Here is a 57,457-nt window from a genome sequence, read left to right as displayed (position 1 = left end):
TCTCTAAAGTACTTTATGTGCTCCTGTTATGAGTCATATGGGGGTATTATGGGTCACAATATTCATTACTTGATAAGTTAATTATTTTATATTCAATTGTGGTAAATGTTGTAGAAATATTTACAGGCACTCTAATGGCATTCAAAACACCATAGTTGACTTGGTTTTTGCACTTTATATCTTCATGCTCCTTACTACACGGTAAGAGGTACATGTAGCTAATCCAGAGCAGTATTCCTGCTTAATGAACTAAGTTATCTCTTAATTGGATTTGCAGTTAGCTTATGATCACTGTCTATGTTGATCTGAATTAGTATCATTCATTTCTTTCTAAATCTACAGGATTTAACCCTGTGAGCATATTTTAAGCTATGCGACCCTTAATGCAACCTGACTCAAAATATCAGCATATACTTTAATCATCTTAGAAAGGCTCTTCAATGGTGTAGAAGAATCAGACTTAAAGCCACGGAGTTATAACACGAAATCCAACTTGGTGTAGCAAGTGCGAGATCGAGATACTCTAATAGAGTAGTCATCCTAATAGAGCAGTCACCCTGAAGAGAATTCAAGAGATCAGCTAGAAACAAATAACCTGTATAGAGATCAGCTACAAACAAGTCACCCTGTAGAGAGATTAGCTACAAACAATTCACCCTGTAGAGAGATCAGCTAGAAGAAGTTACCTTGTAGGGAGTTCAACTACGGAAAGAGATAGTTCAGCTAGAAGAAATCACCTTGTAGAGTTCAGCTACAAAGAAACCACCATGCAGAGAGTTCAGCTACAAAAAAATCGCCCTGTAGAGAGATCAGCTAGAAGAAGTTACCTTGTAGAGAGTTCAGCTACAAAGAAACCATCATGTAGAGAGTTCAGCTGCAAACAAATCACCTGTAGAGAGTTCAGCTACGAACGAATCTCCCTGTAGAGAGATCAGCTAGAAGAAGTTTCCTTGTAGAGGGTTCAGCTGCAAACAAATCACCCTGTAGAAAGATCAGCTAGAAGAAGTCACCTTGTAGAGAGTTCAGTTACAAAGAAACCACTATGTAGAGAGTTCAGCTACAAACTAGTGACCTTGTAGAGACATCAGCTAGAAGAAGTTACCTTGTAGAGAGTTCAGCTACAAACAATTCACCCTGCTCAGAGATCAGTTAGAAGAAGTTTTCTTGTAGAGAGTTTAGCTACAAACAAATCACCCTGTAGAAAGATCAGCTAGAAGTTACCTTGTAGATAGTTCAGCTACAAACAAATCACCCTGTAGAAAGGTCAGCTAGAAGAAGTCACCTTGTAGAGAGTTCAGCTACAAAGAAACCACCATGTAGAGAGTTCAGCTGCAAACAAATCACTCTGTAAAAAATCCAGCTACAAACAAATCACCCTATAGAAAGATCAGCTAGAAGAAGTCACCATGTAGAGAGTTCAGCTACAAAGAAACTACCATGTAGAGAGTTCAACTACAAACAAATCGCCCTGTAGAAAGATCAGTTAGAAGAAGTTACCTTGTAGAGAGTTCAGCTACAAAGAAACTATTCTGTAAAGAGCTCAGCTGCAAACAAATCACCTGTACAGAGTTCAGCTACAAACAAATCACCCTGTAGAGAGATCAGCTAGAAGAAATTACCTTGTAGATAGTTCAGCTACAAACAATTCACCCTGTACAGAGCTCAGTTAGAAGAAGTTTCCTTGTAGAGAGTTCAGCTACAAACATATCACTCTGTAGAAAGATCAGCTAGAAGAAGTCACCTTGTAGAGAGTTCAGCTACAAAGAAATCACCATGTAGAGAGTTCAGCTACAAACAAATCACCCTTTAGAAAGATCAGTTAGAAGAGGTTACCTTGTAGAGAGTTCAGCTACAAAGAAACCATTCTGTAAAGAGGTCAGCTGCAAACAAATCACCTGTACAGACAAACAAATCACCCAGTAGAGAGATCAGCTAGAAGAAATTACATTGTTCAGTTACAAACAATTCACCCTGTACAGAGCTCAGTTAGAAGAAGTTTCCTTGTAGAGTTCAGCTACAAACAAATCACTCTGTAGAAAGATCAGCTAGAAAAGTCACCTTGTAGAGAGTTCAGCTACAAAGAAACCACCATGTAGAGAGTTCAGCTACAAAGAAACCATTCTGTAAAGAGCTCAGCTGCAAACAAATCACCTGTACAGAATTCAACTACAAACAAATCACCCTGTAGAGAGATCAGCTAGAAGAAGTTACCTTGTAGATAGTTCAGCTACAAATAAATCACCCTGTAGAGAGATCAGCTAGAAGAAGTTACCTTGTAGATCGTTCAGCTACAAACAATTCACCCTGTAGAGAGAGCAGCTAGAAGAAGTCACCTTGTAGAGCGTTCAGTTACAAAGAAACCACCATGGAGAGTTCTGTAATAAATATATGTATTAATATATATATAATTTGTACATTTACTGATGAAATCAGAAATATTTAAAGTATTTAACATCTACTTCATCTTTTCTTCTTCTTGTGGTAAAGAAAAAAAGATAGGTTAAAAAAGTACCAAAGCCAGCCATAGGCCGACTTTTGGGTATACAAATACAAAAAGAAGTGAAATCTAATCCAAAACAGCCAAGCTGTAAAAAAAAGAGTGCGGCCCTCAAAAAGGCTATGGTGAAAAAAGATGTGAAATCCAAGGTGGCGGCCAAGAAATGGCTGTGATGGTAGGTTAATGGTAAAAATTTTAATAATGACAATTCAGGTGAATTTTTGTGCTGCTTGGTCTTGGCACAAAATTCACCTGAATTGTCCCGTTATTAAAGTTTTTACCATTAACATACCATCACGGCCATTTCTTGGCCGCCACCTTGGATTTCACATCTTTTTACACCATAGCCTTTTTGAGGGCCACACTCTCTTTTTACAGCTTGGCTGTTTTGGATTAGATAATGGTATATGAGGAGTAATTTCAGCATCAAATTTTACATAATTTTAGTACACTGAGGATTCTATATATTATTTAATTTTGATCTGCACGTCACTGTTTACTTTAATAACTACTATAAAATAAGTATTCTATACACATAAATCATAATATAGAGCATGCATGCAACACTGTAGGTAGCTAACTATATTGTTTATTGTTGTAGCCAACTATTGCTTGTAGTGTTAAAAAATAATTTCACTGTGTGAACTAACTTTGTTTGGGCTAAACTTGCTACAACACTCGGGAATCCATGGCTATGCAGACACAAGCTTAAAAAGCATATTAATTTTGCATGGAGCAGTATACATGGTTACAATCAGACAGGTAAGTGAGGAATAAATACCAATGTATGTATTGTATTGTTCTAGCATGTAAAATTGAGACATGTAATAGCTAACATGACACTGATCATGAGGTGGAGTATAAGAGAAATCAAATAGACTACATATGTACACCATCCATATAATTATGAAAGTCAGGACAGACTCTTGAAGTGCATGGTTTTGGAGGGATTGCGCTACATAACATAAAGTCCTGTATATTAAAAGTTGAAGTATAGCCTTATTATAAGAGTAATAGAAGCAATCAGTATCCAACACCATCATAATGTGACCGGCTTTTGACAACCAGTTTTATAGCCTTTTCAGAAGTTTGACTATCACAGTTCATAAGCATATTTTCTTTCCTGTATGGTATGTTAAAATGATATTTGGCAGATTGAACATGCATCATATATACAAGAACACAAAAAAATTGGAATTTTCAACTAGAGTAGGGACCATAGCACATCAATAAAAGGTACTGAAACAAGCTGGAATATATAGTGCATGATATTAAATCACAGTAAAACAATAAGAAGTGTTATATCCGTACTGTGCATTCAGTCATCTGAATGAAGAGCATTTTTATTGTTGTAGTGAAAAGTACGTAAATCAAACATCCATCAGAACTCAGCCCACCCATTTATATATATACACAGAGATTTGTTCAGTTACTCTAATTGAGCATACACTTGTCGACAAAGTACTTTGGTGTTTGGATAGCCCCCTCTCCACTGTAGTTTCAATTACACTTTGCTTACTATAGTGCATCCCTCCCTCCCTCACCACACTAGCCATACAGCACTACTATAATACTGGGTTGTGTCACAACAAGCATTGGCTACTGTTTAATGATAATAATGTATTATACTTTAAACAACACTATACAAAGAATACTTGAAAATGAATGCATATATATTTTACGAGCATGCCACAGATTTTTTTTTTACGTGTACCATGCAGTCAGTATTCTATCATCACAATGGACCAAGGTCTGTGCTATAAAAATTCTTCCAAACTTGATGTATACTCTTGATATTTTTGGACCACTCTGCAATCACCAACAGTGAACAGTTTTCCACCAACTGGATATAATGTATTTTGATTTGACCTTAGAATTGTGCTTATTACATATATATATATATATATATATATATACTGCTTTGTAAGGTTATATAATCATTGTCAATAGTGTAGGAGAATTTACAACTAGAACAGTAATTCACTGAATTCACATGGAAGATGAAATGCACTAAACCACCATGAGCTGATACCGTCTCCATGAAGATGTTGGGAAGATTGGTTCTGCATGACTCAGGGCTCAGCTGCTGTAAATTATAAGTAGAAGACAGTAAAAGTCACCACTTGGTCTGGGATTTTTTTCTGCATTCAGCATAGTGTTCAGATTCATGTTTCTGACTCCCTGTGCCACAAGCTAATTTGTTGCCTCCCTGCATGTAGGTCCCTAGAGGGATAGTTGAACAATGAAAAGTTAAGCATAAGATATACATGACAAAAATAAACAGTTCTCTACAACCGTCCATAATCTCCTGGACATCATTAATTTTTCATCTTCATCAGTTTGTATTGTGCAGTACTTCAAAACTGGGAAATAAAACAACAATGACCACTGACCTCCATAATCAATGCATTCTTCACACGAATCAGAAAGATAAATTGCATTTAACTGCAGTCCATACAAACTAGAGCATTTCTCAAATGAGCTAACAAGGTATTCTCTGTTCCCCATTAGTGGTTGAAATATGCAAACTTCAGCTGCCAGATGTGTTAGCTTCATATCACTTAGTATTTCCTATAGTACAACTTGATCCTCCACTTTCTTCACTGATATGTAATTCAAATTTAATCCACACAAGTACTGAGCAATCATTTAAAGACCTAGACTACTTAGGCACTCTTCGTTACCCTCCAAGTTAAGACATTGAAAATTTGGGCATGCAATAGCTAGCTGCTCCAAGTGTCCAAAATGAAGCCCAGAATGTGCAAAGTCAAACCCAGTCACAAAATTTAGACTTTTACTTAACATATATATATATATATATATATCATCAGTGGTGGATCTAGGATTTTTAAAAGGGGGTTTCTGAAAAGTGGTATAGCTAAATAAGGCCTCTGAAGGCAATTCTCTTGAAATTTTTGAGATTTTAGAAGCTATGAGGTCGGATTTAGATTAGTTAGCAATTACAATAAATTCAATGCTTTAAACTGTAAATAGTTACTAAGTACTATAGCTAACTATAGGGCAAATATGGTGACTACAAGCTGTAGCTTTGATTTCTCTATTAGAGTAGTTACTTGACTGCTCTATTGTCGTTTTAATGCAGTGGGAGATGAAATGTGAGGTGTTGCTGATGGTTTAATAGCTATAAATGGTGTTAGTTAAGTGCAACTGCATGCATGCTACGGGTAGATCTATGTATAGTCCGGTAGATTTAAGGTTGGACCCGGAAAAAAATCGAAGAAAGCTGATTTTGGTATCATTAGAAAGTAAATTTTTCATAGAATAACATATCCAAAATCCGCTAAAATCCACCTTGGGGAAAAATGTTTATGGCCAATTTAGTATTGAGGCATATGTGACTGGATTCAGGAAAGTTGTTCTTCCACACATATCCAATTTACCAACTTTGACAACTCATAACTTCAGATTGGAAAATGGTATTGACGTGAAATTTGATCAGTAGTGAGCACCAGCATCACTTATTAGGTGGAGAAAATTTCAGGTTGATATTCATTCACTTTGTACACTAAGTTGTGGTTTCTTTATTAAATGCATTTGGTAGACCTATTTTTGCAAATCTGGTCATTTGTGGCTAACAAAAATGCATATTATCCTTAAATTATTTTCTCATAAGAAATTCATTGCAATCAATATTAGCTGTATGAAATAAGGATAAGACTAGTTATAGAAATAAAAAGGTGCCAATCATGTAAGTTCTGAACAAATATATTTGTCACGATTATTGTAAACAGTTTCTTCAGCACTTCTGCAACTCTCTCCCCTGCAACTGCCACATGCTGCAACATACTTTAATTCATGATTACACTGAGAGCATAATATTGCTACCACATGGATTTGTAGTAGAAAGCTTGCATTTATATTGTACAAATTTAAGTTAAGACTTCTGGTGCTAGTCCAATGTCTGTTGTCATCAGTTGCATATAGTCTCGATCCTTCTAGTTTCCAGCTCCATTATGGTAATGGATCAAGTTAGTCATTAAGTTCCTTCTAATGAATAACTTGTAGATGCACATACAAGTTGTGAAAGTGTGTTGTTCTTGCAATCATTTGCACATCATTTTCTTCTTGATTAGGCCAACTTTATCCCGTTCAAATGTTGCGGATGTTGTATCACAGCCACTCCATGCAGGCATGTGAAAAGAGAAGATGTAATTATGACATTACAATAGGACCTATGTGCCCAATAATGTCATCAATTTTCCAATGTTCAAATGTTTCCCAACCTTTGAAAGAAAATATATACTTGCTATGCTCTGGTGCACCATGCAGGAGGACAAGAACATCAGTGTCATCAGCTACAACACACTTTACTACCTTCATTTGCAAATTGAAGTGCACATTGAATAATCAGTGTGTCAGTATCCAAATTACTCTGATGCACAACCTGGCCATCATCTCTCAGATATTGGACAATCAATTGATGTTTGCTCAAACTTCCTGGTTTTTGTATGCTTTCATAGATTCACTTGACTGAATATCTGCACCTGCACATACGTACCATAACATACCTGGGGATGCTGCCAGCCCTACACACTGATTGCACACATGGAGATTCTGACATACTGATGGTCCAATGCACATTTCAATTTTGCAATTGAAGGAAGTAGATTGAATGTTGTAGCTGATGACAACAATGAAGTTCTTGTGTTACTGGTGCACGCTGGAAGCAGAACATGACAAGTACATATCTCTTTTCATTCAGAGGTTGTAAAACGTTTGAAGATCTGGAAAAATGATGACGTTATTGGGCACATATGTAGGTCCTCTTTTCACATTCCTGGGTGGCTGTGATACAATGTCCGCAACATTTGAATAGGTAAAGTTGGCCTAATCAGCAATCAAATGATGTGCAAACAATTGAAAAGTTAATGATGGATTATATAATGCAACAATTGCACATGTTGAAAAAGTTGGAGTTTGATGGCTGATTTATTGAGGAGTCTCAGGTATACAAAACAAAGTACATGGAAATGGTGGCATCAGAAAGTTATTACACATGCAAGCTGTGAAAGTGTGCTAACCCTTGCAGTTGGATGGAGCTTTCAGGATCAATGATTTTAGCTGATGCAAGAAGTTATTCATTGGAGGGAACTTAATATGGGGCTGGAAACTAGAAGGACTAAGGCTGCAACCGATGATGATAGACATGGGACCAGTCCCATAGATCATATAATTAAGTTTGTACAATATAAATTCCAGCTTTCCACTGTAAATCCATGTGGTAGCAATATTATGCTCTTGTTGCAAACATGGATTATTAATGTGTTGCAAAATGTGGAGGAGAGAGTTGCAGAAGTGCTAAGGAAACTATTTCTTGTGAAAAAATAATTTAAGGGTAGCACATTTTTGTTGGTCACAAATGACCAGATTTGCAAAAATGGGTCTGCAAATACATCCGATTGAGAAACCACAACTTAGTGTTCAAGTTGAATATCAATCTGAAATTTTCTCCATGTAATAAGTGATGCTGGTGCTCACTACTGATCAAATTGCAAGTCAATACCATTTTCCAATCTGAAGTTACGAGTTGTCAAAGTTGGTAAATTGGATATGCGTGGAAGATCCACTTTCCTGAATCTAGTCATATATGCTAAATACTAAATCGGCCATAAAAAAATTTCCCCGAGGTGGATTTTAGAAGATTTTGAATATGTTATTCTATTAAAAATTTGCTTTCTAATGATACCAAATTCAGCTTTCTTCAATTTTTTTCCGGATTCACCCCTTTTTTCAGTTATATCTACCGGACTAATAGTTGTTTGCTATGACAAATTGTCAATACAATAATGTTTATGTATTGAGAATGCCACTAAGGGGGTTTCTGTTGAAACCACAGAAACCCATCTAGATCTGCCACTGATCATCACAAACTGACTTAAACACACTACAATGAGCAGATATATACCTTACTTTATGAAGTGTCTTGTCATTACAAATGCAGTCAGTTAATATTAAAAGGTCCCAATCCAGTCCCAATATTCCAAAACTATTAGCCTTGACAAACGGCAAAGCTACCTGTTGGCCAAACTGTAACTAAAACCCTGGCAATGTAGGGAAAAGGTTCAATGGAACTTTAAAATCAATATACAACTTGAAATGATGTTTGTGGTCTACTGATATTACACATTCTCGTAGTAGGAAAAACGATTTCTCTAAAGAAAAAGGACAAAAATCTAAAACAACAAATGCCAGATGTGTTGGAACACAACCATTCTTTATCCATTCCTTCAACCATGAATATTGCTTATATGTCAGCCCCTCTTGTAGTGTTGTAATTGTTAAACAATAACTAAATCAAAAAAATATTTTTTTGTAGCAACTTAAAAATTATTGTTAACAATAACAAACAATAACTAATAATATTCTAATCCAACACACAACAATTAATAGCAATAACAATAATTCTAAAATCTTTTTTGTAACATTAGGAAAATTATTCCACTGCATGGCAATGAATTTATAACAAGCACTTTTGACTTATTTACAACAGAATACCAGATCATAAATAAAGATCCTATAGGACACCCAAGCACAAGTTAAGTCTTATAAACAAAAGCTGCACAAGACCTTAGTGTTTTCTAGTACAAGTATATTTTTCTAGTATAGTTCTAGTTCTAGTTCAGTTGCCAGAAATATTTTAAGTTAATATTAGTTCTAGTATTCATTGTTTAAAACAATTTAGTTAGTATTAGTTCTAGTAGCTACACCTTGTTAGAAACAATAATAGTTTGTATTAGTTCTAGTATCCATGGCTGAAACAAATTTAGTTAGTATCAAGACACACGGTAGTGTGTCGTGCGGCCCAAGAAGCCGGCGTGCCACCCGTGAGTATATTAACAGGAAGAAAGAAAACGCAATTTTCACACCTATGTAGCTCTGTGATCCCTTATCCGATTGGAACCAAATTTGCTACAAACGTGCCGGCCAGCTAGGGGAGTCTACACCAAATTTGAAGAAAATCGCTCCAGCCATTTCCGAGATACGAGCGAACAAAATTTCGTTTTAATTTCTTCGTTTTTCTTTTTTTTTTTTTCCCGGGCTGGATGGACTGCCCTTGCCTACCACCCCCAGCACAAAGAAAGCACGTGCTGGACAACTGAATAAAAAGGACCAGATTGCTAAAAGTTTTTCTTCTACTTCTTCTTCATTTCGCACACTTCGCAAGATCCGCCATAAAACACGAATGCGTGCTCGGATCGGGGTGAAATTTGGCACACTTAAAGGGCTCATTAAGGCGGATCTCTGTACCAACTTTGGTAGGAATCCGATGAACATTCACGGAGTTATGACCGATTATTTGCGTAAAATAAGGTCAAAGGTCTGTCACGCCTACAGGATAAACTCCTTTGAGGAATCAGTTGAAAATTGCTATGTAGATGGAGCAACCATCGTAGGAGTGCCTTTTTGTGGTTTGAAAGGAATCGGAATAAAGACCATGGAGATATGACACAAAACCCGACCTGTGTCAAAATTACGCAATCAATTTTTATGAATAAAAAACTATTAGTTTTCGTGTTTACCAGGCAAACCCCTTAGAGCAACGAGCTGAAAATCAGTATGTAGCTGGAATAATCATCATAAAAAGTCCTCGCAGTAGTACAGAAGAATCGGATTACAAACCACTGAGTTATGATTCGAAAGACAACTACGTGTAACAAATGCGAGATCGAGATACTCTAATAGAACAGTCACCCTAATAAAGCATCCAGCTGCATTTATAAATTACTCAATTATATTACATTGCAAGTTATTCTGTAGGGAATTCAGCTACAAACAAGTCACCCTGTAGTCAGATCAGCCAGAAGAAGGTACCTAATAGAGAGTTCAGCTACAAAGAAACCATCATGTAGAGAGTTCAGCTCAAATAAATTACCCTGAAGAGAGATCAGCTAGAAGAAGTTACCTTGTAGAGAAATCAGTTACAAAGAAACAATCATGCAAAGAGTTCAGCTGCAAACAAATCACCCAGTAGAAAGTTCCGCTATGAACAGATCACACTGTAGAGAGTTCAGTTAACCCTAGAAACAAGTCATCTTGTAGAGAGATCAGCTAGAAGAAGTCACATTGTAGAGAGTTCAGCTACAAAGAAGCTACCATGTAGAGAGTTCAGCTGCAAACAAATATGCCCTGTAGAAAGATCAACTAGAAGAAGTTACCTTGTAGGGAGTTCAGCTACGAACAGATCACCCTGTAGAGAGTTCAGCTACAAACAAATCACCCTGTAGAGAGTTCAGTTACAAAGAAACCACCATGTAGAGAGTTCAGCTGCAAAAAAATCAATCACTCTGTAGAGAGTTCAGCTAGAAGAAGTCACCTTGCAGAGAGTTCAGCTGCAAATAAATCACCTTGTAGAGAATTCAGCTACAAACAAATCACCCAGTAGAAAGATCAGCTAGAAGAAGTTACCTTGTAGAGAGTTCAGCTACAAAGAAACCACCATGTAGAGAGCTCAGCTGCAAACAAATCACCTGTAGAGAGTTGAGCTAAAAACAAGTCACCCTGTAGAGAGATCAGCTAGAAACAAGTCACCCTGTAGAGAGTTCAGCTAGAAGAAGTCACATTATAGAGAGTTCAGCTACAAAGAAACTACCATGTTGAGAGTTCAGCTGCAAACAAGCACCCTGTAGAGAACTCAGCTACAAACAAATCGCCTGTAGAAAGATTAGCTATAGAAGAAGTTACCTTGTAGGGAGTTCAGCTACAAACAAATCACCCTGTAGAGAGTTCAGCTACAAAGAAATCATCATGTAGAGAGTTCAGCTGCAAACAAATCATCCTGTAGAGAGTTCAGCTATGAAAAGATCACCCTGTAGAAAGTTTAGCTAGAAGAAGTCACTTTTTAGAGAGCTCAGCTACAAAGCAACCACCATGTAGAGAGTTCAGCTGCAAAAAAATCAATCACTCTGTGGAGAATTCAGCTAGAAGAAGTCACCTTGTAGAGAGTTCAGCTGCAAATAAATCACCCTGTAGAGAATCCAGCTACAAACAAATCACCCTGTAGAAAGATCAGCTAGAAGACGTTACCTTGTAGAGAGTTCAGCTACAAAGAAACCACCATGTAAAGAGTTCAGCTGCAAAAAAATCACCTGTAGAGAGTTCAGCTAGAAACAAGTCACCCTGTAGAGAGTTCAGCTAGAAGAAGTCACCCTGTAGAGAGTTCAGCTAGAAAAAGTTACCTTGTAGAGAGTTCAGCTACAAAGAAACCACCATGTAGAGTGTTCAGCTGCAAACAAATCACCCAGTAGAAAGTTCAGCTATGAACAGATCACCCTGTTGATAGTTCAGTTAGAAACAAGTCATCCTGTAGAGAGATCACCTAGAAGTATCACCTTGTAGAGAGTTCAGCTATACAAATAAGTCATCCTGTAGAGAGATCAGCTAGAAGAAGTTACCTTGTAGAGAGTTCAGCTACAAAGAAACCACCATGTAGAGAGTTCAGCTGCAAACAAATCACCCAGTAGAAAGTTCAGCTATGAACAGATCACCCTGTTGAGAGTTCAGTTAGAAACAAGTCATCCTGTAGAGAGATCACCTAGAAGTATCACCTTGTAGAGAGTTCAGCTACAAACAAATCACCTGTAGAAAGTTCAGCTACAAAGAAATCATCATGTAGCGAGTTCAGCTGCAAACAAATCATCCTGTAGAGAGTTCAGCTATGAAAAGATCACCCTGTAGAGAGTTCAGCTATAAGAAGTCACCTTTTAGAGAGTTCAGCTACAAAGCAACCACCATGTAGAGAGTTCAGCTGCAAATAAATCACACTGTAGAGAATTCAGCTACAAACAAATCTCCCTGTAGAGAGACCAGCTAGAAACAAGTCACCCTGTAGACAGATCAGCTAGAAGAATTTACCTTGTAGAGAGTTCAGCTGCAAACAAATCACCCCGTAGAGAATTCAACTACAAACAGATAACCCTGCAGAGAGTTCAGCTAGAGTCAAGTCACCCTGTAGAGAGAATCCTGTAAAGAATTCATCTACGTACAAGCAGATCACCCTGTAGAGAATTCAGCTACATTTCAAGTCACCCAGTAGAGAGATCAGCTGCAAATTATCCTGTGGGGATTAATTGACATGTAATAAATATATGCAAGAGTTCATAATATAATGAACTCTTGATGTATGCATTATATTATATAATTTGTACATTTACTGATAAAATCAGAATGAGTTAAAGTATTTATAAAATCTGCTTCATCTTTTTCTTTTTCCTGTGGTAAAGAAAAATATATAGGTTAAAAAGCCCCAAAGCTGGCCATAGGCCGGCTTTGGGGTATACAAATACAAAAAGAAGTGAAATCTAATCAAAACAGCCAAGCTGTAAAAAAAGGAGTGCGGCCCTTGAAAAGGCTATGGTGAAAAAAGATGTGAAATCCAAGGTGGCGGCCAAGAAATGGCTGTGATGGTAGGTTAATGGTAAAAATTTTAATAACAACAATTCTGGTGAATTTGGTGCCGCTTGGTCTTGGCACAAAATTCACCTGAATTGTCGTTATTAAAATTTTTACCATTAACCTACCATCACAGCCATTTCTTGGCCGCCACCTTGGATTTCACATCTTTTTTCACCATAGCCTTTTCAAGGGCCGCACTCCTTTTTTTACAGCTTGGCTGTTTTGATTAGATTATAGTACCTGCAATTTAGTAAGTATTAGTTACAGTACTGTAGTGATGCTAAGAATATATACTTAGTCATACCAAGAGTCTTGGTCATACTTATTCATTGCTTTTACGAATAAATGATCACTAACTAGGTGTAATGGAATTATCGTCCTATACCACTTTGAGAAATAGAACCTAATCAAAGATTTAAGAAAACATCCTACCTAAACAATACACTTATTGTTTCTATGTAAGAAGATCTCTCTTTCTAAGTTTTCATCTGTTGTGCGGTTTTGTTTCTCTCTCCACCAGAAGAAATTATTCTTTCCACCAGGGCAGTGGTTGCTACAATGTCACAAGCCACTTGAGATAGTAATGGAAAGTTGCCTTTGTTCTTAATCATGCATCTTATATGTTAATATGTACTTCAAAGTCAGGCTTTAACTTGATGTGCCAGATAGTCAGTTCACCAATCAGGCTCCTGCCAAATCTCAAATAACAGTTGTAGTAGTAGTAGTTGCAGTACTAAAAGTTTTAGTTTAGTTCTAGTATCGGTACTATAAAAGCTATTAATTTTAGTTTAGTTCTTGTTAAAAAACTTAAAAACAACACTTTTCTAGTATAGTTCTAGTTTTTTTAAATAGATTGTAATGGAATTATAGTTTAGTTCTAGTTCCTAGAACTAAAAAGAAAAGGCTCTACTTTTAATTCTAGTTCTAGTATACTAGAAAAACACTACTGAAGACCTGTAACAGTCCTTGGCAGTTCATTCAAAACAGTTAAACACTTTCTTAGTAATTTATTTAAATATTGGTTACCTTTAAAATGTACCTAAAGTAATTGTTGAGGAAAAGGCACCATGCTTTGATTTGTCTGGTACAATACACTGGATCATTTTTCTTGGCAATTCTATTGATCTGCCTATTCTAAACCCTACATGCTTTCACAATCCACCTAGCTACATTTCTACATAACATAATAGCTGTACTTTAAAACTCAAAGTATACACAGACACTTTAGCTCTCATGCATTGTGTGTGAGGCACACACATGCATTTGGTAGTTTTTGACAGGGCTCAGGTGAATACAAACTGACTATTGGCTATGTCCAATTTTCTCACAAGACTCTGGTCCATTTCCATTGTACAGTCTACAATGGTGACCAAATTTCCAAATTGCAGTTGACAAGTGAACAATATCAGCTTGAAACAAATGGCTGATTGTCCGTGGTTCACATATGAGTGGCATCCTTTTCTAGTAGATTTTTTCTATGCTAAGTGCAAGATTCTATAAATTTGATAATGTTGGTCATTAAATAATAGAAACATATATGCACATCTCACTCAGATGTCACTTTATAGGTTAAGGTCTCTGAAAGTGCATGTATATGCACCTGCAGCTTAAGAATCTGAAGCCATGCACAGCAGAGTTTAGTAGGGAAAATTATTAACACTAAAGTACGTAACTAGTGCTACTTATTATAGAGATTACATTTTACAAACTAATTCTTGCATGCCATGGCTACATACAAAAAAACAAAAACAACAAATAACAGTAACAAATAACAATTATACAGGACAATAACAACAACTTTATGGGTTGACTTATTGTTAACAATTAATAACTATAACTAATTTAATTTTTGAAACCCTACAATAACAATAAAATGAAAATACCTTACAATTACAACACTACTCTCTTGCATGTACATGCACTGTGAGTTCCTTCAAGCCGACACATGCAATCTGAAATATTGGCTTTATAACCACATCACTTAAAAACTGAACTTCTAATTTCCTTAAATTCTGCATGTGTTGTAAGCTTTTCCCCAAGTATCTTGTCCACAATAGTTTCAGACGGTAGACAGAGTTGTGTAATGTTTTTGCAATTGGACAGTATTATCAGTATAAGGTCAGGCAAACTTGATCACTTGTAGTCACATGGACTTGATACCTTCGTATATTGGAAATAATTGTTGGATGAAATTATGTGAAGGTATTATAGCTATAGCTATACCATAAGGGCTGGTGGGAACTACACTGTAGAGGATAGTGTTGCTTTTCACTCTTATGATGTGATTGATTCATAAGGTGGAGGAATGAAAATCAGCATTACAGCTACTCTGAATGCTTGCACTCACATTAATGTTATAATTATGTAATACTTTCCATGGGCAGATCAAAGGAAGCTGCTGTTGTACATATCTCATAATTATTACCCTGTGGTTAGGGTATTATCTACTCTGACTCATAAGGTAGTGGTACCACCCTGTTTGTTTTATAAAAGCTCAGACTGAAATTGATTATGGGAAAATAAATTAATGCTCATGTGACGAATTGGAGTCTTGCCACAAGAAGCACTCAGATGGAGTACTCTTACTGGGAATTGTATTATAGTTAAAGGAAACTAGTCTTATAGCACATACACAAGCGTTTTGGCACATTTTCGAATACAGACCACACCCACATTACAGATAGCACAAGTCAACCATGCTACAATGAAACTTACGTAGCCCTTTAGAACTTTTATATGTTGTAATTAGTCTTTAAACAATGTGATAGCATTAAAATATTTGTAAATTCCCCAACACTCGTCTTTTTCTATGATATGTTTAGGATTCATCCATTTATAATTATATCATAACAAACGTAGCTGCAAATGTTACCTGCTGACTACCACAATCAATTCTTTCAGGCATGTATATAAAATCCAGTGGTTATACTGGTATTGGCATGCGTGGTTAATTACCCGGCAGGCTATTAGCCTGCAATGAAAGTGCTACATAATAGTTGCAACATGGGTACTCGTGGTCTGCCTGATATGTCTACCCTCAGCCCTCAGGCCTACGGCTCTTATGCTGAAAGTGGACATATCAGGCAGACCACTCGTGCTTGTATATATATATATAGCCCTCATGATCAGTTTACTTTATTCTTTGATGAAAAAGCTGCATTATCATTCTGTTTATTTTACACCTAGCTTTGATTTATTACCATATAAACTAGCCATGGTGAAAAAAGATGTGAAATCCAAGTAGCATGTAGACAAGAAATGGCTGTGATGGTAGGTTAATGGTAAAGTTTTTAATTACAACAATTTGGGTGAATTTGGTGCCAAATCCTCAGGAAGGCAACAGAAATTCACCTGAAATATCAATTTTTTTGCCATTAACTTTAATCTATCATCACAGCCATTTCTTGGCCACCATGCACCTTGGATTTCACATATTTTTTCACCATGGCTATTTTGGGGGCCACACCCAGCTTGGCTGTTTTGGTAAAGATATATATTTAACCAATTGCAAAAGAGGATATTCTCAGAATAGTCTTTCAAGAAGAATTGATGTCTTATAGTAAGGATTGCGGTGAAACTTTTGAGCGCCTCCCAAAATTCCACCTTCAAAAATCACCCTAGAAACATTTAACGTGACGAAAATTACCTTTACGGAATAGTACTAGTCCATATTATATAGTTATACAACGGCCACGAGTGCTCTGCCTGATATAAACGCACGAGCCTGAGGGCCGTCAGGCCCGAAGGCAAGTGCGTTTATACAGGCAGAGCACGAGTGCACGTTGTATAACTGTTATGTACCACTCACCTAATAGGTGGGGAGAGTCTCACAAGACAGCTGTAACACTTATAAAGGCCAGGTTTCTAACATCGATTGTGGGTAACCAAGCCTGACGTTGCGATGACGTTCCCCCTGCAGTACTGCAGCCACCTGAGATATTGAAAGCTAGTACACTATGGGTTATATCACTAACCTGCATTCGCTGTTCGACTCTCATCATGTAGTGCTCAGCATGCCAGCATGATCACTCAATCGCCATATAGACTAAGCGCCAGACTAATCGCCATAGTGATTCTCTTGAGCGAAAAAATGTAGCTAAATAGACGTTTTAAGTAAACAAAACCTAAATACTAAACGATACTAGTCTAATTCTTACTATTCACACTGGCTAAACTCGAATCAGGTGGCATGACAAAACTGGTTACCACAATCGAACGTAAAAGTTAGTATTATTTAGAATATATTTGTTTTATTGAGTCATTGTCGAAGTGGACTACAGTTTAATCTGGGCTAAGATGGCACCAGACTAGTATGGTGTATAAGTACGTTTATATATATGTAGACTAGAGTTGTGGCCACCCGTGTTGGCTTTTTCGATCGCCATTGGCTGCTTGTAAACATTATACGTATTGGTGACGTTATGGCCCACAATCGACCTTTACATGTCAGGCTATAAAAGAATTCGAGTGATCTGTGAAGTATCTTTCCACCTATTAGGTGAGGTGTCGTAGTGGTCTTCGCCACCGGCACTTGTGCTATGCTGCACAAAACCGCAGCCAGTGCAATATCTGTATATTGCACTGCGGTCGGTGCATTATAACTTATAATGCACTCGTTGTGGTCTACAAAACCGCAACCAGTGCGTTATAAGTTATAATGCACTCGCTGCGGTCTGCAGCAGTGCAATATACAAATTATGGCACTGGCGGTGCCTTTGAACTGCCCACGCAGAGTGGTACATAATACAGCATTAAATATAACAAAACACTTACAGATGGCTGGATATAGAATTTTAAAAAATCGCCAAAACTCGAATTTTAGTTTCACTGACTGCCTGACTGACTGACCACAGTCGCAAGGCTAGAGGTCAAACGAAGCAGTGTATGATCACCATTTTACATCATAATAACAAACTTACCAGTGGGATGTGCCTTTTGGGGTTCCGATGTAGCTGAACTCTCTACAAGATAACTTTTCTAGCTGATGTCTCTACAAGGTGACTAGTTTGTAGCTTCACTCTCTACAAGGTAACTTCTTCTAACTGATCTCTCTACAGGGAGATTTGTTGTAGCTGAACTCTCTACAGGTGATTTGTTTGAAGCTGAACTTTCTAAATGTTGGTTTCTTTGTAGCTGAACTCTCTACAAGTTAACTTCTTCTAGCTGATCTCTCTACAGGGTGATTTGTTTGTAGCTGAATTCTGTACAGATGATTTGTTTGCAGTTGAGCTCTTTAAAGAATGGTTTCTTTGTAGCTGAAATCTCTAAAAGGTAACTTCTTCTAACTGATCTTTCTACAGGGCAATATGTTTGTGGCTAAATTTTCTACAGGGTGATTTCTTTGCAGCTGAACTCTCTACTTGGTGGTTTCTTTGTAGCTGAACTATGTACAAGGTAATTTCTTCTAGCTGACCTCTCTACAGGGTGATTTGTTTGTAACTGAATTCTGTACAGGTGATTTGTTTAAAGAAACCATTCTGTAAAGAGCTCAGCTGCAAACAAATCACCTGTACAGAATTCAGCTACAAACAAATCACCCTGTAGAGAGATCAGCTAGAAGAAATTACCTTGTAGATAGTTCAGCTACAAACAAATCACCCTGTAGAAAGATCAGTTAGAAGAAGTTACTTTGTAGAGAGTTCAGCTACAAAGAAACCATTTTGTAAAGAGCTCAGCTGCAAACAAATCACCTGTACAGAATTCAGCTATGAACAAATCACCCTGTAGAGAGATCAGCTAGAAGAAGTTACCTTGTAGATAGTTCAGCTACAAACAAATCTCCCTGTAGAGAGATCAGCTAGAAGAAATTACCTTGTAGAGAGTTCAGCTACAAAGAAACCATCATGTAGAGAGTTCAGCTGCAAAGAAATCACCACTACCCAAATTTCAAGGCAATAGCTCTTTCCAATCTGAAGTTATCAATTGTCAAAGTTGGCAAATTGGATATGTGGAAGGCCCCTTTTCGCAAATCCGGTCACATATGTATTATATGTGACCAGATTTACGAAAAAGGGTCTTCCACACACATCCAATTCTATGAACTTGAATGACCATACCTTTATGCTCAAAGAAGATACTAACCTGAAATTTTGTTCATGTATTAACCTATGTTGTTACTCATCACTGTCCAAATTTCAAGGCAATACTATTTTCCTATCTGACATTATGAACTGCCAAAGTTCGTAAATTGGATGTGTGTGGAAGACCCCTTTTTGCAAATCCGGTCACATATATATAATTTGTACATTTACTGATAAAATATTTAAAGTACATCTACTTCATCTTTTCTTCTTCCTGTGGTAAAGAAAAAAAACATAGGTTAAAAAAGTCCCAAAGCTGGCCATAGGCCAGCTTTGGGGTATACAAATACAAAAAGAAATGAAATCTAATCCAAAACAGCCAAGCTGTAAAAAAAGTGTGCGGCCCTCAGAAAGGCTATGGTGAAAAAAGATGTGAAATCCAAGGTGGCGGCCAAGAAATGGCTGTGATGGTAGGTTAATGGTAAAAATTTTAATAATGACAATTCAGGTAAATTTTGTGAAGCGGCACAAAAATTCACCTGAATTGTCGTTATTAAAATTTTTACCATTAACCTACCATCACAGCCATTTCTTGGCCGCCACCTTGGATTTCACATCTTTTTTCACCATAGCCTTTCTGAGGGCCGCACACTTTTTTTACAGCTTGGCTGTTTTGGATTAGATACTATTTAGATAAAGATCAAATAATACTAATTATAAGTTTTAGATAAAAATAGGGTACTGTGATATTTGACTATACTCTATTAGGATATATTGATATTTCTATTGAATGTGGTGCACTGTACCTTTTTGAAAGAGGGAAGGAACCTACCAACCCCCCCTCCCAAATATGGCCTGCTAGAATAATGCAGAGTTTCTTATAGGGTTTGTTGTTAATTGCATTTATACATTCCATATAATCTATTTATTTTATGTTAATATAATTAACCAATTATGCATGAAGCCATTAACAAATATATCAAATCAAATCATTAAAGTTACTGTAATGAATTAAATCATTAAAGTTAATAATGTAATGAATTCAGAAATATCAAGACTCACGGTAGTGAGTCGCGAGGCCAAGAAGCACAAAGCGCGAATAATAATAATAAACACGCGACCACTACTGTGATGATCAAGACTCACAGTAGTGAGTCGCGAGGCCAAGAAGCACAAAGCGCGCGCCCACAATAATAATAATAATAATAATAAACACGCGACCACTACTATGATGATGAGTCATTTACATGAGGGATTGATTACATAATCTTTTAAAATCCGCATGGCGAAATCTACTCTGAAAAGATTCCACCTCGAAACCAGGGGCATGTAACCTTTGTGTAATGAGTAACTACCACACGAAAAGTCAGGCGAATTGTTGGAATAGTTTGTTCCATCGCCCACCCATTTACCATGCGTTAATTAAATTATTTATTCAAATGTACATGGGGGTAATAACATCAAAATACATGCTATACAAAATTCTAACTAGCTTAACTACCAAACTAAGTACTTTAACTACAAAACTAGTTACCTTAACTGCAAAACAACCTTAATTAATAGCTTAGTTCAACAAGTCTATGCCATCTTCTGGGCATAAGCCATAATGCCTCAGGATCATTTTGGCATTATATCGCCAGAGAGTAATTGACAAGCACTGAAGCAATTGTTTCCTTGCTAACTGTCTGGGAATACCACTTTTAACAGTGGTACGGTCGGCAATCGTGGATAAGGTTGATAAAGCAAAGGGTGTCCAAACACCAAACGACTTGCAAACCAGGGGAAAAAATTCACTACCATGGTTGTTAACAGTTTCCAAATAATGGTCATCATTAGCCTCCTCACCGGCAGCAGCAGCTACCCCAGCCTTAGATGCAGCAGCGGAAATAAAGGAAGGCTGAGTTGTGCACCTGACAGAGAGGTCAAAGTAAGCAGGACGGCCTAGAGTAAAATCAGGATGGTAAATGTCCCCAGGACGAGATTGATCAGAGGCAATGCTTTGCTCACGGAGAACACCATGCAGGGTGATCTTGCAGTAGAGCATGATGTACTATAGAAACAAGAACATCATGGCGTTGGATAGGTAGTGGGCCATGAGAGCAACCAAGAAGATGGTCGCCAAACTGATCTATGACAGACAAACATGTACAAAGTGGTAACAATGGGAAAAGAGGAACACCCAACCATAAATGGACAGCGATAACTCATGTGGAGAAAAGGCCAAACCCAATGTTGGTTGAGGGATGGCCTTCAGCCAGCCACTGCTGACACCAGAGGAGTGAGCAACAGCACGTAAACGAGCCTGGTCACGGATTGTGGAGGTGTTGAAAATGCTTGCATCGTTCTTTTTTTCATTTTCTTCGTCATTGCATCCCATTGAAGCGATTTTCTTTCAACCATGAAGTTGTATTGCAAAAAGGCTGCGGCTATCAGGGGCTTTTACACAATGTATCTAAAAGTTGTTTTGTTAGTTTATGAGATCGCTTTTGTGCTCTTTGAAGATTCAAACTTGCCGCCATGACATCAAGGTGTGAGGCGCCCGCCTCAATTCCTAAACCCAAACAGTGTGGAAGTGGGCAAGGTCATTAGCCATAGCGAGCAGGCTGATTTGATAGACACTTTGCTGTCAACTCTTGGTTTAATTGTGGGCAGTCACTGATCAGTTTGTTTTAATTTCGCCACGGTATGCCTCCACTGACTCGTCAGTGTGCCGGACTCCGGCAGGGCCGTACATAGCTATAGCCAGTTGTTTCATACCCGCTGTAGTGATACAGTTGAAGTAATTTACTGCTACATTACCCGTGCACGTCTCTAATCCCGCCTCAGCCCTTCAGTGCATGTGAAACTTCAGCATCAGCGCATCACCTTTCCGGCAGTCACAGCACTTCGTAGACCCTGCATGCAACCACCCACAATTATAGAAACTCTTTAATGATAGCATGATATATTGTAATAGTAAACAATTACATTATGATGATCCCATAAAATTGTTTTTTTTTTTAAATGACTACAATAGCACAAGAAGCCAGATACACTAGTGTTTGGCTATGAAGTACCACCAAGAGTTCATAATATAGTAGTGGGGTCTTGGTACCACATATTATTTTTTCTTCACCATTTACGTGATTTGTCCATTGACCATAAACTCACCCACCAACAGTCACAACATCAGTATCTACCCTGCATATACAGAAAGGGATACAGTATGGTAAGGCACAGCTAACTAAAAACATGTAATCATATAGTCAGACTAACATGTCAACAAACACTTACTTCCACTATTATGATTATAGCTAATATGATTTTAGCTATGATTATGATTATAGCTATTATGATTATGATTATAGCTGCCTATTAAGTCAACATATTTTTATGCACTTACACTTATGTCGGGATTGTATCAGTGTGTGCCTAAAATGGCCAAATCTCCTCTGAAATGATACTATGAGTAAAAGTAGGGATACACACAAACATATATATGCATGCACACACACACACACACACACATTATAAAGCCAGAAAAATGTGATTACTTGTTCCTTATATTACAAGTTTTTGATTTTGATTACTTTTTCCTTGTTCCTTTTAGAGTGCACTCTTTCAAATAGTTAGCATAGTACAGTGGTAAGAAAAAAGTGACAAAGAAACAGCCCATGCAGTTTAGGCTGTTTTCATTCACAAACAAAATCAAAAATGGGTCAAATACAAAACATGCACAATGATCCATAAATCACTTTTTGTCCCAGGATTCACTTCACTATGCCTGTGAGGTAACATCCCCCAAAGCACCTAAGGTACATCCAAGAAACTACAAGTGTGAAATTGTTGTACTGTATAGTAGGGATCATGGAGGTGTGGGTTATCTTGCCCTTCATTATCATTCAAAACAGCCTCACTTTTCTTTCAAAAGTGCTTGGCAGTATTGGTTAAGCACCGCTTATTATCACACTTTAGTAGCCCATCATATGTATAGGGACCCGCCGATTATGCTCCTTATTTTACCTATTATGCTATGCTGCACTGCTCAAAATTTTGCCTATTATACTTAAATTAATGCTCAATAATTACCTATTATGCTCAAATTATGCTCGATATTTATACCTTACTTCCCATGTTTTTTCTAGTAAATTTGCACTTTATGGTAAACAGTAAGTTGCTGAAGTACAGACTCTAAATCCTTGCTTGTCAAAATGCTTGCCACAGAAAAGATCGATATACTCTAATAGAACAGTCAGCACTCTGACTGTTCTATTAGAGTATATCGATCTTTTTCTGTGATAAAAAAAATTAATATTATGTATTTTGATAAGCAAGAATTTATAGTATTGCTCAAGTGTTCTGCCTATTATGCTAGAATTATGCTCAATGCTTTCAGGCACCTATTATGCTCATTATTATGCCAGCATAATCGGCGGGTCCCTACATATGTATTATAATTGTGATGCAGTTATCATTGTAGAAGCTCACTCCTGCTGATTTGTGCTCACCTGACACATCCTCTAAATTACAAATCCTGAATATAATAAACAATCCACTGTTTAACAACTGGAAAATAAACCGGAAAACACAGATGGTGCATATCAAGCTCTTAATGAAAAATTCCAGGAGCTTAGTAACTCTTGTCAAGATCTTCAAGCCAACTAGCTAGAATTTAATGCAAAGTATCAGGCACTTGATTCAAAATGTCGTAAGCTTGAAAATGAGCACGATGAATTTGCTGCACAATGTCAGAAACATGCTGATAAGTCGACATACATAGAAAATGATGTCATTCCTCAGCTCCTAGAGAGACTGGAAACTTTAGAAATGTCACTAAGTGCTGTAGAAAGACTGTGGGTGATCTCCCGTGGTGATGTACATCTTAGCAGTAAAATACTGGGAACTGGGGGACGGGGTGTAGTGCAAGAAGCAACTTATAAAGGTCAAAAAGTTGCTGCAAAAACCATCCATGAAGATATCATCAGTGATCACAATCAAGGTCACAATCACAATCAAGATATCATCAGTGATCACAATCAAGTAGGGATACACACAAACATATATATGCATGCACACACACACATACACACACACACACATTATAAAGCCAGAAAAATGTGATTACTTGTTCCTTATAGTACAAGTTTTTGATTTTGATTACTTTTCCCTTGTTCCTTTTAGAGTGCACTCTTTCAAATAGTTAGCATAGTACAGTGGTAAGAAAAAAGTGACAAAGAAACAGCCCATGCAGTTTAGGCTGTTTTCATTCACAAACAAAATCAAAAATGGGTCAAATACAAAACATGCACAATGATCCATAAATCACTTTTTGTCCCAGGATTCACTTCACTATGCCTGTGAGGTAACATCCCCCAAAGCACCTAAGGTACATCCAAGAAACTACAGGTGTGAAATTGTTGTACTGTATAGTAGGGATCATGGAGGTGTGGGTTATCTTGCCCTTCATTATCAATCAAAACAGCCTCACTTTTCCTTCAAAAGTGCTTGGAAATATTGGTTAAGCACCGCTTATTATCACACTTTAGTAGTCCATCATATGTTATGATATGTATTATAGTTGTGATGCATTTATCATTGTAGAAGCTCACTCCTGCTGATTTGTGCTCACCTGACACATCCTCTAAATTACAAATCCTGAATATAATAAACAATCCATTGTTTAACAACTGGAAAATAAACCGGAAAACACAGATGGTGCATATCAAGCTCTTAATGAAAAATTCCAGGAACTTAGTAACACTTGTCAAGATCTTCAAGCCAACTAGCTAGAATTTAATGCAAAGTATCGGGCACTTGATTCAAAATGTCGTAAGCTTGAAAATGAGCACAATGAATTTGCTGCACAATGTCAGAAACATGCTGATAAGTCGACATACATAGAAAATGATGTCATTCCTCAGCTCCTAGAGAGACTGGAAACTTTAGAAATGTCAATGGGTGCTGTAGAAAGACTGTGGGTGATCTCCCGTGGTGATGTACATCTTAGCAGTAAAATACTGGGAACTGGGGGACGGGGTGTAGTGCAAGAAGCAACTTATAAAGGTCAAAAATTTGCTGCAAAAACCATCCATGAAGAGATCATTAGTGATCACAATCAAGGTCTGTTTCTGAAAGAGATCAAGATGATGGCAAAATGTTATCACAAAAACCTGGTAGAGTTTATCGGTGCAGTTCCTGATGAGCCAGCCATCATTGTTATAGAATTGATGCATTCTACCCTGAGAAGTGCTTTAAGGAAAGGAACCATTTCACCCCATCAAATACAGCCAGCTTGTCTTGATGTTTCCCAGGGATTACGCTACTTACACAGCATGAGGCCAAAGCCAATCATCTATCGTGATGTCAGTGCCGCTAATGTGTTGCTTAAAACTACTGAAGGAGGAGGATGGATATCTAAACTGTCTGATTTTGGCTCTGCCCAGTTTGCTCATCTAGCCCAAACACCAGGCCCAGGTGCTGCAGTGTATGCTGCTCCAGAAGTCACTGGTCCACCTCGTCAGCAAACAGTGAAGATTGATGTTTACAGTTATGGAGTGCTACTAGTGGAGATATTGACCAAGAATATACCCACTGGAAATATTATAGTTCAGTTACAATCTCTTGAAGCACAATGGCCCCAGTATGTGGCCATTAGTAGAAGATGTGTTAACAGGGATCCCAATCAGAGGCCAACTATGACAACAGTACTTGTTGATCTGGACAAAATCATAGTGTAACAACTTATAACTAATTTCCTAGTTTTATTTTTCATTTTTTTTTGCTTTGTAAGCATATACGTATGAAACAGTTTTGAACTTGAAAATAGTTATACGAATTAGCTTAATATGCATGGCAGTCAAGAGCTGGGGCTTCAATTAGCTATACAAAATTTATATTATGTATATATCTGTATTTCAATACTACTTCATAGTAACAACGCCAACACAATTTAGTTACCATGCATGTACATAATGAGCTATACTGCTAGCCAGTACTTATCATCATATAAGCCAAACCACACATGTGAGGCAAGTCGAAGATAGTTACAGTAAAATCTGCTTAGTAATGCTTACATTAATCTTCATAACTCGTATGGTTATTGTAATTGCTGTGTCAATCATAACACTTCTGCAAGATCTCCTATTTCATAAGCACATGCAGTAGCAGAACCACCCTGTCTAGCTGTCTGGTGGTTATCACCTAGTGTGGTACTTTGACACTCCCATACATTTGGATTTAAGTGCACTTATCCTGTGAAACCATGTAGACTTGAGTCCATTATGTCAACTGCATAGTTTCTGGCATAGTATAGGAATACAAAAGCATTCAGCATATTATACTGGCATAATATATACTAGTATAACAGGTAGAATTTCAGGCAGAATAAATAGCAAATTCTGTCAGGTACAAATTTATCAATAATATTATATGTAACGCATAAAATTAGCTTTAGTATATACATAGTTTTGGTATATTACACAATATAGTATAATCATATTTGCAGAATATACCCAAGCCTACTACCAAAAGATGAAAACCTAAACTAAAAGTGCAGTTTTGCACCAAGATACTTGACTCCTCTACTACCATGCATGTGCCACCAATTATATACAGCATGCAATTTTCAATGCTTTGAAATATGAATTGTGCCCATACTAATCATTAACTGTGCAGCCAATATTAAAGATAGCTAGCCTACATAGTCTATTAATTGTGACACAAATGATGGCCATCAGTTAATGAAATATTATTCTATCAGCTCATAGATACCAAGAGTTCGTAATAAATACTATGAACTTTTGGTCATATTCAGCACCCATTAGCTCAGTAACTTTGATTCAGCTTATAAAAGAATTATTATAATTATATATATTATATATTATTTACATAGAAAGTTTAGCATTCATATGCAAAATTCCTGCAATTAACATGCTTATTTATGTTCAGCTATTACTTGTTTCTTACAGAAAGCTTGTGCTGTGTATATGTGCTGCAGTTTGTCAATGGCCAAATTTATTATCAAGCACATAATGAAACTCAGGAGGAAGGTAGCTATTACCAGACCTTATTTTTCTTTACAATGTGAAATCGATACAATTTCAAATATCCTGTCGGTATTGGTTAGTGATATTGCATTAATTTACTCTAATAAAGCAGTCATAACAGTCAAGTAAATGTGCAGTATTAATATGCAGTATCTGACTATGTAATATTAGAAACCTCTAAATGTAAATAAGGTACGTACTGTCCAGAAGCCAAAACTAGGCTACCTGCATGCATGCTGCCATAAATGTATCCTTATAGCTTGTTTTTGGTTAGCTTAAAATGCATGGTAGCTAATAGACTGAGGTGTAAAATAAACAGAATGATAATGCAATTTTCATGAAAGAATAAGATGGCTATTGTGCATGTTTGTAGTGGTGTACACAGAATATGTGTGAGTATGAGTATTCAGAATAGCTATATACTTTTTTCACTCTTCCACATTGTAAATCAATCCAGCACATGATAAGAGTGAAAAGCAACTCAAAACACTAATCTACATGCAGTTACTGTCCTTTAAAGTGTGTAGCTCCCACTGGCCCTAGTGGTATACCTTCATGTAATTTCAGTCCAGACACCCAATAATGATTTCCAATATAGAAGGTATCAAGTCCCAGGGGCAGATACAGGGTTTGGCAAGGGAGGGTGCACCAGGGTAGCTTTTAGGTTGTAGAGCAGGGATCTGGGAGTTGTGGCCCCCATATAGATGCTAAAGCTATTTCATATGTTTCAGAACTAAACATCTTGATGTATAGAGTGGTTTTATGCACAAATATCAAAATCATACTACTTTCTAACTGGATTACATTAATCAAGAGTTGTATTAGGGATAAGTGACAGTCACTAGTAGTTCAGCTACTGTATAGGTATAGCTGTAATTATTTTGGACCGAAAAATGACATACACAAGACCATGTATGTTTGCAAAATAGTCTTAGCAGGCTAAGTGTGCCCATGCATGGGATATGGTGCTGCAGATGCTAGTTTTCATACTTATCAACTACAGCATTGAAAATTCTCGCTAGAGTTATATGTGGTGACTGTTCTATTAGAGCATTTTACTTTTACTGACTTCTCTATTCGAGTATATTGATTTTGGAGTGCCCCTTGGATTTGCCACTGACTTCACAACCAATAAATTAGCTAACTATTAGAATACGATGTCGGTTTCAGACTGCTCTTCCACTTTAAGAGCAAGGATAAGTCTTGAGATGCGCTGTTTATGAGGTCGGGCCATATGGTTGTCAATTGAGTGAATTGACAAGTCACTGTGTGTGTTGTCTGTTTGTGGAACTTTGTTTGGTATTAATTAATGCAATTACTTGTGGTTTACCCTTCATCTGCCATGATGAATTGTGAGATCTCAATAACATACAGGGCTGCAGGAAGTGTGTCAAGATGTCAATTTTGAGCTACATACGTACAGTACATTGAGCATGTCAGCCATGCTGCCTAGTGTCTGCTCAGTAACAAACAACATATAAAATGTAATTTCCTGGATGTGTGTGTTGTGCTATTTCATTCAGCTCCCTTCTGTTTTCTGCTGTGCTGGAGCAGAAACCTGCAGTCTACCTAAGCACTCTTCACCATTAATTTTGGATTGATTACTATAACTATATGACTAGTAGGGACTTGAATAGTGTACCCACTCACTTCATTACAATATAACAAGCGTATTGAAGCTCTCCAGTAACCTGTGCAGGAAACAAGGTTATACTTATAGCATCATGATAGCATTCACAGATTAAAAAGCAGAATAACAATTTTAAAATGCTGTTACTATTGTTCCAGCAATCACATAAAACTTAGACAAAAAAGGGTCCTAAAATGCAAATAAAACACATAATAAAATCGGAAATCAAACCCACGACCTCCAGTGCTTGAGCCCAGGGTCCTAGCCATTGTGCTACGTATGTGGCTCCCAGCTAACCAACTCCCTTAGTTTCTACCTTATATGTCTCCAAGTGGACTAACTTCTATATAATATTGAAGACAAAGGTGAAGAAGAAACCAAAGCTGAACCCAACAGCCTAACGCTAATACTACTTTTCTTGTCCCCTAAAGTTGAATGCTCGGGGCAACCTACTAGATGCGTCCCCTAAAGTTGAATGCCCGGGGCAACCTACTAGCTATTATACTGCTGTAATGGTGCTGCTTGTCTTTTTCACTTCTGAGGTCAGCAATTAGATGTCTGAGGGGTTCTAGATCCTCAAAGGGGTCCTTTGGCCACTCTTTAGGATCAGCACCAATTGACTTCATTCAAGTGGAGTCAAGACTCCCATCAATTATGCAGTAACTCTTATTGCCCTTTTTTTCTTTGTACTTTTAATTTGTTGTTCTTGTTATTTTATTGGATGTAAGTCGATTTGTACTAGACACATACCCTAAAGCAGAGCTCTCAACTGGTGGAAATCATTTTGAGTGAGAACATAAGTGAAAATGAGTGAGATTGGTATGAAAATGAGTGAGATTATGTAGAGCACAGGAGACTCACCTGCAGTATGTGGATCACATTCCTAAATGTGAGGGATATTGCCTCTAGGGGGTCTAGGACATGGGAAAATTTGGAACCTGAGACATTCTCAGATGCAATTTTGATCAAAAATTCTGCAAATTATTATGCAAACTTTCTGAAAACCAGTTGAAGACCAAAAAAAAAAAAAAAAGGTCACAACCGAGATACTAATGCGTGAGTTTAGAGGTGCTGTGAGTGAGAGAGTGAGATTTTGCTTCACTGCGTGAGAGTTGAGAGCTCTGCCTAAAGTCGAATACTCGGGGCATAGTGTGCTTGATGGTTAGAGAAATGTAGTACAATAGCCCTGACAAATATTTCAGGCTGCCGTAACAACAGCAACTTCGTAAAATAAAAATAAAAATAAAATAAAAAGTTATTTTACTGTAGCTATTATGCACTAACGGATATGTCAAAACCACAATCGGAAATTCATTGTCCACCGATGCAGCTGTTGATTTATATCGTATATGCATCACTATGGAGAACCAGGTGAACAAGGAATCCATGAATATTTTGAGTCTCCCAGTGGAATTGCTGGTTTACATTACATCGTTTTTACCTACGGTACGTGATGTAGTGAAATTGCGATACGTTTCACGAAGACTACGAGTTGTGACTGAAACACCATCGCTATGGAGTGAGTTTGTATGGCCACTTTATGACCGTCGAGAAGAACGTTCTGTGATGAATGTGCTGAAGGCCTGTGGAGTGTACATTAAACGTTTAATCTTACCTAATCACGTGCCACCGTCAAGAATTGCCCTTATGCTGTCCCATTGCAAAAACATTACACAACTCTGCCTACCGTCTGAAACTATTGTGGACCCAAAGAAACTTGAGAAAAGCTTACAACACATGCAGAATTTAAGGAAGTTAGAAGTTCAGTTTTTAAGTGATGTGGCTATTGAACCAATATTTCAGATTGGTGTTGGGTTGAAGGAACTCACAGTGCATGTACAAGAGAGGCTGACATATAAGCAACATTCATGGTTAAAGGAATGGATAAAGAATGGTTGTGTTCCAACACATCTGACATTTGTTGTTTTAGATATTTATCCTATTTCTTTTGAAAAATCATCTTTCCTGCAATTCTTGCTACAAAAACGTACAATACCAGTACACCACAAACCTTATTTCAAGTTGCATTTCAATTTTAAAGTGCCATTGAACCTTTTTCCTACTTTGCCAGCCTTTCAGTTAGAGTTTGGTCAACAGGGTGCTTTGCCATTTGTCAAGGCTAGTAATTTCGGAATATTGGGACTAGATTGGGACCTTTTAATATTAACTGACTACAGTTGCAATGGCAAGACACTTTCTAAAGCAAAGATAGTATCTGCTGATTGTGACGTGTTCAAATCAATTCGTGATGATATGTTAAATCAAAATATCATTACCCTAAAATTTGTGACTGAGTTTGACTTCACACGTTCTGGGTCACTTCATTCTGGACACTTGGAGCAACTAGCTATTGCATGTCCAAATCTTCAACGTCTCAACTTAGCAGGTAATGAAGAGTGCTTAAGAAGTCTACAAGGTCTTCAAATGATTGCTCAGAACTGTGCTAGTTTGTGTGGATTAAATTTGAGTTATATATCAGTAAAGAAAGTGGAGGATCAAGTTGTACTATGGGAAATACTAAGTGATATGACAATAACTCATCTGGCAATTGAGGTTTGCATATTCCAACCACTAATAGGGAATGGAGAATACCTTGTTAGCTTGTTTGAGAAGTGCTCTAGTTTGCACGGACTGCAGTTAGATGCAATTTACCGTTCTAGTTCGTGTGAAGAATGTATTGATTATGGAGGTCAGTGGTTGTTGTTGTCCTATTTCCCAGTTTTGAAGTACTGCAAAGTACAAACTGATGACGATGAAAATGATGTCCAAGAAATTCTCGACAGTTGTGAGCAGCTGTTTTGTTTATCATGTAAATCATATGCTCAACTTTCACTGTCTTCTGCTTCCCATTCTAATTTACAGCAATTGTGCCTTGGGTCATACAGAACCAATCTTCCCAACATCTTCATGGAGACAATATCAGCTCATGGTGGTTTAGTACATGTCATCTTCCATGTGAATTCAGTAACTGTTGAAGGAATTACCAGTCTAGTTGTGAATTCCCCTGGACTATTGACAATGATTATCCTTACAAGCCAGTTTGTTTGTAATGATCATGGTTCTAAGGTCAACTCAAAAGACATTATATCCAGTTTGAGGAAGAGGTTTCCTGGTAGAAAATTGTTCACTGCAGGTGATTGCAGAGTGGTCCAAAAATATCGAGGTTATCTCTCAAGTTTGGAAAAAGACTTTTTGTATGGCACAGACCTTGGTCCGTTGTGGTGATAGAATATTGGCTATAAATGCACGACATATGCAGTATATTTGTAACACTTCATTTTCAAGCATTTTTTGTATAGTTCTTTGTAATAAACTATACACCATGCAGTTCTAGTAGCGTGGTTAGTATGATGAATATAATTATTATACATGGAAGTGAAACATGATATACATCATCTATCTATGCATACCACCAAGCACCCCCTTCAAAATTTTACTATGTGCTAGCATCTTAAGCGTACATGCATGGGCAATGAAAAGATGGGAAAAGCAAGAACTAAGTTCTTGAGGTCAAACTTATGTTAGGGGCAAAAGCAAAATACGACTAGAACGTACAACTACTCTAATAGAACATCCATATTAAACTCTTCTAAAGTATAAGAAACAAATGCAAAGACCAGTGTGTGAACTGAAATTGAACCTCTTCTTCTTCACCTGCTGTGCATATGCATTTGTATAATTATATTATCACCATAATACCTAACATACCATACCAATATAGCTTTAAAGTTATGTACCATGAATCACTAGTATTTTAAAAATTGTTAATTTAAAAGTGAAGTAGGGATTTATGCAAAAAAAGTAGTGAAACAAGAGATGAATGATGGTGTTACAGCATAGCTCATCGTTGGATGAAGAAGAAGATAAGCAGCCTGATTGAAGATAAAAGAAAAGACAAGGCGCAGAGGACCTACACTCATCGGAACCCCAAAAGGCACATCCCACTGGTAAGTTTGTTATTATGATGTAAAATGGTGATCATACACTGCTTCGTTTGACCTCTAGCCTTGCGACTGTGGTCAGTCAGTCAGGCAGGCAGTGAAACTAAAATTCGAGTTTTGGCGATTTTTAAAAAATTCTATATCCAGCCACCTGTAAGTGTTTTGTTATATTTAATGCTGTATTATGTATTATATGGACTAGTACTATTCCGTAAAGGTAATTTTCGTCACGTTAAATGTTTCTAGGGTGATTTTTGAAGGTGGAATTTTGGGAGGCGCTCAAAAGTTTCACCGCAATCCTTACTATAAGACATCAATTCTTCTTGAAAGACTATTCTGAGAATATCCTCTTTTGCAATTGGTTAAATATATATCTTTACCAAAACAGCCAAGCTGGGTGTGGCCCCCAAAATAGCCATGGTGAAAAAATATGTGAAATCCAAGGTGCATGGTGGCCAAGAAATGGCTGTGATGATAGATTAAAGTTAATGGCAAAAAAAATTGATATTTCAGGTGAATTTCTGTTGCCTTCCTGAGGATTTGGCACCAAATTCACCCAAATTGTTGTAATTAAAAACTTTACCATTAACCTACCATCACAGCCATTTCTTGTCTACATGCTACTTGGACTTCACATCTTTTTTCACCATGGCTAGTTTATATGGTAATAAATCAAAGCTAGGTGTAAAATAAACAGAATGATAATGCAGCTTTTTCATCAAAGAATAAAGTAAACTGAGGGCTGTATATATATATAATATATATACATACATACATATATACAAACATGAGTGGTCTGCCTGATATGTCCACTCTCAGCATAAGAGCCGTAGGCCTGAGGGCTGAGGGTAGACATATCAGGCAGACCACGAGTACCCATGTTGCAACTATTATGTAGCACTTTCATTGCAGGCTAATAGCCTGCCGGGTAATTAACCACGCATGCCAATACCAGTATAACCACTGGATTTTTATATACATGCCTGAAAGAATTGATTGTGGTAGTCAGCAGGTAACATTTGCAGCTACATTTGTTATGATATAATTATAAATGGACGAATCCTAAACATATCATAGAAAAAGACGAGTGTTGGGGAATTTACAAGTATTTTAATGCTATCACATTGTTTATAGACTAATTACAACATATAAAAGTTCTAAAGGGCTACGTAAGTTTCATTGTAGTATGGTTGACTTGTGCTATCTGTAATGTGGGTGTGGTCTGTATTCGAAAATGTGCCAAAATGCTTGTGTATGTGCTATAAGACTAGTTTCCTTTAACTATAATACAATTCCCAGTAAGAGTACTCCATCTGAGTGCTTCTTGTGGCAAGACTCCAATTCGTCACGTGAGCATTAATTTATTTTCCCATAATCAATTTCAGTCTGAGCTTTTATAAAACAAACAGGGTGGTACCACTACCTTATGAGTCAGAGTAGATAATACCCTAACCACAGGGTAATAATTATGAGATATGTACAACAGCAGCTTCCTTTGATCTGCCCATGGAAAGCATTACATAATTATAACATTAATGTGAGTGCAAGCATTCAGAGTAGCTGTAATGCTGATTTTCATTCTTCCACCTTATGAATCAATCACATCATAAGAGTGAAAAGCAACACTATCCTCTACAGTGTAGTTCCCACCAGCCCTTATGGTATAGCTATAGCTATAATACCTTCACATAATTTCATCCAACAATTATTTCCAATATACGAAGGTATCAAGTCCATGTGACTACAAGTGATCAAGTTTGCCTGACCTTATACTGATAATACTGTCCAATTGCAAAAACATTACACAACTCTGTCTACCGTCTGAAACTATTGTGGACAAGATACTTGGGGAAAAGCTTACACCACATGCAGAATTTAAGGAATTCAAATTAGAAGTTCAGTTTTTAAGTGATGTGGTTATAAAGCCAATATTTCAGATTGCATATGTCGGCTTGAAGGAACTCACAGTGCATGTACAAGAGAGTAGTGTTGTAATTGTAAGGTATTTTCATTTTATTGTTATTGTAGGGTTTCAAAAATTAAATTAGTTATAGTTATTAATTGTTAACAATAAGTCAACCCATAAAGTTGTTCTTATTGTCCTGTATAATTGTTATTTGTTACTGTTATTTGTTGTTTTTGTTTTTTTGCATGTAGCCATGGCATGCAAGAATTAGTTTGTAAAATGTAATCTCTATAATAAGTAGCACTAGTTACGTACTTTAGTGTTAATAATTTTCCCTACTAAACTCTGCTGTGCATGGCTTCAGATTCTTAAGCTGCAGGTGCATATACATGCACTTTCAGAGACCTTAACCTATAAAGTGACATCTGAGTGAGATGTGCATATATGTTTCTATTATTTAATGACCAACATTATCAAATTATAGAATCTTGCACTTAGCATAGAAAAAATCTACTAGAAAAGGATGCCACTCATATGTGAACCACGGACAATCAGCCATTTGTTTCAAGCTGATATTGTTCACTTGTCAACTGCAATTTGGAAATTTGGTCACCATTGTAGACTGTACAATGGAAATGGACCAGAGTCTTGTGAGAAAATTGGACATAGCCGATAGTCAGTTTGTATTCACCTGAGCCCTGTCAAAAACTACCAAATGCATGTGTGTGCCTCACACATAATGCATGAGAGCTAAGGTGTCTGTGTATACTTTGAGTTTTAAAGTACAGCTATTATGTTATGTAGAAATGTAGCTAGGTGGATTGTGAAAGCATGTAGGGTTTAGAATAGGCAGATCAATAGAATTGCCAAGAAAAATGATCCAGTGTATTGTACCAGACAAATCAAAGCATGGTGCCTTTTCCTCAACAATTACTTTAGGTACATTTTAAAGGTAACCAATATTTAAATAAATTACTAAGAAAGCGTTTAACTGTTTTGAATGAACTGCAAAGGACTGTTACAGGTCTTGTGCAGCTTTTGTGTATAAGACTTAACTTGTGCTTAGGTGTCCTATAGGATCTTTATTTATGATCTGGTATTCTGTTGTAAATAAGTCAAAAGTGCTTGTTATAAATTCATTGCCATGCAGTGGAATAATTTTCCTAATGTTACAAAAAAGATTTTAGAATTATTGTTATTGCTATTAATTGTTGTGTGTTGGATTAGAATATTATTAGTTATTGTTTGTTATTGTTAACAATAATTTTTAAGTTGCTACAAAAAAATATTTTTTGATTTAGTTATTGTTTAACAATTACAACACTACAAGAGAGGCTGACATATAAGCAATATTCATGGTTGAAGGAATGGATAAAGAATGGTTGTGTTCCAACACATCTGGCATTTGTTGTTTTAGATTTTTGTCCTTTTTCTTTAGAGAAATCGTTTTTCCTGCTACGAGAATGTGTAATACCAGTAGACCACAAACATCATTTCAAGTTATATATTGATTTTAAAGTTCCATTGAATCTTTTCCCTACTTTGTCAGGCTTTCAGTTACAGTTTGGCCAACAGGTAGCTTTGCCATTTGTCAAGGCTAGTAGTTTTGGAATATTGGGACTGGATTGGGACCTTTTAGTATTAACCGACTGCATTTGTAATGACAAGACACTTCATAAAGTAAGATATATATCTGCTCATTGTAGTGTGTTTAAGTCAGTTTGTGATGATCAGTGGCGGATCTAGATGGGTTTCTGGGGTTTCGACAGAAACCCCCTTAGTAGCATTCTCAATACATAAACATTATTGTATTGACAATTTGTCATAGCAAACAACTATATAGATCTACTAGTAGCATGCATGCAGTTGCACTTAACTAACACCATTTACAGCTATTAAAACCCTCAGCAACACTTCACGTTTCATCTCCCACTGCATTAAAACAATCGAAATACAATAGAGCAGTCAAGTAACTACTCTAATAGAACAATCAAAACTACAGCTTGTAGTCACCATATTTGCCCTATAGTTAGCTATAGTACTTAGTAACTATTTACAGTTTAAAGCATTGAATTTATTGTAATTGCTAACTAATCTAAAATCCGACCTCATAGCTTCTAAATTTTCAAGAGAATTGCCATCAGAGGCCCTATTTAGCTATACCACTTTTCAGAAACCACCTTTTAAAAATCCTAGATCCGCCACTGATGATATATATATATATATATATGTTAAGTAAAAGTCTAAATTTTGTGACTGGGTTTGACTTTGCACATTCTGGGCTTCATTTTGGACACTTGAAGCAGCTAGCTATTGCATGCCCAAATCTACACTGTCTTAACTTGGCAGGTAACGAAGAGTGCCTAAGTAGTCTAGGTCTTTAAATGATTGCTCAGTACTTGTATGGATTAAATTTGAATTACATATCAGTGAAGAAAGTGGAGGATCAAGTTGTACTATAGGAAATACTAAGTGATATGAAGCTAACACATCTGGCAGCTGAAGTTTGCATATTTCAACCACTAATGGGGAACAGAGAATACCTTGTTAGCTCATTTGAGAAATGCTCTAGTTTGTATGGACTGCAGTTAAATGGATTTTGTCTTTCTGATTCATGTGAAGAATGCATTGATTATGGAGGTCAGTGGTCATTGTTGTCTTATTTCCCAGTTTTGAAGTACTGCACAATACAAACTGATGAAGATGAAAAATTAATGATGTCCAGGAGAATATGGACGGTTGTAGAGAACTGTTTATTTTTGTCATGTATATCTTATGCTTAACTTTTCATTGTTCAACTATCCCTCTAGGGACCTACAGGGAGGCAACAAATTAGCTTGTGGCACAGAGAGTCAGAAACATGAATCTGAAAACTATGCTGAATGCAGAAAAAATCCCAGACCAGGTAGTGACTTTTACTGTCTTCTACTTATAATTTACAGCAGCTGAGCCCTGAGTCATGCAGAACCAATCTTCCCAACATCTTCATGGAGACGGTATCAGCTCATGGTGGTTTAGTGCATTTCATCTTCCATGTGAATTCAGTGAATTACTGTTCTAGTTGTGAATTCTCCTACAATATTGACAATAATTATATAACCTTACAAAGCAGTATATATATATATCTAATCCAAAACAGCCAAGCTGTAAAAAAAGTGTGCGGCCCTCAGAAAGGCTATGGTGAAAAAAGATGTGAAATCCAAGGTGGCGGCCAAGAAATGGCTGTGATGGTAGGTTAATGGTAAAAATTTTAATAACGACAATTCAGGTGAATTTTTGTGCCACTTCACAAAATTTACCTAAATTGTCATTATTAAAATTTTTACCATTAACCTACCATCACAGCCATTTCTTGGCCACCACCTTGGATTTCACATCTTTTTTCACCATAGCCTTTCTGAGGGCCGCACACTTTTTTTTACAGCTTGGCTGTTTTGGATTAGATTTCATTTCTTTTTGTATTTGTATACCCCAAAGCCGGCCTATGGCCAGCTTTGGGACTTTTTTAACCTATGTTTTTTTCTTTACTACAGGAAGAAGAAAAGATGAAGTAGATGTACTTTAAATATTTTATCAGTAAATGTACAAATTATATATACTGTATAATACATATGTGACCGAATTTGCGAAAAGGGGTCTTCCACACACATCCAATTTGCCAACTTTGACAATTGATAACTTCAGATTGGAAAGAGCTATTGCCTTGATATTTGGGCAGTGGTGAGCACCACTATAGCTGAATACATGGTGAAATGTTCAGGTTAATATGTTACTTGAACACTGAGTTATGGTCTCCAACGGTTACAGAATTGGATGTGTGTGGAAGACCCCTTTTCGCAAATCCGGTCACATAATATTATATTGATTACAGAAATCTCCATGGTGGTTTCTTTGTAACTGAACACTCTACAAGGTGACTTCTTCTAATTGCTCTCTCTACAGGGTGAATTGTTTGTAGCTGAACGATCTACAAGGTAACTTCTTCTAGCTGATCTCTCTACAGGGTGATGTGTTTGTAGCTGAATTCTGTATAGGTGATTTGTTTGCAGCTGAGCTCTTTACAGAATGGTTTCTTTGTAGCTGAACTCTCTAAAAGGTAACTTCTTCTAACTGATCTTTCTACAGGGCAATTTGTTTCTGGCAGAATTTTCTACAGGGTGATTTCTTTGCAGCTGAACTCTCTACATGGTGGTTTCTTTGTAGCTGAACTCTCTACAAGGTAATTTCTTCTAGCTGATCTCTCTACAGGGAGATTTGTTTGTAGCTGAACTATCTACAAGGTAACTTCTTATAGCTGATCTCTCTACAAGGTGATTTGTTCGTAGTTGAATTCTGTACAGGTGATTTGTTTGCAGCTGAGCTCTTTACAAAATGGTTTCTTTGTAGCTGAACTTTCTCCAAGGTAACTTCTTCTAACTTATCTTTCTACAGGGTGATTTGTTTGTAGCTGAACTATCTACAAGGTAATTTCTTCTAGCTGATCTCTCTACAGGGAGATTTGTTTGTAGCTGAACTCTCTACAGGTGATTTGTTTGCAGCTGAACTATCTAGATGATGGTTTCTTTGTAGCTGAACTCTCTACAAGGTAATTTCTTCTAGCTGAACTCTCTACATGGTGGTTTCTTTGTAGCTGAACTCTCTACAAGATAACTTCTTCTGACTGATCTTTCTACAGGGCAATTTGTTTCTGGCAGAATTTTCTACAGGGTGATTTCTTTGCAGCTGAACTCTCTACATGGTGGTTTCTTTGTAGCTGAACTCTCTACAAGGTAATTTCTTCTAGCTGATCTCTCTACAGGGAGATTTGTTTGTAGCTGAACTATCTACAAGGTAACTTCTTATAGCTGATCTCTCTACAAGGTGATTTGTTCGTAGTTGAATTCTGTACAGGTGATTTGTTTACAGCTGAGCTCTTTACAAAATGGTTTCTTTGTAGCTGAACTTTCTCCAAGGTAACTTCTTCTAACTGATCTTTCTACAGGGTGATTTGTTTGTAGCTGAACTATCTACAAGGTAATTTCTTCTAGCTGATCTCTCTACAGGGTGATTTGTTTGTAGCTGAATTCTGTACAAGTGATTTGTTTGCAGCTGAGCTCTTTACAGAATGGTTTCTTTGTAGCTGAACTCTCTACAGGGTGATTTGTTTGTAGCTGAAATCCCTACAAGGTAACTTCTTCTAGCTGATCTTTCTACAGGGCGATTTGTTTGTAGCTGAGTTCTCTACAGGGTGTTTGTTTGCAGCTGAATTCTCTACATGGTGGTTTCTTTATAGCTGAACTCTCTACAAGGTGACTACTTCTAGCTGATCTCTCTACAGGGTGATTTGTTTGTAGCTGAACTCTCTACAGGTGATTTGTTTGTAGCTGAACTCTCTACAAGGCGATACTTCTAGGTGATCTCTCTACAGGATTCCTTGTTTCTAACGGAACTCTCAACAGGGTGATCTGTTCATAGCTGAACTTTCTACTGGGTGATTTGTTTGCAGCTGAACTCTCTAAATGGTGGTTTCTTTGTAGCTGAACTCTCTACAACGTGACTTCTTCTAGCTGAACTCTCTACAAGGTGACTTGTTTCTAGCTGATCTCTCTACAGGGTGACTTGTTTCTAGCTGAACTCTCTACAGGTGATTTGTTTGTAGCTGAACTCTCTACATGGTGGTTTCGTTGTAGCTGAACTCTCTACAAGGTAACTTCTTCTAGCTGATCTTTTTACACTGCATATTTGTTTGTAGCTGAGTTCTCTACAGGGTGATTTGTTTGCAGCTGAACTCTCTACATGGGAGTTTCATTGTAGCTGAACTCTCTACAATGTGACTTCTTCTAGCTGAACTCTCTACAGGGTGACTTGTTTCTAGCTGAACTCTCTATAGGTGATTTGTTTGCAGCTGAACTCTCTACATGGTGGTTTCTTTGTAGCTGAACTCTCTAAATGGTGGTTTCTTTGTAGCTGAACTCTCTACAAGGTAACTTCTTCTAGCCGAACTTTCTACAAGGTGATTGAGATTTTTGCAGCTGAACTCTTTACATGGTGGTTGCTTTGTAGCTGAACTCTCTTAAAGGTGACTTCTTCTAGCTGAACTCTCTACAGGATGATTTGTTTGCAGCTGAACTCTCTACGTGGTAGTTTCTTTGTAGCTGAACTCTCTACAATGTGACTTCTTCTAGCTGAACTCTCTACAGGGTGACTTGTTTTTAGCTGATCTCTCTACAGGGTGACTTGTTTCTAGCTGAACTCTCTACAGGTGATTTGTTTGCAGCTGAACTCTCTACATGGTGGTTTCTTTGTAGCTGAACTCTCTACAAGGTAACTTCTTCTAGCTGATCTCTTTACAGGGTGAATTGTTTGTAGCTGAACGATCTACAAGGTAACTTCTTCTAACTGATCTCTCTACAGGGTGATTTGTCTGTAGCTGAACTCTCTACAAGGAAACCTATTTTAACTGAGCTCTGTACAGGGTGAATTGTTTGTAGCCGAACTATCTACAAGGTAACTTCTTCTAGCTAATCTCTCTACAGGATGATTTGTTTGTAGCTGAACTATCTACAAGGTAACTTCTTCTAGCTGATCTCTCTACAGGGTGATTTGTTTGTAGCTGAATTCTGTATAGGTGATTTGTTTGCAGCTGAGCTCTTTACAGAATGGTTTCTTTGTAGCTGAACTCTCCACAAGGTAACTTCTTCTAGCTGATGCATCTACAGGGTCACTAGTTTGTAGCTGAATTCTCTACATGGTGGTTTCTTTGTAACTGAACTATCTATAAGGTGACATCTTCTAGCTGATCTTTCAACAGAGTGATTTGTTTGTAACTGAACTCTCTACAAGAAAACTTCTTCTAACTGATGTCTGAACAGGGTGAATTGTTTGTAGCTGAACTCTCTACAGGGTGATTTGTTTGTAGCTGATCTCTATACAGGTTACTTATTTTTAACTGATCTCTTGAATTCTGTTCAGGGTGACTGCTCTATTAGGATGACTGCTCTATTAGAGTGTTTCGATCTCGCACTTGCTACACCAAGTTGGATTTCGTGTTATAACTCCGTGGCTTTAAGTCTGATTCTTCTACACCATTGAAGAGCCTTTCTAAGATGATAACTCCATCTGTACAGCGATTTTCAAAGCATTACCCCAAGTGGTTTATCTGGTAGGCGTGGCAAGCATAATAATAATAATAATAATAATAAAAATTAGCTAATCTCGATTGCGTAATTGTTACACACTGTTGATTTTTTCGCTGTATCTTCCTGGTTTTTAGCTCGATTTCTTTCAAACCACAAAAGGTTTGAGGTTCAATAGTTAACCTATTCACCCACCGATTTTCAGCTTCTTCCCATACGCGGTTTACCCTGTAGGCGTGACAACATATTGGTGTCATTTTTCGTGCATAATCGCTCATAACTCTTTGCCTGTTTATGGTATTCCAGCCAAAGTTGGTACAGAGATGCGCCTTTATACCCCACTTCTGTGTGCCAAATTTCAAGGCAATCGGATAACGCGTTCGCGTTTTATAGCAGTTTTTGTAAGTGTGCGAAAAGAGGAAGAAAAATAAGAAGAAAAAAAAAACGAAGAAACTAAGCCAATTTTTGAAGTCGCATATCTCAGGAATGCCTGAAGCGATTTCGCTCAAATTTGGAATGTGGAGTGCTGAAGGTGGAGGGAATCTACACAGCAAAAATTGTCTTGTTTCATCAAGGCAGCACAGAGCTACGGAGGTGCGAAAATTGCGTTTTCTTTCTTCCTGTCAATATACTCACGGGGTTGCGCGCCGGCTTCTTGGGCCGCACGACACACTACCGTGTGTCTTGATATATATGTAATAAGCACAATTCTAAGGTCAAATCAAAATACATTATATCCAGTTGGTGGAAAACTGTTCACTGTTGGTGATTGCAGAGTGGTCCAAAAATATCAAGAGTATACATCAAGTTTGGAAGAATTTTTATAGCACAGACCTTGGTCCATTGTGATGATAGAATACTGACTGCATGGTACACGCAAAAAAAAAAAATCTGTGGCATGCTCGTAAAATATATATGCATTCATTTTCAAGTATTCTTTGTATAGTGTTGTTTAAAGTATAATACATTATTATCATTAAACAGTAGCCAATGCTTGTTGTGACACAACCCAGTATTATAGTAGTGCTGTATGGCTAGTGTGGTGAGGGAGGGAGGGATGCACTATAGTAAGCAAAGTGTAATTGAAACTACAGTGGAGAGGGGGCTATCCAAACACCAAAGTACTTTGTCAACAAGTGTATGCTCAATTAGAGTAACTGAACAAATCTCTGTGTATATATATATAAATGGGTGGGCTGAGTTCTGATGGATGTTTGATTTACGTACTTTTCACTACAACAATAAAAATGCTCTTCATTCAGATGACTGAATGCACAGTACGGATATAACACTTCTTATTGTTTTACTGTGATTTAATATCATGCACTATATATTCCAGCTTGTTTCAGTACCTTTTATCGATGTGCTATGGTCCCTACTCTAGTTGAAAATTCCAATTTTTTTGTGTTCTTGTATATATGATGCATGTTCAATCTGCCAAATATCATTTTAATATACCATACAGGAAAGAAAATATGCTTATGAACTGTGATAGTCAAACTTCTGAAAAGGCTATAAAACTGGTTGTCAAAAAGCCGGTCACATTATGATGGTGTTGGATACTGATTGCTTCTATTACTCTTATAATAAGGCTATACTTCAACTTTTAATATACAGGACTTTATGTTATGTAGCGCAATCCCTCCAAAACCATGCACTTCAAGAGTCTGTCCTGACTTTCATAATTATATGGATGGTGTACATATGTAGTCTATTTGATATCTCTTATACTCCACCTCATGATCAGTGTCATGTTAGCTATTACATGTCTCAGTTTTACATGCTAGAACAATACAATACATACATTGGTATTTATTCCTCACTTACCTGTCTGATTGTAACCATGTATACTGCTCCATACAAAATTAATATGCTTTTTAAGCTTGTGTCTGCATAGCCATGGATTCCCGAGTGTTGTAGCAAGTTTAGCCCAAGCAAAGTTAGTTCACAGTGAAATTATTTTTTAACACTACAAGCAATAGTTGGCTACAACAATAAACAATATAGTTAGCTACCTACAGTGTTACATGCATGCTCTATATTATGATTTATGTGTATATAATACTTATTTTATAGTAGTTATTAAAGTAAACAGTGACGTGCAGATCAAAATGAAATAATATATAGAATCCTCAGTGTACTAAAATTATGTAAAATTTGATGCTGAAATTACTCCTCATATACCATTATCTAATCCAAAACAGCCAAGCTGTAAAAAGAGAGTGCGGCCCTCAAAAAGGCTATGGTGAAAAAAGATGTCAAATCCAAGGTGGCGGCCAAGAAATGGCCGTGATGGTATGTTAATGGTAAAAACTTTAATAACGACAATTCAGGTGAATTTTGTGCCAAGACCAAGCGGCACAAAAATTCACCTGAATTGTCATTATTAAAATTTTTATCATTAACCTACCACCACAGCCATTTCTTGGCCGCCACCTTGGATTTCACATCTTTTTTCACCATAGCCTTTTTGACGGCTGCACTCTTTTTTTTACAGCTTGGCTGTTTTGGATTAGATTTCACTTCTTTTTGTATTTGTATACCCCAAAGTCGGCCTATGGCCGGCTTTGGGACTTTTTTAACCTATCTTTTTTTCTTTACCACAGGAAGAAGAAAAGATGAAGTAGATGTTATATACTTTAAATATTTCTGATTTCATCAGTAAATGTACAAATTATATATATTAATACATATATTTATTACAGAAGTCTCCATGGTGGTTTCTTTGTAACTGAACGCTCTACAAGGTGACTTCTTCTAGCTGCTCTCTCTACAGGGTGAATTGTTTGTAGCTGAACGATCTACAAGGTAACTTCTTCTAGCTGATCTCTCTACAGGGTGATTTGTTTGTAGCTGAACTATCTACAAGGTAACTTCTTCTAGCTGATCTCTCTACAGGGTGATTTGTTTGTAGCTGAATTTTGTACAGGTGATTTGTTTGCAGCTGAGCTCTTTACAGAATGGTTTCTTTGTAGCTGAACTCTCTACAAGGTAACTTCTTCTAACTGATCTTTCTACAGAGCAATTTGTTTGTGGCTGAATTTTCTACAGGGTGATTTGTTTGCAGCTGAACTCTCTACATGGTGGTTTCTTTGTAGCTGAACTCTCTACAAGGTGACTTTTCTAGCTGATCTTTCTACAGAGTGATTTGTTTGTAGCTGAACTCTACAAGGAAACTTCTTCTAACTGAGCTCTGTACAGGGTGAATTGTTTGTAGCTGAACTATGTAATTTCTTCTAGCTGATCTCTCTACAGGGTGATTTGTTTGTCTGTACAGGTGATTTGTTTGCAGCTGAGCTCTTTACAGAATGGTTTCTTTGTAGCTGAACTCTCTACAAGGTAACCTCTTCTAACTGATCTTTCTACAGGGTGATTTGTTTGTCTGTACAGGTGATTTGTTTGCAGCTGAGCTCTTTACAGAATGGTTTCTTTGTAGCTGAACTCTCTACAAGGTAACCTCTTCTAACTGATCTTTCTACAGGGCGATTTGTTTGTAGCTGAACTCTCTACATGGTGGTTTCTTTGTAGCTGAACTCTCTACAAGGTGACTTCTTCTAGCTGATCTTTCTACAGAGTGATTTGTTTGTAACTGAACTCTCTACAAGGAAACTTCTTCTAACTGAGCTCTGTACAGGGTGAATTGTTTGTAGCTGAACTATCTACAAGGTAATTTCTTCTAGCTGATCTCTCTACAGGGTGATTTGTTTGTAGCTGAACTCTGTACAGGTGATTTGTTTGCAGCTGAGCTCTTTACAGAATGGTTTCTTTGTAGCTGAACTCTCTACAAGGTAACTTCTTCTAACTGATCTTTCTACAGGGCGATTTGTTTGTAGCTGAACTCTCTACATGGTAGTTTCTTTGTAGCTGAACTCTCTACATGGTGACTTCTTCTAGCTGATCTTTCTACAGGGTGATTTGTTTGCAGCTGAACTCTCTACATGGTGGTTTCTTTGTAGCTGAACTCTCTACAAGGTAACTTCTTCTAGCTGATCTCTCTACAGGGCGATTTTTTTGTAGCTGAACTCTCTGCATGGTGGTTTCTTTGTAGCTGAACTCTACAAGGTGATTTCTTCTAGCTGAACTATTTCTTTCCGTAGTTGAACTCCCTACAAGGTAACTTCTTCTAGCTGATCTCTCTACAGGGTGAATTGTTTGTAGCTAATCTCTCTACAGGGTAACTTGTTTGTAGCTGATCTCTATACAGGTTATTTGTTTCTAGCTGATCTCTTGAATTCTCTTCAGGGTGACTGCTCTATTAGGATGACTACTCTATTAGAGTATCTCGATCTCGCACTTGCTACACCAAGTTGGATTTCGTGTTATAACTCTGTGGCTTTAAGTCTGATTCTTCTACAACATTGAAGAGCCTTTCTAAGATGATTAAGTTACTCCATCTGTACAACGGTTTTCAAAGCATTACCCCAAGCGGTTTATCTGGTAAGCGTGGCAAGTAGTCGTTTTTATATTAGCTTATCTCGATTGCATAATTGTTACACACTGTTGGTTTTTTCGTTGTATCTTCCTGGTTTTTAGCTTGATTTCTTTCAAACCACAAAAGGTTTGAGGTTCAATAGTTAACCTATTCACCCACCGATTTTCAGCTTCTTTCCATACGCGGTTTACCCTGTAGGCGTGACAACACATTGGTGTTATTTTTCGTGAATAATCGCTCATAACTCTGCTTGTTTATTGTATTCCAGCCAAAGTTGGTACCGAGATGCGCCTTGATACCCCCCTCCTGTGTGCCAAATTTCAAGGCGATCAGATATGGCGTTCGTGTTTTATAGCAGTTTTTGTAAGTGTGCGAAAAGAGGAAGAAAAATAAGAAGAAAAAAAAACTAAAAAACTAAACCAATTTTTGAAGTTTTTATATATATATATTTTTTAATTTTTTTTTTATTCCGGCCCTAATGGCACTCCCATCCTCCTCGATCTCTAGCTAGAAGTTAAACCTAATGAACCCTATTAATAAGGTTATAAACCCTATTAATAGGTTTAGCTGCACCCTATTAATAGGTCCATAACCTTATTATAGGGTTCATTGAAGTCAAATATCTCGGGAACGCTTGAAGCGATTTCGCTCAAATTTGGAATGCGGAGTGCTGAAGTTGGAGGGCGTGTCCACAGCAAAAATCGTCTTGTTTCATCAAGGAAACACAGAGCTACGAAGGTGCAAACATTGTGTTTTCGTTCTTCCTGTCAACACACTCACGAGTGTTGCGCACCGGCTTCTTGGGCCACACGACACACTACCGTGTGTCTTGATTCTAGCTATTAGCCCACAGCTAGGTATTGTCAACAGATTCAAATCTGCCTAAATAGACCAAGTTGCTTAACTCATTCAATGTGGATGGTGTGAGATGTAGCTATCATAGGCGATTCTAAGGGGGGGCCATGCATGGTCCCCCCTGCTGAAAAATAACTTTTTTAAATCTTGGGGAAAAGTTGCAGTATAAATTGGCATTGTTATTTTTAGCATTTTCCAGGCTGTTTTCAAGCCTTCAAATTGCAAAAATCCTGCAGCTTCTGGGGTGCAATCCCCATGCAGACCCCCCCCTAAAATTCTACTTTATATTACAGCCATATACAACAATTATAGTCGTGCTGTTCCCTACTTGGCCCCCACTGTAGGTCATGTCTAGAATTTCCACTGGTAGCTATGCTACAATTGTGAAAAAATCCTTAAGAGGTAAAGGCCGGTACTTCATTTGGTCAATTCAATAAATTTCATGGACATGGTATTGTAATATGTGACAAATTAACTAGCTCTCCATGCTGCATGTGCATTAACTATGTCTAACCCAATCAGTGAGGACATGCATGGTGAACCCTATTAATAATAAGGTTATGGACTTAGGGTATACACATGCAAAAACATCTTCGCTGTAAAAAGGGTGTGTCAAATGCAAGAAACTACAAGTAGCTGTAATAGCTGCAACTAAAAGATCTGATATGTGGTGTGGCCAAGAAAGAATGTAAATGCCACTTAGTATAATTAACACACATTAAAGATTGGAGAATTTTGCACTGACTGATGTTCAGCTACATTTAGACTTGCTGTTTTCTTAATTAATACCTTTAACTCTAATTGACAAGTATTTGGCTGCCTTTTTTCTCAAAAATACTATTTAGATAAAGATCAAATAATACTAATTATAAGTTTTAGATAAAAATAGGATACTGTGATATTTGACTATACTCTATTAGGATATATTGATATTTCTATTGAGTGTGGTGCACTGTACCTTTTTGAAAGAGGGAAGGAACCTACCAACCCCCCCTCCCAAATATGGCCTGCTAGAATAATGCAGAGTTTCTTATAGGGTTTGTTGTTAATTGCATTTATACATTCCATATAATCTATTTATTTTATGTTAATATAATTAACCAATTATACATGAAGCCATTAACAAATATATCAAACAGTGCTCGAATTGAGGGTATACGGGGGTATACGAAGTATACCTTGATAACAATTTTTGTAAATTAGTATACCTTGATAGCCTAGCTAAGTATAAGGTAGCTACAGTGTAGCTATATAGTACCCCTCAGCAAAGAACATCCATGAAACATTAGTTACTACATAGTAATACATTCTTACTTGGTGTAACGTGATTCTCGAGCCCCAAGGAAGCTAATCCCACAATCCTAAATAATTCCTTTCGTGAGGTGCATTAATTAGAATTAAACAAGTGCTAGTTAATTTTGCATGTAATGTACATTAGCCAAAATCTACCCCCCACTACTGCAGACTGCATGTGTCTACCAAGGAAGTAATTGGTGATGAATCAGCTGATGATGATGAAAGGCAGCAAATTAAAGCAGTGAAGAAGAAGCCTAGGTCTTTACACTATAGCTATAATTTGGCTTTTTAGCTCAGTAGCTATAGTATTAGCATTCATACTTCCAGTGTTGAACTATCAACAAATTTCAGTCAATATTGCCACCAAATTCCATCTCAGAATGTTAATTTTTCAAAATTTCCTGGGGGAGCACTGATGTCCCCAGGCCCCTAGAAAGCTCATGCTTCGTATTTCGCAGAGTGGAATGATTTCCAGTACCTGTGTGCCCCTCCTTCCCTTAGCAAAATCCTGTATCTGCCCTTGTAGTATACCCTCATATAAATTTACAATTCAAGCACTGATATCAAATCAAATCATTAAAGTTAGTGTAATGAATTAAATCATTAAAGTTAATAATGTAATGAATTCAGAAATATCAAGACTCACGGTAGTGAGTCGCGAAGCCAAGAAGCACAAAGCGCGCGCCCACAATAATAATAAACACGCGACCACTACTGTGATGATCAAGACTCACGGTAGTGAGTCGCGAGGCCAAGAAGCACAAAGCGTGCACCCACAATAATAATAATAATAAACACGCGACCACTACTGTGATGATGATGATGATGATGATGAGTCATTTACATGAGGGATTGATTACACAATCTTTTAAAATCCGCATGGCGAAATCTACTCTGAAAAGATTCCACCTCGAAACCAGGGGCATGTAACCTTTGTGTAATGAGTAACTACCACATGAAAAGTCAGGCGAATTGTTGGAATAGTTTGTTCCATCGCCCACCCATTTACCATGCGTTAATTAAATTATTTATTCAAATGTGCATGGGGGTAATAACATTAAAATACATGCTATACAAAATTCTAACTAGCTTAACTACCAAACTAAGTACTTTAACTACAAAACTAGCTACCTTAACTACAAAACAACCTTAATTAATAGCTTAGTTCAACAAGTCTATGCCATCTTCTGGGCATAAGCCATAATGCCTCAGGATCATTTTGGCATTATATCGCCAGAGAGTAACTGACAAGCGCTGAAGCAATTGTTTCCTTGCTAACTGTCTGGGAATACCACTTTTAACAGTGGTACAGTCAGCAATCGTGGATAAGGTTGATAAAGCAAAGGGTGTCCAAACACCAAACGACTCGCAAACCAGGGGAAAAAATTCACCACCATGGTTGTTAACAGTTTCCAAATAATGGTCATCCTTAGCCTCCTCACCGGCAGCAACAGCTACCCCAGCCTTAGATGCAGCAGCGGAAATAAAGGAAGGCTGAGTTGTGCACCTGACAGAGAGGTCAAAGTAAGCAGGACGGCCTAGAGTAAAATCAGGATGGTAAATGTCCCCAGGACGAGATTGATCAGAGGCAATGTTTTGCTCACGGAGAACACCAGGGTGATCTTGCAGTAGAGCATGATGTACTATAGAAACAAGAACATCATGGCGTTGGATATGTAGTGGGCCATGAGAGCAACCAAGAAGATGGTCGCCAAACTGATCTATGACAGACAAACATGTACAAAGTGGTAACAATGGGAAAAGAGGAACACCCAACCATAAATGGACAGCGATAACTCATGTGGAGAAAAGGCCAAACCCAATGTTGGTTGAGGGATGGCCTTCAGCCAGCCACTGCTGACACCAGAGGAGTGAGCAACAGCACGTAAACGAGCCTGGTCACGGATTGTGGAGGTGTTGAAAATGCTTGCATCGTTCTTTTTTTCATTTTCTTCGTCATTGCATCCCATTGAAGCGATTTTCTTTCAACCATGAAGTTGTATTGCAAAAAGGCTGCGGCTATCAGGGGCTTTTACACAATGTATCTAAAAGTTGTTTTGTTAGTTTATGAGATCGCTTTTGTGCTCTTTGAAGATTCAAACTTGCCGCCATGACATCAAGGTGTGAGGCGCCCGCCTCAATTCCTAAACCCAAACAGTGTGGAAGTGGGCAAGGTCATTAGCCATAGCGAGCAGGCTGATTTGATAGACACTTTGCTGTCAACTCTTGGTTTAATTGTGAGCAGTCACTGATCAGTTTGTTTTAATTTTGCCACGGTATGCCTCCACTGACTCGTCAGTGTGCCGGACTCCAGCAGGGCCGTACATAGCTATAGCCAGTTGTTTCATACCCGCTGTAGTGATACAGTTGAAGTAATTTACTGCTACATTACCCGTGCATGTCTCTAATCCCGCCTCAGCCCTTCACCTTTCCGGCAGTCACAGCACTTCGTAGACCCTACATGCAACCACCCACAATTATAGAAACTCTTTAATGATAGCATGATATATTGTAATAGTAAACAATTACATTATGATGATCCCATAAAATTGTTTTTTTTTTTAAATGACTACAATAGCACAAGAAGCCAGATACACTAGTGTTTGGCTATGAAGTACCACCAAGAGTTCATAATATAGTAGTGGGGTCTTGGTACCACATATTATTTTTTCTTCACCATTTACGTGATTTGTCCATTGACCATAAACTCACCCGCCAACAGTCACAACATCAGTATCTACCCTGCATATACAGAAAGGGATACAGTATGGTAAGGCACAGCTAACTAAAAACATGTAATCATATAGTCAGACTAACATGTCAACAAACACTTACTTCCACTATTATGATTATTGTTAAAGTGAGCATCCAACATAGTCATTCCCAAGATGTATTCAGCATACGCAGCAGTTGATGACCAATTTTGGAGTATATTACTTAACTTCTTTTGTAGTTCTCACCTACATTGTTGACATAACAATTTTTGTTGCTAGGAGACATATAAACTAGGAGGGACTAATGGTTATAGCATAATGGTAACAGTGATTGGATAGTTGATACATAAAAGTAGAACACCATATTGAAATTAGCCATTGGGATTGCGAACCTAATAAAATATACTGATTTTAGTGGAATTCCGCATATCTACCGACATGGTAAGTTCAAAAACGTACAAGAAACCCACTAAACGTTGGCTTAGGAACATGGTGTCTGTTTATATAGTCCTGAACAAAGCTATTCTAAACTAATTTACTCACGCGGCACTTTCTCGAAGCGGCTTTCCTTAACTTTTGTCTTTAAACTGAATGGCCCGCTCGAGGGTAACAACTCTTCGTACAATTCCCTTGAATTACTGAAGTATTATTCATGTACACAATGCTCCAGGCCATTTTTTTTTGTTTAGATTAATTTGTTTAAGGTGAATTCCCATAGTTTTGGTAACGGGTGAATCCCACAATACATTACGCATTGGGCAAAATGACGAACCGGGTTCAGAAACAGTGCTGGGCCCACGTATCCGCTGCAGCTACGGTCTTGAAAATAAGGTGGAGTATTCCTTAGAGGTATGTGCATAATTAGCAGACCGTTTTTGTTGGTATCACTACGTAATGTTGTGGGTGCTTCGAAAATGCACAAAAATCACTGTGTTTTTACACCATTTTACGCATTTTACGTACTTTTGGGGGCGTGTCCCTTTCAATATTAATGTATTGATTATTAACCAAATAAATTCAATATGTAGCTACTATAAGCATGAAAAAAGCAAGACAGACTAAATTTCAACACAAGGTTTATGATGCAAACTCATTATGCACCTACCAATGTGTTACCCTACCACCCCCCTTGGATGTAAGTGGGACTTTACAAGGCGAATTGACATAAAACTGCTGCTTCCACTATGGGGCATTTGACAATCATTCATTATGCACCCAAATATTTTTTCTATGCTATGTCAAATCCCCCACATTGCAACTGGAGCCAATGGTAGGGATTTGACACAATAGGTTTGTCCTACCATGGGGCATTTAACATTCGGTTGTGCCCACTATAGCCCTATATATGCCCGAGGGGGAGGGGGGGGGGATTAGTAGGGCAATACATTGATATGTGCATTATATATAATATGGTGCATCTACTGGGGTAAGTAGATTAAGCCTGTACCTTGCGGGCCTAAGCATGTTCCTTTCCTGTTTTGAAAAATGATCTTTTATTGCCTGCCCCTAACTGGAGTTTGCCTGACACCTTCAACATCACAAAAAGCTATCTAAAATGGTTAATTTAGCTTTGACCATTGGGAAACTACAACACTCAACAATTATATCACAGTATACATAACTCTATATACCACTTTAGCGTGGGCGTTCAAAGGCGCCGCTCGGTGTTTAACTCGCATATTGCCCGGGCAATATCATGGGAAAGCGGTTTGCCAATGACTTTGATACCCAGCCAGTTCAAAGAATCGATGCGCTTTGACTCGTTATATTGAGCGACATAGAGCTTTGTATTGTGGGACTTGGTTTTGTAGAGGTTGCTAAGCTTAGTACATAGGCTAAGATAGAGTAGTTGGTTGTTACTAAAGGATAATGAAGGCACAAAATAATTGTTTGGGCGATTGTGGATGCGTACATTTCTACCCACAAAGCCTTTCAACAGACCACGGAACAGCAAAGCTACTACTGCTACATTGAAATAGGTTAGTAACTTACAGTTCTAAGTACTTAACTTAATATAATAACTTACTTACTGTCCCAATAGCGAAGTTAGTTGGCTTAACTTAGTACAAAAATGATAACAATATAAACTCCATCCCACAATCGCAAGTTTTCTAACATTGCGTGTTGAAGCATAGTAACGTATTAATGACGTTTTAACGTATGGACAACGTTTTGATGGCTATTAGCCCACGCTATTAAAACCACAATCGATCTTCAGATGCTACTGTATAAAACAAATGGGATGAGTTCTCATTAGTTCTTTCATCTATTAGGTGAGTGCGCCCCAAGTGATATATATATCACTTGTACCATGGCTGCTTGGGATTTCGCTGACATATACACCCGCAGCCCTCGGGCTTTGGGTGTATATATCAGCAAAATTCCTTGCAGCCATGGTATAACTCTTACATATATCTGCCCAGTTACTATATAGTAGGGTCCATGGTTGTCTCAGATCTGCACATATTATCATCACATCAATTGATTGATGCATAGTAATTATGGTACGCATTGAGCTGAGCCCTCAAAAATATTAACTTATTAGTTTTGTAGTATTGACTTACTTGCTAATCATTCAAATTCCTGACACATTATTTATAGCCAAAGATTTCACCATACATTAGAGGAAGCCATGAAAGTTTATAGTCTTTCTTGAACTGTTGATGGAAGCATTTGTCTGCTCTTGACAACTTCGTTGTCATCACCAACCATCTGGTTGGTTGAAATCTTGAGAAAAAATCTTCTTTCATTTTTAGCTGTTTTCTCACTGGTTCAGCTCAACTTGTTCGCGGTCTGACCCACACAGCTGCTAGAACAAGCCAGCTGCAAGGATCTGGCCTACAAAAGCATAGATATATAATCCCAGGAAGCTACTATGGCATAGTCTCGCATAGCCAGGCCCTTTTCTTTCTTTTGTGTGTGGGGGTGGGGAAAGAAAAGGGTCTGGTGAACATACCTAGGGTCCGCAACGCGAAAAATTGATATCCTCCAATCAACTACCTAACTATTGTCATGTGTTAGGCTAAGTGTAACTTGAATAACACCAGCATGGCAGCCAAGTTTGTTACTTTCTTCTGGTAGAAAACGATACAAATGTTTTAAAATCCCGTGATTTTTCGTTGCAGCAGTTCGTAGGGTTCTTCGTATGCCACGATATTCACTCTCAACATTGTTCAAGTGGTCTATCATCAACTCAAAGTATTGGTGGTTTGATTATATTGGTCAGTTTCCGGTGGCAGCACGATATGTGCAGCTTTTTGGTGACAGATAAAATGTTTCTTGCTCTGGAGCACAGGACAAGCAGAGCAGCAACTGCGCCGTGGGTCAGCAATGACCAGTACTAGGTAAAGTACCTGCATGCAGAGTATGGTTATAATTGAAGCTTGTTAGCCATCTGGCTGAGCCATCTATATGCTGAAATTCGGCCAAAACGACGCGATTTTTGCAAACAAATACCAGAATGGTTGATACATCAGTGAGATAGTCTTCAACAGCAAGGATGTGAAGCTTATAAACACCTAACAATACGGCTATCTCGTCCAGTAAACGCATAGAGTAATCCATTGCATGAAATAAGCACTCACGTAATCGAAATTCAAATCGCGGAAAATACAACCATAATCTATTCCAATGACCTTAAAATCACTTGGAATCAAGTGGCAATCAGTTTGTGTGCATTAGGTTCAGCATCTTGATTAGCGCAGCAGTCTGAGACTCTCCCTATTATGCCATCACAGCATAAAATATACCTGCACTGGCCCAGACCACGCCCGAGTGAACAATTAACACAAATATTTACGAAAGGAGTACACTGCATGGTTCCTATTCAGAAATGAAAGCGATTTCATGGGTATTTCGGCGATTTGAATTTCGATCACGTGAGTGCTTACTCCTTGCATTAGATTGATTTATGTGTCTACTGGGCGAGATGGCCGTATTGTTAGGTGTTTATAAGCTTCGTATCCTTGCTGTTGAAGACTGTCTCACTGTTGTATCAACCATTCTGGTATTTGTTTGCAAAAATCGCGTCGTTTTGGCCGAATTTCAGCATATAGATGGCTCAGCCAGATGGCTAACAAGCTTCAATTATAACCATACTCTGCATGACCTAGTACTGGTCATTGCTGACCCACGGCGCAGTTGCTGCTCTGCTTGTCCTGTGCTCCAGAGCAAGAAACATTTTGTCTGTCGCAAAAAAGCTGCACATATCGTGCTGCCACCGGAAACTGACCAATATAATCAAACCACTAATACTTTGAGTTGATGGTAGACTACTTGAACAATGTTGAGAGTGAATATCGTGGCATACGAAGAACCCCACAAACTGCTGCAACGAAAAATCACGTGATTTTAAGACATTTGTATCGTTTTCTACCAGAAGAAAGTGGCAAACTTGGCTGCCACGCTGGTGTTATTCAAGTTACACTTAGACTAACACATGACAATAGTCAGGTAGTTGATTGGAGGATATCGATTTTTCGCGTTGCGGACCCTAACATAGCATAGCACCGTCATTGGGCTATCCCGAGATTGTGGGGATTCTACTGTGCAGCTTGCTTCCAGATTGTTGATTGGCACGAATGATGTGATTTGCTAATATTTGCATCCTGTTACCATAGCTACTACTGACATATCTATGGTAACAGGACGCAAATGCAGCAGACCACGTCATTTGCACCAAACAACAATCCGGAAGCCAGTGTTGCCATGTTGTTAATAAAGTTCATAGATTTATGAACTTTTTGTCTTGTTTGTGAACCTGAAATAATCTATGAACTTTTTATCAACTTTTGGCTGGTTTGTGAACCTGAAATAATCTATGAACTTTTTTATGAACCTGGAGTAATCTGTGAACTTTTTATGAACTTTTGGCAATTTTAGGTGGTAACCTTTTTTTTTTTTTTTTTTTTTTGCTCTTCAGTGCCCTACCATAGATATACAGACAAGTACCCGGGATTGGAATCATCTCACGTGAGCCAATAACTTCAATACAAACGCGTTCGCCGGATCATTGTTACCCCCTTCAAAAAAGGCGGGATAGTGAAATACGCCATTCACAATACGTTTCTGTAAAATGTCAATATGTGAAAGTGTTTGTTTAGTCGTTGGTAAGCCTTCCTCGCGAAAGGGGGTGGTTAATTAGCGGTAGGGCCTGGTTTGTAGGTGTGTCCCTCGATGCGTAGCCACCATTATCCAGGGAACCAGACTTATAGCGCACGGCAACTAAGTATTAATGTTTTAGGAAGTACTCACAAGAGTAGAAGTAGTCTTCTGTGTTATAAATTCGAAGGTATTGTTACTTCCGGTAACAATGATCCGGCACGAAAAACCGGATGATTCCAATCCCGGGTACTTTGTCTGTATATCTATGGCCCTACTAACCCAGAGATCCACCTATTTATAATGTGTAGGCTAGTTTTCAGAAAGTGACTATGGATTTATGAACTTTTTATGAACAAATTTATTTTTTCACATGAACATTTGGAGCAAATCATCTGGCAACACTGCCGGAAGCTGCGCAGTAGAATCTCCACAATCTCGGGATAGCCCAACGACGATATGTTCACCAGACCCTTTTCTTTCCCGCCCCCACACAAAAGAAAGAAAAGGGTCTGGCTACGCGAGACTAACTATGGCGTGGGGGATTCCTGTCTAAAATTACGACGGTAGTTATGTATCCGTTTACAATGACTTATACACGAACTTACTCGGCAATTCGCTGGGAGAATAGTGTGATGCATTCAGCGCCTTCTTGGCCATTCCGAGGCATACATTCAGTAACAACTCGCAGCCGATTCGCCTCCACTTGTTACGCACAGAGACTAGTTATATCACCAACCCACCGCTTCAGGAAGAACCATTTAGATGGTAGCCTCGACTTTGTCACTATCCCCGGTTCTTATTTTCACGTGAAACATCACGCAAAATATCACGTGAGTCCTTGAGGGAAGTTTGAACGAGTTTTCTCTTAGCAAGTCACTTTTAGTAGCGCTTCTAAACCTGAACTTGAAGTTTTTGCTACTGATTTAGCTAGCTAATCTGATACTGAAGCTGTTATTATACATGCATGCAGTGTCTCCTATGTAATATAATAGCCAATCTTCAGTAACTGTATGTTCTCCATTCAACAAAAAGTAGTGATATCCTGTGCCAAGAACAGCTCAGCTGTAAAAAAAGGCGAGGCCAAGAACGCACAAGTACATGTTCATGGAACAACTACAACCAAAAGACGTGATATCAAAATCTGGCCAAGAAAGCATTTACAGATAGGCACTTTTGTCCATTCATTTTCTATATGCTTCACATTATAACATCCAGCTAGCTGTACATGTGTGCTTGCAATATAAACAATACTACTGAGACGATAAAAGATGATTACACTGCATTGTTACCAAAATTAATTTAACTAAAAATTTACAATTGGGCCATCTTTTTATTTTAATATACAGTGCAAAAAGATGGCCAAGTAGAAACCAATTGTAAATTTTTAGTTAAATTAATTTTGGTAACAATGCAGTGTAATCATCTTTTATCGTCTCAGTAGTATTGTTTATATTGCAAACACACATTTACAGCTAGCTGGATGTGATAATGTGAAGCATATAGAAAATGAG

The 57,457-nt window shown here is 37.7% G+C and overlaps 1 protein-coding gene and 2 long non-coding RNA genes across 3 annotated transcripts; 1 reads left to right on the top strand and 2 right to left on the bottom strand.

Annotated features, from left to right (window-relative positions):
* Window positions 1-21,857: 21,857 nt before the first annotated feature.
* Window positions 21,858-24,464, bottom strand: LOC136238533 (uncharacterized). Its single transcript, XR_010693015.1, has 2 exons — window positions 22,313-24,464; window positions 21,858-22,110 (listed from the first exon to the last, which is right to left on the bottom strand). It is a non-coding gene; the product is annotated as an uncharacterized lncRNA (long non-coding RNA).
* LOC136238532 (mitogen-activated protein kinase kinase kinase 7-like) lies at window positions 24,297-25,744 on the top strand. Its single transcript, XM_066029081.1, has 2 exons — window positions 24,297-24,315; window positions 24,511-25,744. The coding sequence occupies exon 2, from the start codon at window positions 24,858-24,860 to the stop codon at window positions 25,644-25,646; it is 789 nt and encodes a 262-aa protein (XP_065885153.1). The 5' UTR covers window positions 24,297-24,315; window positions 24,511-24,857; the 3' UTR covers window positions 25,647-25,744.
* A 24,878-nt stretch (window positions 25,745-50,622) lies between these two features.
* LOC136239390 (uncharacterized) lies at window positions 50,623-56,793 on the bottom strand. Its single transcript, XR_010693435.1, has 3 exons — window positions 56,552-56,793; window positions 50,965-51,089; window positions 50,623-50,871 (listed from the first exon to the last, which is right to left on the bottom strand). It is a non-coding gene; the product is annotated as an uncharacterized lncRNA (long non-coding RNA).
* Window positions 56,794-57,457: the final 664 nt, after the last annotated feature.

Source organism: Dysidea avara, chromosome 11, assembly GCF_963678975.1.
Source record: "Dysidea avara chromosome 11, odDysAvar1.4, whole genome shotgun sequence".
NCBI classification, from domain to species: domain Eukaryota; kingdom Metazoa; phylum Porifera; class Demospongiae; order Dictyoceratida; family Dysideidae; genus Dysidea; species Dysidea avara.
The sequence above is the reverse complement of the archived record's forward strand: the minus strand, read 5'-3'. Positions and strand labels throughout refer to the sequence as shown.

Coding starts and splice junctions, on each gene's coding strand:
- LOC136238532 (XM_066029081.1), top strand. CDS start 24,858: ATGTCAATGGGTGCTGTAGAAAGACTGTGGGTGATCTCCCGTGGTGAT.